This window comes from Dendrobium catenatum, unplaced genomic scaffold (assembly GCF_001605985.2).
Source record: "Dendrobium catenatum unplaced genomic scaffold, ASM160598v2 fragScaff_scaffold_621, whole genome shotgun sequence".
NCBI classification, from domain to species: Eukaryota; Viridiplantae; Streptophyta; class Magnoliopsida; order Asparagales; family Orchidaceae; genus Dendrobium; species Dendrobium catenatum.
The window spans coordinates 24,117,954-24,180,803 of record NW_021319083.1 but is presented as its reverse complement, the minus strand read 5'-3'; the positions used below and the strand labels follow the sequence as shown (position 1 = coordinate 24,180,803).

General features: G+C 35.3%; 1 protein-coding gene across 2 annotated transcripts; it reads left to right on the top strand.

Annotated features, from left to right (window-relative positions):
- Positions 1 to 14,443: 14,443 nt before the first annotated feature.
- Positions 14,444 to 38,577, top strand: LOC110098077 (vesicle transport protein GOT1-like). Of its 2 annotated transcripts, none has more exons than XM_020824786.2 (7): positions 14,444 to 14,603; positions 19,464 to 19,538; positions 37,221 to 37,312; positions 37,413 to 37,493; positions 37,574 to 37,671; positions 37,929 to 38,010; positions 38,277 to 38,577. In XM_020824786.2, the coding sequence occupies exons 2-7, from the start codon at positions 19,508 to 19,510 to the stop codon at positions 38,313 to 38,315; spliced, it is 423 nt and encodes a 140-aa protein (XP_020680445.1). In that variant the 5' UTR covers positions 14,444 to 14,603; positions 19,464 to 19,507; the 3' UTR covers positions 38,316 to 38,577. The 2 variants fall into 2 exon arrangements, with proteins under 2 accessions (XP_020680445.1, XP_028551104.1); XM_028695271.1 differs by lacking the exon at positions 14,444 to 14,603 and adding an exon at positions 14,792 to 14,835 and having other exon boundaries at positions 38,277 to 38,336.
- The last annotated feature ends 24,273 nt before the right edge of the window (positions 38,578 to 62,850 follow it).

Sequence of the window (62,850 nt, the reverse complement as noted above, 5' to 3'; positions counted from 1 at the left end):
GTTCTTGTGGGGGAAATTTGAAGAGAGAGCTTGAAAGTGAGAGAGGAAAGGGTGGAGTTTGAGAGAGAGAAGATCCTGTGAGGGGGAGGAACTCAAGGGAGTGTGGAGGAGATTCCACACGATTGCTCCGGCGAACTCGCACCTTAGTACCATCGGATTCAAGGCTTGTCTTGAGGTAAGTTCTCCAAAGAAGAAGATCTCTTTGGTGTCAAAGGACCCGGCGACTCCGCCGCACCGGGGAAGGGGGAAGTGATTTTGTGAGGGCTTCTCCGCCTTAGCTGTGGGGGCTAAAGGAGAGACACTTAGTTTAGTGCAATACTTGGAGGGTGCCTCCAAGGAGTGGACGTAGGTTAAGATTTGACAGAACCACTATAAATCCGGTGTGTTCTTTTCTTATGATCGCTTACACATTTATTTAATTTCCGTACTTTGTTTGTGGTGATTTGGTTTGTGATTTTATTTCTTTGTGTAAAGAATTTCATTACCAATTCACCCCCCCCCCCCTCTTAGTTAGCTTGGGACTAAGTTCATAGGGCTTAACATCCCTAACGAACTTTCACCTTTCAACTCCAAGCTTATATTTGAATTTTTTGCTAGTCTCAAAATAAATTCCTCTTTCATCTCTCTCGGCTCTTATGTGATTCAACGTCCTGTCAAAATCACATATCAGGACTGTCAGGAGCTTTTACACCTTTCCACCACAGGGGATAAACTCCATACCCTATATTCTGATCCTGACTACGACTAAGCTCAGACCAACCACTTCTTATGGAATACCAACGCTCACTTTTAAGTTGGAGAGACTAGCTTCTTACTCAAAGATACTAGGACAATCCAACATATCCTTCACACCTCTATCCTCCCACAAGCTAGTGATCGCATTCATATTACTCCACTTCTCTCAATCACCACCTTTTACATTTTGGCCCATCGTGAATTCAATGCAACTAACAGATCTTTCATTACATCAAGCATTTGACTACTATTTGAGATCTAGGATATAGGAGGAAGCCTAATCTTTCCCTAGGATATATCATTTCATATATTCTTGAATCAAAATATAACCTCCAATATCTTGCCCCACCCAACTATCAGCCTGCCTTCTACTCGAATAATTCCTTTCACATTCTTCACAGTACTCGTCTCCACCTGGGGGATGGGGAAGCTTAGGGAGTAGAGGAGGAGGAGGCTCTTACACCTGTTCTGCTTTGCCAGCACTCTCATCTGGATCAGCTGGTGGAGTGATTCGACTATTAGGAGACACGGTTTGAGAACTACATTGCTGCGTAGGAGCAGCAACATACTGAGGACATTATTCGCCTGCAGCACCAGCACGACCAGGATATGGCCTGTTTTGGAGTGAAGTTCGACACTCTTTCGAGTTACTTTTAGCCACATCCACCTCCCCCACCACCTCCTTCAGATGATCAGGGGCCATTATTTTTTAATTTTTTTATGTTGTTTTTTATTGTAGTTTGATTATGTTTGGCAGTCTCTGCTTTGTTTCTTTTCTAATTTCTCTCTTCCTTTTTGTGATGTCAAAAGGGGGAGTAGTTAGTTGTACTGTTTGTTCTGTAGTTTGATTATGTTATTGAATAGTTGATCTGTTTCCATTAAACTGCCTTGAACTGCTTAGATTATTTTTTGGTTTGCCATTATCAAAAAGAGGAAGATTGTTGCAAATTTAATTTTATGAATTAGAGTTTTAATGATAGTAAACATTCAAGTTTTTCTACTTCGCCTTGCATACTAACATTTTAGGTCCATAAAATCGACTCAAGACAGCTCAAGATTGGATAGAATATGTCTGAGTTAGTTTATAAATTTTTCCCTTTCTTGAGTCTATTATAAACGATGTGGTTCTTGATACAAAGTAACCTTGCACACACACACATGGGGGGAAATTTCTATCTGTTGGTTAGAGTTCTCTATTTTGATCCAAACATCATCCTGGATGATCCAAACATCATCCTGGATGATCTATTAAAAATAGAAACCATAATTAGGGCATCCTGGTTAAGGCAGCCAACATTAAGCACCTCGTCCTAAATGATATTTGTATCGGCCGGGATGATAGACTCAAATCAGAAAGAACCAGCTGCCAAATCATTTTAGATATTATTTATTTTTTGACATCATCCAGGACAACATCTTTGATGATGCAACATAATTATGCCTAAATTAATCTGCTTATTAAGGAAAAAATTTTAAGATTTTAATTACTCGATCCAATCATCATGGACGATCGCAGGATCGATCGGGATGATCAGTTCAAAAAACCTTAGTTATTCCTGGATAGTCTTCATTGGCCAGCTGCCTTTAGGGCAATTATCTGGATGATTTTCATGGATTTAAATTAATCGTCTGGGACGATCGAGAGATCGGCCAGGACGATCAAGCTATTTTTTTTATTGTCCAAATATCCTTTCAGTGTAATTGTTTGGATGATATTCAAGGATTTATACTGATTGTATAGGATGATAGTATATCAGCCTGGACGATATAAACAAAAATCTTATGATCGTCCCAAACCGTCCGGGCTGATTGAGCAAAATTTATGCTGATCGTCCAGAATGATATCCATATTGTCTTGGATGATAAAGTCGATTTGTATAAAATAAAAGCTATTTCGAAACTCTTCTATTTAAGAGCTCTTGTTTTACCCAAGAGCTCATCTTTTGATGTTGTCTTGACCAGAGAAAGCCTAGAGAAGAGGGAGAGAAAGGGAGATAGATAGAGAGAAAGAGAGAGAAAAGATCTTGTGAGGGGGAGTTTGTGAAGGGTATCACAAAGGTTGCTCCAAGTAAGGATCCAAGTTTTCTTCTCTGATTGCCGTCCCTTGTTCTTGGAGGTTCAAGAGAGGTTCACTTCAGCAATCGATCAAGGTTCTCTGCCTGCTTCAGGAGGAAGCAAAAGGAGTTAGGTTCTCTACCTCTCCAGTGTCGGTGGAATGGAGGTTTTGTACAGGCTTCTCCATCTTGATGTGGGAGCAAAAGGAGAGTCATTGAGTTTAGTGCAATACTCGGAGGGCGCCTCTGGGGAGTGGACGTAGGTCGAGTTGACCGAACCACTATAAATTTTTGTGTTCTTTTCTACAATTTTTTTCAGCATTTAATTCGCACGATTTCCTTATGGTGAATTTTAATTTGGTTAAGATTTTTATTTTTTGATTGAAAGATTTTTTAAAATACCAATTCACCCCCCCTCTTGGTTAGCTTGGGCTAATTCATAAGGGCTTAACATCCCTAATGAACTTTCAAAGGGATGTTAAGGCTGAGGGAGGGCGATACAATTTGAGAGAAAGAAGAATGTAGAGTGGTCATGATACTTGCCTAAAGAGGTGAGAATAGTTGTGTGAGATCTTCATGTGAGATTGATTTGTTGGGAGTTTATATAGAAAGTGTTAGAGGCTTCGACTTTTTACTGTTGTAGATTGTGTGTTGGGTTAAGGGAGTGGAAGAGAGGCTCAAGTGGTTTTAGTGAGAATACGAGGGAGACTGTGAGGTTCAATTTTGCTATATGCAAAACAGAGGTGGGACTTATGTTGGGTTGAGATAGAGGCCGGGCTAAGGGTCTAAGGTAGAAATGGTGTTGGGATGGGATGTGCAAACGAGAAGGGGAAGTGGACTTTCTTGCATGCATGAGGATGGAATTGAACTGAAGCTAAAGAGGAAGGAAAGAAAAATTGATCATTTATACATATTTTAATAGCGAGAACGAGGGTGTCCATGGGATGACAGAAGCCGCGGAAGGTGACCCGCACGGTGTTGATGGCAAATTGTAAAGGTAAACAAGATTTCAGGTAGGATTTTGGGAGCTTTTAATTAGATATTATTATTATTATTATTATTATTATTATTATTATTATTATTATTATTATTATAAACTTAATTTAACAGGTGTGAATTACTTCCTCACATAATTCTTCATTTTATGCACCTCAATTTGTGTGTGTTACATCAAAACTCATGCTTTTTTTTTTTGCACTTACACTTGTGTAAGCACCCATGCAATATTACAATCATTTTTGGGTTTTTTTCACATTCTGAATGCAACCACAAAGTTTATTTTGGAAAAGAACATCATTTGGGCAATGTCGTGTATTGTTTTGCTTGTAGACTATCAATTTCAGTTACGTTCTCTCAATTCAATTATGAGGGGCCACTGTTTGGATAAATTCAACACTATGACTGCATTGGCGTGATCTATTTGGTGATCAAAAGCCATTCGAGCATTTAGGTGAAGCATCGCGCTTGCTAACAAAATCATGCTTGTCAATCATCAACTTCGTTGCTTTTGCTCAGACTGATTTGGTGGATATGTGGAGGTTAAGAGCTCAGTTGATTAGAAGAACACCTTAGGCATTTATTAATACTTAGGAATCTCACTTATATTTGTCTAGTATCAGTTAGAATTAGATTTATATATCCACTATCAAGGCAGAGTATGTCAATGTAGGTAGTTGTGCCATATAGTTACTTTGGAATAGGTAATAGCTTGAAGATTATGGACTTAAATTAGATCATATCACAATTAGGTGTAACAACATCAATGCAATAAATAACCTATCAACAAATTTTGTCAAACACTCAAGAATCAAACATATAAAATTTTGAGATAAAATAACCCAAGGTCATGTAATTATAGAATTTGTTAACATATATTACAACTCAACAATACATTCACAAAAACTTGGCTAAGTGTTGGTTTAAATGTTATTTAGGGATGCAAAATCCATCATTATAGGAACTTTTAGCTACTAATTGGCATTGTATAAATGGCATTATATAAAAAATTCTTAAGAACCTATTAAATTACAATGGTCAAATGAAATAAAATATTGGCAAAAAAATTGAAAATATAGAACTTAATCGATACCGTTAAGCTTAACCAACACCCTTAAAGTAATAGATGCGCAAATGTTTCAAGAGAACCTATAAAACCTTTTGGAAAAAAATTTCTTACATGTTGTCATGTGTCATTTCCCTAAAAATTTGTGAATGGAGATTTTAAATCTGTTGGATCCTATTTTATTTGGTGGAAGATGTTTGGCCATGCTTTTTACTACTTGTCAGCTGAGAGCCTATGGGGAGAAGGTAATGAAGTCTAAGCACGGGAGGAGAAGAGAGTATGGATTTATATAAGATTGCTATTATCCAAGCTATGAGAATAACAAAAGTAAGAGCTCTTGGCTGTGGAGCTAGAGTCGTGCAGTGAAAAATGATGCAATGCTTTATGAATCCCTTTTGGATTTTCCTCTATCTCTCTCTCTCTCTCTCTCTCTCTCTCTCTCTCTCTCTCTCTCTCTCTCTCTCTCTCTCTCTCTCTCTACTCTATTATATTATATGCTCTTATATATGTTCCTCCAAATCTTTCTCAAAATCCCTCCTTTCCCCCTCCCTCCCCCACCTACCCCCCTTTATACGGTTTGAAATAATACAAAGTTACATCTCGATATGTAGCCATCTAATTGGTATTTAGTTATAAATTATTTATATCAAGCTAGTTAACAGTTGAGTAGGGTGAGTCAAGCAAGATCAAATGATAATATGTGGTTGCCTTGTTGCTATGAGAGTGTCATCGAGATGCTATCAGAAGGATGGGCCGGTGTGAGATGGGAGAGAAATTTGGGTCACCCCATTATGATAAGAGGGTAGAGTAACATCTAAAGGTGAACTTTAAGAAAATGTGAGAGGGATATCTTTGAAGAGAAAATATGTGACATTGTTTGATTAGTGTATCATTCATGGGATACTTGGCTCTAATTTAGATGAATAAAGTTCTGTCTATCTAAGAGAGAAACTCTTGAGGTCACCCTCCCCCTTCAGGGAAGGGGCTAGGGAGAGGATGATTGCCTTACTATGTCGAGGATTTGACCGATCCAGATCTACAATGCTTTAGTGTTAAGCTCCTTCCAGCTCCTAAGCGAGTCTCTCAAATGAACTATTCTAAGAGAGGAGTGCATACTCGTTTCGTTTGACCCGATCATAACCTAGACATCTATGAATGGGTACCTATATAAGTAATCATGGGAGTACATTTAGTTCGCCAATTTATGCAACCCTTTGAACATCGAATGTTGAAAAGGTCAAATAAATAAAAAAATGCAAAAAAGAGAGCTTGAGTGAACATAATTTTACTATTCTAAATCTTTTTCTTTTATTTTATTTTGAGGTTCAAGTTTCCCTAGAGATTGAAAAATTTTTTGATCTAATTTATCTATAAATATTAGCTTTGGGTCAGATTTATCATTTCCATTACTTTCAAACTGTAAGTTGTGCTTGTTTTCAACGGGATGGACCCTTCCATTTTTCAACAGTAGTGATGTGTTAACTGTCTTCAAGTATCGTGGAGTTACAATATATTATGTATTGGTGTCAAATTGGTCACTCGGGCACTACAGTATTCAAAAGTTAGTGGTGTCATGGCGTGAGAGATGAAACTTCCAAAGGGCATTATCTTTCGATGAATTGAGATGATTGTTTAGTAAATAACAAATCCACATCAGCAAGGGCCATGGTGGAGAAAAAACATTAACACAGTGGCATTAGTTTATTTTATGGGTGCTGTAGTGCCAATCTTTCAAGCGTCGTAGTGTCAGTTGCCTAATTTATGTTTTCATATAAATAATAATTATTTTATGTTTGTAAGGGAGTTTAGTCACCTTGATTGTGGGTGAAATCATTTGGATATTTCTTTTTTAGGATTTAAAATATAGCCTACCACTATTCGATCGATAGGGGATAAGGTGTGGATCTTACTAAAAAAAATGACTTTCCTTTGCTCTGGAGGCATTGGTAAGCATATAGGTCATGAGTGCTTGTGGGCCTCAGCTAATTGTAGGGAATAATTTAATCTTTTCTTTTAGCTTGAGCCTTGAGGGAGACATGACTATCCTGCAATACTTAGGTGATAACGCTTGATTATCTCATAGTGAAGGTATTGTGGCTTGATAGGTTTCTCCTTAAAAGGTCTTCTGAGGAGTTCCCATGACACCATCCAAGTGTTCGATCTCAGTTTCCTGAATTCTTGAAGGGATGTTTTTTATCATAAGTGGATGTCTTATATATTAATATTTTATAATAGATTTTCTCATGAAGAGTATAGAAAAATAGTTCTTAATAAAAAGAGAATAATTGAATGTAGAGATATTAAAGTTAACTATTTTCTTTTTGGATAAAATGACTTGAGCTCATTAACACTCCATGTCTTGAGTATTTATTTTTTGTTGAGGTCTGTAGCTGATAGGATCTTGGGAAAACTTATCTTTTAACGATGCATCGCCCTCCTAAGTAATTACTAGTTTTCCAAGCAAAGAATGACAAGAGTTTCTTTTTATGTTTAGCTGGTGGCATATGACCTTTTTGCTAATGTTTGGTTTGTTTGTTGTTATACATGTGAACACTTTGAGATTGTTACAAAGAGCTTGAATTAACTCATTTCAATGTTCCCTACTAAAGGAAGCACTGATTCTGAGGACTCTACCCAATTATCTTCCATCAAGGATACTTCTTTGATGGTGTCAATTATCTCCAAGCTCAAATCTCATTCTGTATCATGATGGAGGCTATCTACAATGATGCTTGCTATATTTATTACTCGTAGGTAATAGGTACTTGACTGGGCAAGGTGACTTCTCACCGTGACTTCTCTTCCTTAGATAGAAAATTTAACGTCTATGTGGTATATGGATACCTTAGCTTTGAAAACATTCAACAGTGGCTTACCGAATATAATGCTTTAGGTTGCTGGAGCATCAATAAAGATGAAGTATACCATATCAGTGTATTGATGATTTTCATTGCTCTAAGTGATATGTAGGGTGATTCCTCCTTTAGTTTCTTCCCGTGGTTCGAACAAGATGGGAGGAAAGCATGTTCATCTTCTTGAAGGTGATTTTAAACATTATATTCATTGAGCTCCTCATATTAATTAGAATACCGTTGATCTGATGGTTGGTGATTAGAGTTGTGATGATTATTAATCCGTTGTGAGGTTTCCCCTAATTGGTTCATCTTTTTACTGAAGGGATGGGTGTATTGTTAAAGGATCACGAGGATGATGTTGCATTGATGTCTTTAGTTCATGACTTCTTTACTTGTGTGGGGGTGTCCCCTCATTCGGTGCCTATGATGACAGCCACTACTCAAGCTTTGATGAACCATTAAGCCAGTTTGAGCTCATTGATGCTTTCTTCTGCTGGGGCTTTTCTTTATTGTCACTCTAGATTAGCAAGGATGAATGAAATCCTTGATTTTCCCATCTTTGATGAGAACTTCGACTAAGTTTTGTAGGTGGAAACACTCTTCAATATCATTTCTGTGATCTTCATGGAATGTGCAGTACCTCATGGTGTTCCGAGAAGGCGCCTAAAAGAATTCTTTGTTCTATATGGCCTCTATAAGCTCTACCATAGTTATACTCAGTGGAGTATAGGTCAGGTATATTTAGGGTCATCGAATGACCTTTCTATGTACCTCTTTAATCCTTAGACCTAGTGGAGCTTTTATCTGTAGAGGTCTTGGCTAAATGGGTGTCCCATATGGATCGAAATGCTAATGGTTGGGCTAGAAATTTGATCTTTAGTTTATCCTTTTTTAAGGATAAATTCTTTTTATGTCTCTTCCTTGTTGGAAGTTTTTTCTTATGGATGTCTCATGCTATTGAGGGGTTACGTTGGGTTCAACCACCCGATCGTTCTTCAGCATTGATATGACTGTTAGTGAGTTCCAACTATTTTATTAGTGTCTTATCCTATTATATACTGAGTGCATATTTGAAAGGACCTTCCCTTAGCCCTTGGGTTAGAGTTTCTTGGGAGACTGTTGGCTTTAGGTCTTTGACATCGAGAATTTCCTTATGGAACCTCACTATTAAGTTCCTCAATGACTCTTTAGGTCCCTATATTATCTTTAATATAATATGTGAGCTCATTAGGGATTTCTAGGCACGGGAGAGTTGTACGATAAACATTCATTTGAATTCGACGAATGAGGTGATCACTCCACTAGGTAGGCGAGTGAACTACCTTAGCCCAATCTTTGAAGGTGGTGAAGAAGAGAAGACATTGGAGGGCATTATTAATGTCGAAAGGGAGTTCATGGACTTGAAACTAACCATGTGATCTGTGGGGTCAGTCTTACCTCGGTAGGCCTCCAAGTAAGGCACCTTGAGCTTAGGAGGTGCTCTTACTTTAGCAATTGATCTTCAGAAGGCATTGGTCTGCCCTGGTTTAATTTATTTGGCTCGCCTAGTTGGCGAACTAGAGTTTTCATCTTTCTCTTGGGAGCGAGTATGGTTGAAAACTAGATCAGAGGTATGTACTTCTTCTGGCAGCTCACAAAGAGTGCCTAGGTTAGATGGTCCTTCGAGCACATTGGTGGTTTGCGCTTGGATGCTAATAGTTACGAGAGCATCCTAGACGGACTTTAGAAGTCACTCTTCAATTTCTTGCAGTTCGTGATAAGTAGTATAGTCATGATTCATTATGTTCATGAAGGTTTTCGGTTGCTCGGTGTGTAGCAATTTTTTATCTCTTGACATTAATCCATGCTCATAGAACCTAAGAAGATGTTAAATCGAGATTTATTATGTGGATGATGCTCATTAATACTTTATGGGCTACTCGTGAGCTAATGACTTATAAGTGAGGATGATGAAGGAAAAGAGAAAAAGGGAGAGAGACACTAAGAAAGCAGAAGATGGATATGGACATAATATGTATTATCTTACCCAAAAGTAAAAGAATAAGAGGAGCAAAGGCTCTGTCTTGCAGTGCTTAAGCTAGAGAAGGAAAAAAATAGCTTAGTATGTCTCTATGAATCACTCTATATTTTGGCGTGTTTCTTCCTCATTGTCTTTTTTGGTTCTCCATTTTGTGTCCATCCTCCCCCTATTTTATAGGGCTTGGGGAGTTATAGTAGAATATTTATGGAGTATAGGAGTCGTACTATTAGTTTTTGATATAGCTCAACCAGCTGTGCTGATAAGTGTGATGATCTTATGAGAGATGGTGTGGGTAGGGTGAACTTGTGGAAGTCTGGAGATTGAGCCAACTTCGAGTATGAAGCTAGTCTGAGGTTGCCCCATTGGAGCGAGAGGGGGCAAGTAAGGACATAAGTTAGATCTTTGAACTCGATGATGATCCAATTAAGAAGTATGTTTTTATGGACGTGATGCGTGTCTTTATCTTGATTTTTGATAGGTCTCACATAGAAAACTTGACTTTAGCAGAGATGAGCAAAGTCCTGTTCAACTAAGAGAGAAACTTATGAGGTCTCCCCTTGTGGGGAGGGCGATTACTTAAAGGATTTGGACGGAGGTTGTCTGCCGTGCTCCAATGATAAGCTCTTTCCCAGCTCTTGAGCGAGGCCCTAGAATGAACTGTCCAGAGAGAGTTCTCCTTCCATGTGACTTGAACGTAACATGTAAGATACCTATGAGAGGATACATGTACAAGCAATCATTGGTGTTCAATGACATTGGTTTAATTTTCATGATTTTTCACTTATTTTTTGCAGAAAATGGATTAAAAACACAAATATCATAACATAAGCAGTTTGGAATTAACAAATTTTCTTTTGTCATTTGTTTATACACTTTGTAGAGCCTTTAGTCTGTCTAGAATTTTTTTTCCTTGTGGACAAATTTTAAAAGGAATATTAAGTTAATTAATTATAAAATAGGTTCAACAAAAATACAACTTTAAAAAGGGCATAGTTGCCCATTAAACATGCAACTAGCTACTGAGTCAAGCAAGTCACTCAAGAAATTGCTTCTAAACCTTTTTTTTTTCTTTTTACCACTCACCTTTTTAATTGATGTTAAGAACATGCAAAATATTTTTAATAAATCTAATACATATAACATTTTTTTATACCAAATTTCATTAATATTTTAATTATAATTTTCATATCACTAAAAATATAAACTAAATATCATGTTAAATTTCATTTCAATTTTTTTCTTAGCATTAATAGAAGATAACATAGAAAAAAGTTTTCAAAATTAAAGTAAGTTGTTCATTTATATCTCAGTAGCTAATCATCTGTTAGATGGATGAATTGTTTCTTTTTTAAAATTTATTATTTTTTACTTTTTTATAATTAATTTAATTAATATGCCCTATTTTAAAAAGGAGTTTTTACATACATACCACTTTATACCTTATATTTTACATATCTAACACCTAAAACTTAAATATTACACAACAACAACTTAAACACAAACTTAACCTCATATATGCCACTCCGTTTCACTCCGCTCACTCTGTTTCACCTTCCCGTAATTTCCGGCGCGTGTGTTGAAATTTCGCGCGGAAGCACCTACATCCTGAAGGCTGCAGAGAGAAAAGGTTGTTCTACCACTCCGTTTCACTCCTGATATTGCCCGGCTTCTTCTGTTTTGTCGCACATAAGCTTTAGGTTAATCCCTTCTTCCGTTTTGTCCCACAGAAGCTTTAGATTAGCTGCATAGCCATGATGCATTAAATAATTTTCCTCATAACTGCATTAGCTAATCTCCCTCTTTTTACTTTCTCCTCATTCTCTTTTATTTTTATATTTTTTTTTCTAAAAATGTGGTGCTTATTTTGTCTTATTATTTCAGGTTATAGTTGAAAAAGAAATTGCTAGTGGGTGGCATACTTTGTCTAGAATGGATTGTGATGATTTATGTGGAGAGAATGAAGGGCATTTTTTTGGTACAATTAAATATGGAGGATTTTGGGTTGATACCAATGATAACTTTAAAAAGAGATATAATTGTGGCAAACAAAGGACTGTCAAAATTGAGAAAGGAAGTATGAATCTTTTTATGCTCAAAACAGAGATTCTTAAAATATGTCCATGGCTTAAAGGGTATAAATATAGTATGCATTATCACATTCACAAAACATCGATATTGAACAAAGAATCTGCAGTTGCAGAGTGTGGCAGTTAATTGGTTTACCTTGCATTCACGCTGTGGCTTTTATTGGAATGAAAGAACACCCGCTGTGGCATACGTATGTTGATGATTACTACCACGTTCACAGGTAAAATATATGCATATGAATAATTATTTGCATATAATAACCGCTGATTTATCATATTGCCTATGGTGTAGGTACAAACTAGCATATGAAGGGGCAAATTCCACATTACCCGGAAAGGATCTTTGGCAAGTTACAGAGAATACTGAACATGTTGGTGTACCTAGTACTTGTAGACCAAGAGGAAGACCTAGGAAAAAAAGATTGTTAAATTTCTTGTAGAAAGATAAGAGGTCACATAGGTGTTGCATATGTGGTTTATGGGGGCATTATAGGAGTACTTGCAAAAATCCATTGCGAAATAATAATAACAAGGACAATTTGCGTACAGAAGTTGGACGAAGAAATCGGACAAAGTTGCCAAGCAGACGGAATGGAGAGGATCATCAACTTGAAGATTTCGATTCTCATATGTGACTGGATTTTAGGATTGATAGCATCAGCTGCTCTTGAAGAGGTCCCTGTTTTGACTTTTTGAGCTAGTAGGAAGCACCTGTATTTTTTTTGAGCTAGTAGGAAGCAGCTGTAACTTTTGTATGAAGATGTCACTGTTATAATTTTTTTGGGCTAGCAGTATCAACAACTTGAAAGTATTGACTGTTATGAATTTGCCATTCTCTTGATTCAAAGAAATTTGAAATCTGCACGTTAAATTTTGAGTAACTGTCTTTTGTTGCAATGAGACAAACAATAAACCATTCTGTTCTGACTTTTTTTTTTTTTTGAGCTACTTTGCCATTCTGTAATATGACGTGAACTCAAATCTATACGTTATTAATTCATACAGAAATCTGTCTATACAGTTGCTGCAGGTTTTTTTGAGTTGTCTATACAGAAATCTATCTTGCAGAAATATGTCTATACAGAAATCTGTCCAGCATGAAGTCAGCAATTCCTTTTGCTTGAGATTATCTTCCTTTTTTCTAGTTCAATTAAACTTTGGTTAAGATTATTTCTTACAGCTTCCAGTACAATGACAAACAGGAGAGAATAATGCATAAATTTGATCAATAATTCAACATATCAACTTACAATACACTTGACCAACACATCAAAACTAAACATAACAAAAACAACCTTTTCTGCAGTCGACACAACACGTTACAAACACAAACGGATGATTACATCAACAACAACAATTACAATGAAGACTTTCATCAAGAACATCATCCATTCAAGCATATTAATAACCTTTGCCTCAAACACTTTACGCTCATCGTCTATAACAAAAGATGCATCTTCAACTTCATCTATCCATCTGAAGTATATGTAGTCGTCATCAGTTCGGTTATTCACACACCTATAAAATTTTCTTCCATTATTAGGTCCACGGTGGCAAGTGTACAATACACAATTCAGGTGATAGTGACAATAAACTTCAGATCATTGGCGTCTATCTCTCGTAGCGGACGAATTCGTAGAACTCATTTGAAACGTTTTGGAATAAACCAACATTTTCTGTAACAAAACAGATATAATTTTTATGGTAGATAAAACTCATGACATTCTGTAACAAAAAAAAAATGATTGTGGAAAATATCATTTCTGTGGCAAAATAGATAAAACTCATGACATTCAGAAATGGTATTTTCCACAATTTTAGGGTAGATAAAACAGATAAAACATTCTGTAACAAAAAAAAAATTGCCGCTAGCAATTGGACCGGAATTGTGGAAAATACCATTTCTGTGGCAGTAAAGGATATACAGGAATAGATAAAACTCATGGAACTCTATTAATCAAAGAAGTTTAAAGCCGCTATTACGGTAGAAAAAGGAAAGCAAAATCGAAGATCTACCCAAAGGAGTAAAACCTGATTTTTATCAAAAGAAGTAGAGATACGAAATTACAGAAAAATTGAACCTAACCTAATGGGGACATATTGGAGTGAAGCAGTCCTAATTACACATCAAGATAATCTAAGTTTCAAGATCAACTCAATAAATAAGAGAAAACATCAGAACAAGGAATGTAATCTCCAAACATTCACGAGCAGCCGCATCCACAATATTCAGAACCGTCACCCCCCCCCCCCCCCTTGCTCCGACAAACCGAATAACCCATCTCTGCTCCCCGAACTCACCGATTTGCAGCTTAAGAATGATTTGGCGATCGGATCCAGACGATTTCGTAAGAAGAGCGGTGAGGAGATCTTCCTCTGCTGCCGGAGAGAAAGCTTCGGCGGAAAAAACTCACGCTGGAATACAAGTGGTGAAGAATTTTTAGGGCTACCCGAAATACATCTCCCGCCGAATCTCAAGCAGAAATAACGACAGAGACACAGTGAGCCATGTTTTTGACGGAGTGACAGATATGAGATTAAGTTTGTGTTTGAGTTGTTGTTGTGTAATACTTAAGTTTTAGATGTTAAATATGCAAAATATAAGGTATAAAGTGGTATGTATGTAAAAACACCTTCTAAAAATTTGGTTTCGTCGTCGCTTCTTCGCAGCTGCTTCGTCTTCGTCTGCTTTGCTGTGCGTGAAGTTGCGTTTTGAAAGGGAGTCCCGAAGCTTCTTCGCCTCCTTTGACGACGTCGGATCGGAAGTCTCGACGGGAGCTTGTAGTGAAGGTAACGATCTTTTTGGCTTTGGCGCACATCTTCTCCTAAATCCCTTGAATCCGCTGAACTATCTGATTTTCTAAATCCGGGATTAAGGGAAAACGGAAAAGGAACGGGATTTAAGTTTCTTTAGGATTAATGTTATCATTTTCCTATTTGGCAGAATTTAGCCTAAATCCTGCTCAAATCCTGCATCCAAAAGCCCCTTAGGGATTTGGTATTGCTTTGACACAACTCATCGGTAAGTTATTTGAATGACTGTGCTCCACATTTTATACCGATGGACAGATTTGTATTGTCGGAGGTCGCTTCAGGAGAGGAAAATAGTTATATTCTTCTATAGGCTAGCCTGGTTTATGATGATTTATTACTCAAAAAGGAAATGATTCCTCATGAACTTTCTTGTTGCCATTTTTTTAATATAATAGCTCTGAATGAAACACATATCATTTAACATATAATATAGACACGTAATAATGCTGATATTTTAATAAGATTGAACCAAATGACCCTTTCGTTATCAGTCTTTTGTGTTACAGTAGGTGTAGCTCAAGTTCTCAATATGCGTAATATCTTTTGTATTACAGGTGCATCTTAAATTCAATATTTCCTGTGTTAAAGTTTATTGGTTAAAGTGGAGTGTACCACATGGGTTTGTGAAATAAAAGCATATAGTAGGAACTTAAAAGTTCAATTTTATTAAATTGTATTTAGAATAATTAATTTGCATGGTTTTGTGTGTTAGGCATTAAAGAAGTTATTATAGTTAGTTTGAGTCTCTATGCCAATTGAGTTGTCTTGGTATTTTTTTGATAGGGAATATAGTTCTAATTATTGAGACATTTGTTGAAAGAAGTCAACATTTTAGAAAAAAATATTTGGAATATAAAGACTTATAATTAGTGGAAAAAGATTAAGTAGATGATATGCAATTTTTGTGGGTATAATAGTAAAATTTATTAAATAATAGCGTTAAAATACTTAAATGAGATAGATTTAAATATCTTGTCTCTATTATGCAAAAGAATCTACATATAAATGAGGATGTACCTTTTGTAGGTAAGCATGGGTTGTTCAACTGGTAAAGTATCTTGGTAGTATTATGTGATAAGACGATCATGAATTTATAAAATTACAATTAGGTTGGTGATGCCGATGTTGCATGGAATTAAGTGTTGAAGTAATGGACTGCTACACTAGTAATTCTAAAGAATTAGGTTTATGTTAACCCCATCAGCATATAGTTGTATTATAAACTTTTGATGATCACAATTGTAATTTGTCTAATATTATTTTTTTTGGACTGATCCATCTTTATACACAAAAGAATCTAAATTCATCTGTGATGTGCAAATCTAGAACATAAAGACTTAGGCATTGATCATAACTCAAGCAAAAAATTTTAGGATCAAAATTCACCATCTCAGAGTTTCAGGACAAGTTAGAGATAATCCAGAGGAGAGCTACAATAGCCATGTTTGAGTATTGTAATTTGTTTCTCTATTTCAGGTCATTTTTTAAATATATTTCAAGTAAAAAGACTTGTGAAAAAATAGAATACACATGAGTGAAATCATAAAAATCATTTTTTAATCTCTTATAATACAAATTGATCATAAGAATCGTACAATATGATATCAATTATACAAAACGTTGTGCCCTAACATTCAAACAATTTAGATAAGATCAATTTGCATTAATTAGGAGGTTCTTAAAATTATTATTTTTTTATCTAATCGTACTGTAGAGTTTATATCATGTTGTAGGATCAAGTCTCAATTTAAATTGAAACAATTATATAATTTTTTCTTAGTAAGACTAATTCATAATATAAACTATTTGCATTGTACTATGTATATCATATTGTATAATATGTTTTCTTATTTGGAGTAAAAGATGAAGTAGATTATCTCCAGTACCCGTAAAGAAGGGCTTTTCTGGCTTATGGTGATCAAAGGAGAGAGTAGTCATCCTTGAGTCGGAGGGATCTAGGCATTAGTGTTGAACCATATTAAATACAGTTAGCACTCCCTTTTCTCTTGATGTCTTGCACTGTTATTTCTCTTAATTTTTGTTACTCATGCTTAATGGATGAACTTGCGATGGGTGATTATTTTATATGTTATATTAATCTCTAAATCTATTCTTAGTTGGTGGTAATCGTAATCGTATTGTTGCTAGCTATTTATCTTTGAAATTTTCTCAGATTTTGAATGATATAAAATACTAAAATTTAAGTTAGAGAGTATCTCCAATTCAATTGCCCTATTGGGTGTTGTTATTTACTTCAATATGTATTTGAGAAGTTACTTTTGAAAAGGTTTAACACTCAAAAGTATATCCTAATTGACAAATTGATAGGAGCACTTCATAAGAATATTCTATTATCTTTCAATCTTTGCTTGACATATATTATTTGATTTTTTAAAAATTTAGTATGACTAAATTATTTAATCTATTGGCTTTCGCATATGCAATATGGTACAAGTAGGATATACACCTTCCTATAAAATTGAGTAAAAAAAATAGATATTTCTTTTGATGAATGGAGCCTAGAAAAGAGAGAACTAGCACAAGTAAACATAAAAATATTTAAACTGTTTCTTTTATGCTTGGAATTCTAAGGATTATATATGTATATCTATCTATTTATAAAACTGGTGAGATAATTTAGGGTAAACTATCTATTTCTTATGTGAGGATAAATGAAGCTAAACAATCACAAATGAAACATCTTACATATGAGTATGATTTAGTTTGTATACAAGTTAATGAAAATATCTCTAACATGCATACAAGATTTACAAACAAATTGAGTTTAGTTATGCTAGTTTTTTTCTCTTCTGGGTTCTATTCATCAAAGGAATTGTTTAGGATATGGCTTATGCATTTCCTACTTGTACCAAATTATACATGCAAAATAAATAGATTAATCAAATCTAAAAATTAAATGATATATTGATGAACAAATGTGATCAAGTAATATAGTGCTCTTTCGAAGTGCTGCTATTACCAGTGTGCCATTTAGGATCTACTCCTAAGTTTTAAGCCTTTTCAAAAGTCCCTCTTTGATATCAATTGAAGCAAATTGCTATACTTGGTGGGGGGGGGGGGGATGTTAATTAATGTTGTTTTTTTGTTTATATGTGCCAATTAATAACTTTGAAGTTGTACTCATACTACTCTTTTATGAGTTGGGGTTAGGCTGCATTCATGACCCCTTTTTAGTCACCACTTTGGCTAGAGTTTCATGTCTTTGGTATGTCCCACCTTTGTATGGATAGCCTTTCTCAATGACTTGTTCTTCCTTAACCACACTGCCACAAATTCAATTCAAGGTCTACGAAATAGAAACAAGCAATTATATCATGTTAATTAGTGTTGTTTTTTTGTTTATATGTGCCAATTAATAACTTTGAAGTGGTACACATACTACTCTTTTTTGAGTAGGGGTTAGGTTGGCCATGCCTTTGGTATTCCCCACCTTTGTATGGATAGCCCTTTTCAATGACCTGTTTTTCCTTGTATATAGTTGCGTCTTCTAAATTTTTATTTTCATGTTTCTCACCACGTAGTGAGATAAAGGCTTGATGTTATTATTATTGCATGTTCCTCACCTCGTGTTTTGTAACATTATTGAACTTTGCTCTCCATGTTCTTGCTAATGTCCTTCACTAGTTGTATCAGCTCTTACATAAAGTTGAAGCGTGGATACACATACTACATATTTATGAGTAGGGATTACACTACATTCATGACCTCTTTTTAGTCCCCACTTTGGCTAGAGTTTCATATCTTTGGTATGCCCCACTTTTGTATGGATAGCCCTTTTCAATGACATATTCTTCCTTGTATATAGCTGGTTCTTTTTATTTTTTATGTCATATTTCTCACCACATAGTGGGATAAAGGCATGATGTTGCTGTTGTTGCATGTTCCTCACCTCATGTTTTGTAACATTATTGAACTTTGTTCTCCTTGCTGCTGCTAATGTCCTCCACTAGTTGTATCAGCTCTTTCATGAAGTTAAAGCGTAGATATTGAATGATCCATGTTTGAGCCAGTGGCATTGTTCATTTTGACTTGCTTTTGAACTTAAGCTTACCCATACTACCCCAAATTCAATTCATGATCTACTAAATAGAGGCAATTCTAAAGAGGAATTGTGTCATTTTAGACGAGTGTCATACATCTGGACACTCAAACCCTCTAGGAAACCTTTTGGACATATGGTGCGATGTGTTTCAATTTTTTTCTTAAGATGTTTCTTGCACTTGTTGGATACCTTTTCACATGCCTAGGAATAGGACACACACACACAAATTTGTATAGGATACAAATTAGGAACAACCTATGCAACTGAGTTTATAACAAATTAATTCTATGTAAAGATTCCAACTTTCATTATTCCACTCCATCACTTTCTCTTGATATTGGAATCAGTTTGCGCAATTTAAAGTTTCTGCAATACAATACGGTCATAACTAGTTTTAATGTTTTGATGTGCATGACTCTCTTTTGATTATCAAACACCGATATGTCTTTATGCATATATGTAAATATAATCATATACATGGTGTTTTGTTTCATTTATTTTCTAAGATTTTTTTTACGTCAGCTTGCATTCTTTCTTATCATGCCTAAATGCCAGTGTTGGTTTTTGTGCTTAATAGGTTATGACTGAAGTGATTCATGTTCTAACATTTTCATCTTATTGTAAGGCATGCACTGACTAATTACTTTTATTTCTGTTCATATTTTTGGAATTGATGTTACAGATACTTTTGGTTTGAAATGGATTTTACATTTTCTGCATGCTTTAGGAATGTTATTTGGTGATTAATTAGAACTCATGTACTGCTTTGACAGTTCATTGCCCTTCTGCAATTTGGATTGGATTTCAGCGTGTGAAAATGGTTTCTTTTGAGATGAATGACACAAAAAGTAAGAAAACACTGCCTTTCATGTCGTTTACTTTTTTGGTACATGTTTGCAGATGCTGTAATTGTTAAAAACAGACATATCCTCCTGGTATTTTTACATTTATTATGTTAGGATGAAATATTGTGAAGATGATCCTTCTAGCAAAGTTCAATATCATGCTTTAAAAATATTGAAAACCAATTTGAAATTGTTGTTTTGAATCAGTTATGATTGGAGTCTCTAAAATAATTGAAGTTTTGCTGGTCTTGTTTAATTTGGACTGCCCAGTCGATTTTAGTCATCCTAGTAGTATTTTGTGGAGTTTTGGGCATTCCAGAAACTACACTGATTTTTGCTGCGAGCTTTTGCTGGCTAATGTGCATGCTTTGTAAAATTTTGAAAAAATTACCATTTATGGAAACAACCCTGCCAGTTGTGCTACTATCTTCATTAAATTTAAACCGGCTGATCTAAAATCATCTCATATGGATGCATCCAATTTCAAGTACATATAGTATGACTTTTAAGATATGATCAATTGGTCATGAGGCAAGGAATAAACAGCTTTCTCAAAAGATGCGGTCAACATGGCTTGATTCTTATGATTTATATAATAGGATTTGTACTAAGGAAAAAATTGTGATATGTAAGATAGTTAAGGCAAGAGAGAAGAGATCTAGAGGCTTTGATCAATTTAAAAATATTATAAGTGAGGATAATATGTTCTTAGTTGAAGATGAATGCATAATGAACAAAAGTAGTGAGATATATCATAATAAATTAAAAAAGGAAAAGGGGGGGGGAGGGGGGGGGGGGGGGGGGGGGAGATAAATAATAATAAAGCTTTAGGTCTTGAAAGATATTTATTTATATTGAAGAGTTATGAGCAATGTTGTGAAAATCGGACCAAACAATGAATTGGAAAAATGAGATGTTCAAGATTCAATGGTTCGACCAGGATTCAATTGGGATTGAACTAGATGACTTAATAAATATTAAAATCATTTAAATAAAAAATAAATGATATAATAAGAATGTAATAATTCTGCAATAATATGAATTTGTGATTAAAAAATAAATATATAACAACAACATCAAGCCTTTATCTCACTATTTGGGATCAGCTATATGAATCCTTTTTCTTCATTGTGTCATGTTAAGAGTCAATTAAATACAAACAATTTAATTATGATATTTTTTAGCCAAATCTTTTTAGATCTATCTCTTCTTTTCTTAATATAGGCCAAATCCAATACATTTACTTTCATGATCTTAACCTAGAGGCTCAAATTAATGAGGCTGGAACAAACGATCTAATGGGTTTAAAAATTTCATTTGCTAAAAATATTTCTAATATACTGAAAGAGCCTTTACAATCTCAAATGCATTTAAATAAAATGCTATAAATATTTTTTTTTTCTCTGTGCATCACGCCTACGATGCACATTCTCTCATCTTTCACTTATTTAAATTATTTGAAGAATATCTATAAATGTTTTGCAAATATAAAGTGATACAACTCAATGGGTATATCATATTTCTAAATTATAATAAAGTATAAAATAATTTTTTTTTAATGATCTTTAAATTGAAAAAGATCATAAATCATATTATATGCATGTATACAATAATCATATCATAATCTTTTCTGTAACTAATACAACTGTCACAGGAGGCACCGTTTAAAATAGTAATAATTTTTGTCATTTTCTTTTAAATTAAATAATATTCTTTTCATATAAATTTTGAAGTATATTAGTCTTGTTTTAGTTAAAAGTTAATGTTAATAATATTCTAATCTCAATTATAATTCTTATGGTTTTCCAAAAATAAAATTAATATGCTTTTCCTAAATTACTCCTATCTTTCTCTTTTTATATAAATTTTTCTTTAGCCATTTTAATCATACTATAATTTATTAGTTTCTCAAATAGTTTTTCTTTATTTACTAATTACAAATTAAATCCTTACCTCTTAAATTATAAATAAATCTTACCTTTTCCAAGCCTTGCTTGTGCTACTTACCCATGCTTGTCACTCAAGATCGTGCTATTCATTCTCGCTCTCGTTCTCACTCCAAATTTATTAGGAGATGAAGCTTTTCGTCTCCATTACTCCAAACAACGGAACGAATACCTATTAGTCTTCAACCAAATAGACCAAGTGATGAAAAGATCCTCTCGTCCTCCGTCTTCTTCACCTTCGGCCAGCACTTCAGCTTTTTAGAATTCTCCATCTTTGGCTTCCACAACGCCAAGCAATAGGAGCATTGCATTTGCTTCATCTTCTATATACGAACAAGAACCGACGCACACTCAAATGATGGAGCAAGCTCCTCTGACTCCATTCTCTATGTTTTCTCGTGATTTTAGGTAAGATCGGGATATTACATCTACTCTCTTAACCGGGTCATTGGAAGGCCAATGTTTTATGTGTACAAACCATCTAAGGTGATTCTCAGCCATTGGAGCTACGCTAACCTTTTCACTTATATACTCGTTTTGCATTGTCTCTAAGAGTGAAGCCACTCATCCACCTGAGCATCCTATCTCCTCAACACTGAATTTAATTTTTTGCTTCTCTTTTAATGGCTAATATTCTACATCATAAAACATTGCAGGTTTTACCACCATCTTATATAATTTTTGCTTAAGTTTGAGAGGTAGTTTTCTATCACACAACAAGCCCAATGCATTCCTCCACTTCAATTATCCAATTTGAATTATAACGATAATATTTTCATTTATTTCACTATAACTTTGAACAATAGATCAAAGATATCTGAAATATGTACTCTTATTAACGACTTGATCGCCCAAAGTCATACTCTTCACACTATATCTATTACTATAAAAATTACACTCCGCATATTCAATTTTAGGTCTACTCAAACAAAAATTTTTAAACTGTAAGGTTGACCTGTATAATTTAAGTTTTCCTTCAATTCCCTCTTTAGTTATCAATAAGGAGAATATCATCAGCAAAAAGCATACATTAGGATGCATTCTCTTATAAATGTCTAGTAAGAACATCCATGACTAAAGCAAAAAAGATATAGTCTTAAAGTTGCTCCTTGATGTAATCCAACCTAAATAAATTAATACTTTGTCAAATCACCTTGTGTTTGAACCCAAGTCATAACTTCTGCATACATATCCTTAATGACTTAAATATAAGCATTACTAACTCATTTTTTTTTCTAGAACTCTTTAGAGCACTTCTTTTAAAACTTTATCATATGTTTTCTCTAAATATATAAATATCATGTGTAGATCATCTTTATTATCTCTATACTTCTCTATCTAACCTCTTAATAAATATATAACTTCCATAGTAGACCTACCCAACAAGAATCCAAATTGATTTTTAGAAACATTAGTATCATGTCGTAATCTATGTACAATCTCTCTCCTATAGTTTTAAGTATGACACATTAACTTAATTTTTTATAATTCATACTCTTGTGCATCACCTTTATTTTTTAAAATAGAAATCAACACACTCCTTTGCTCATTTGACATCATTTTAGTCTTCAAAATAATATTGAAAATTTTTGTAAGCCAATAAATTCCTTGATGTCCTAAACATTTCTACACCTCTATTGAAATATAATCAGGTCAATAGTTTTGCCACATTTCATTTTATTTAAAGCCTCTCTAAATTTTGTTTTATTAATACGATAATAAAAAATAAAAATCTCTATTTTTATTTAAGGTGATAAAGTCATTAAAGTTAATCGTACTCTCATAATCTTCATTGAAAAACTTATTAAAATATCTCATTCATTTTTGTTTAATATCCTCTTCTAATAAAAATACTTTATGATCTTCATCTTTAATGCACTTCTGTTGAACTAAATCCTTTTTTTTTATTTTTTTTAAATCCTTATTTTTCGTATCTCTATGTTTGTCAAATTAATACATACATCTTTCACCCTTAATCTATTATATAAATCATTAAAAGCTTAATTTTTTGCATAACTATTGCTTTCTTAGATTACTTATGAGACCCTTTATATATTTCCCAATTTTTTTACACATTGACATTCAAACCAATTTTATAACAGAGCTTTTTATTTTATATCTCTTTTTGCACATTTTGATCTTACCATTAACTATTTTTATTATTATGGCCTTTTCTTTTTGATACTCTAAATACATCATTTGTAATATTCTTAATACAACTAGTTACTTTTTTTTTCTGCATAATATTAGCTTTCTTATGCATAGTCAAAATCTTAATATCTTGAATCTTCAAATATTTTTTGTTAATGTTCTTTAAATGTTCCCATCTAATTCTTGGACAACATGTTTATTTTTCATATTCCGTCATTTCATCTTAAAGTTTAAAATTAATAAGCGATATCAGATACATAAATTTTTACCTAGAATAATTTTATTATCTTTGTGATACGGCGGAAGGTAGGGGTCCGCTTGGAGCAGGCCTACTGCCGGTCCAACCGCAAATTCTAGCGCAGGTGGTGTCGACGGACAAGGAGAGGGTGGCGGTTGGGGGGTTGGGGCCCAGCAAGAAATTAATGAATTATATAAGGAGGAAATCAAGTAGGAATTAATACATTATATTAGGAGAAATCAATTAGGAAATTCTTTTCTAATTGAATTTCAAATTGAGGAGGGAAACACTTTAGGAAGGAGGTTGGTTTAGGAGGAAAGGAGAAGCTTATTTAAGTCTATAGTAGTGTTTATTTTATTCTTATGCAGAATTTGTTTTGAGTGCTGTAGTTCTTTGTGTGAGGGATCCTAGTGGCGTCTAGTGTTTGGGAGAGACGGTCCTCCTTTCGAAAGAGGACTATTGTATCTTGCTTGGTTTGTATTTATTTTTTTATCAATAAAAATCTATTTTTGTGTGGAATCCTTTGGAGTATTTTGCTGTTTTTGGTACCAACACGTTTCAAATTGGTATCAGAGCATATTTTTTGAACCAAAATCTGGGTTTTGTTGCTGATTTCTACTGCGATCTTCCTTATTGCCCGCTGAATTTTATTGTTTGAAGACTAGAACCGCGTCAAAGTTATTATTTTTTGTTGAGAGGACATTGATTCGAGTACCAATGGACGGAAAAAGAGTTGAGGTGTTGGAAGAAATGCCGGAGGGGGAAGTACGACAACTTCGAGCAGATATGGGTTCACGTATTTCAACAATAGAAGGAAAAGGTTTTGGGAATATGGAGAAAATGATGAAGCGAATGCTGGAGCTTCATACTAAAACCGCTTCGACGGGAGTAAGAAGAAGTAAGGAAGATGACATGCTGAGGAAAGACGGGGAGGTGGAAATTTTAAAAGAGGAGGTAACACCCCGCTTGGAGCCTATTCCGAGAAGGGGGTGGATAGGGAGTATGTAGGAAGGAGAGAATGAGAAGAAGAGAACAAGTGGGCTGAATTTGGAGGAATGAGGGGTGAACGAAGAGGGAAGAGAGGGAACCGTGGAGGGACCACAATGCTCGCACCATGGGAGGTATGGGCCGCGAAAGGGGACATTGGGGCGGAGGGGATCATAAGATTAAAAGTTGAAAATGCCTATATTTGAAGGGGAGGATGCACATGGGTGGATAAATATTTTACAGTAAACAAGTTGACAGAAGATGAGAGGCTGATGGTCGCCTCTCTATTTCTGAAAGGCAAGGCACTGACATATGGTACCAATGTCGAGATGTGAGGTACCCAATCCGTTCGTGGGATGAGTTCAAGGAATGCTTGTTGGAGCACTTTCAAGCACAGCAGGATGGGAATTACTATGAGCAATTTTTTTCCTTAACACAGGATGGCATTGTGATGGAGTATCAGAAAAGATTTGAGCTTCTGTAAGGACGAGTAGGGAGGTTATCAAAGGCAGTGTTGGAATGCAACTTCATGAAAGGCCTTAAATCAGAATTGAGGGCAGCAGTGTGAATGGCAAGATCCCGTGACTTGGGAGAGACGATGGAGTTAGCATAGATGATTGAGAACAAGAATTCACTACAAAAGAGTAATAAACGGGGCAGTGGAGGAGGTTCTTACTGCATGGAGATCACTTTCCTGGCACCTAGGGTGCATACCATACTAATTAAAAGAGAGACTCCAAAAGAGGGTAGTGCAGGAGCTCTCTTGAGAGGAGATTTCAAGAGGTTGATTGATATTGAATTACAAGACGAGAGCTAAAGGGTTATATTTCAGATGCGACGAGAAATTTACACCAGGAAATAGGTGTAAAAATTGCACATTGCAAGTTCTTATTGTGTGTGATGGGGAAGAGTTGGGTGAGGAAGAGGAATTGAAGGAGGAAGAAGAGGAAGAGGAAGAGGAGCTCGTGCATTTGGAGGTGGTTGAAGTTTCATTGAATTCTATAGTAGGATTCACTCTGAATCATCTTATGAAGGTAAGGGGGCATATATGAGGAGAGGCATTGGCGATCCTTGTGGACAGTTGGGCACCACAACTTGATATCCAACCCAGTGGTAGACAAATTAGGGCTGAAATTGGTAGTCAATGGAGGGTTTGAAGTGATGATGGGTACAAGAAACGTAGAGAAGAGTAGAGGGATATTCAGGGTTTGATGGTAGAGCTGCAAGGGATTCACATCAGAGAGGATTTCCTTCCATTAGAGTTAGGAAGTACTGACTTGATTTTATGCATGAAATGACTATGGACCTTATGGGAGACCAAGGTGAACTGAAAGACTTTGACCATGGAGATTCAGTGGGAGGGAAGAAGAGTGGTAATTAAGGGAGACCCCAGCTTATTTAAGGCAATAGTTTCATTAAAAACTATGGTGTGTGCCCTTCAAGCGGAAGTAGGGGGATTCTTGGTGGAGCTCCAGAGTTTGGAGGGAGGAGAGACAGAGGGTGAAGAGGATATTCCAGACATTGTCCAGCCGTTACTTCAGCAGTCCAGGGAGGCATTCCAGCTTCACCAGGGATTTCCACCCCCAGGGGAGCACGAACCCTCTTTTGTTTTGAAGGGGGGAGTACCCCCATCAGCGTACAATCCTACCAATACCTCAGATTAAAAAAGATGAGATTGAGAAGTTGATTCGGGAGATGTTTGAAGCTGAAATCATCATGCCCAATGTGAGTCCTATTTTGTTGGTGAAGAAGAAGGATGAAAGCTGGAGGTTCTTCATAGATTATCATGCCTTGAATAAGGAGACGATACCATACAGGTTCCCATACCTATCATCGATGAGCTGTTAGATGAATTGAATGGATCTATGATATTTTCTAAGATTGACTTGAAATCTGGATATCACTGATCAGGATGCGACCTGGAGACCCACAATATTGCTTTTTGAACGCACGAGGGGCATTATGAGTTTTTGGTGATGTTGTTTGGTCTCACTAACGTATCGGCAACCTTCCAGTCCCTGATGAACAAGGTATTCCAGCCCTACTTGTGAAGGTTTATGTTGGTTTTCTTTGATGACATATTAGTTTAAAGCAGGCCCGAAGGGGAGCACTTGGAGCACCTGAGAGTTGTGTTGTCGAGCTTAAGTGAGCACTCTTTTTTTTTCCAATAAGAAAAAGTGTTCTTTCACCCAACACATAGTGGAGTACTTAGAGTATGTGATATTTTAGGAGGGAGTCACTGCTGATCAGAGTAAGATTGAGGCCATTCTTAAATGGCCCATACCCAAGAATCTAAAGGAATTGAGAGGATTCTTTGGACTGATTGGCTATTATCAAAAGTTTGTGAAGGGATACGGATTAATAACAGGGCCATTGATAGAACAACTTAAGAAGGACAACTTCTAGTGGGGAAAATCAGCCACCCATGGTTTTGAGGAGTTGAAGAAGGCTATGACCAGTGTGCCAGTCTTAGCCCTTCCATATTTTAGTCATCCTTTTATTGTGGAGACAGATGCTTCGGGCTTTGGGCTAGGAACAATACTTATGCAGAACCAAAGACCCGTGGTCTATTTCAACCAGGTGTTAATGGCTCGAGCTAGGCTCCAGACGGTTTATGAGAAGGTGCTGGTGGAAATTATGATGGCTATTTAAAAAAGGCGACCGTATCCCCTCGGAAGACATTTCATCGCCCAAGGTTTAAAACTGCTCAATTAGATATTGATGCTTTTTTTGTTTGTGAGGCAAGGCGTAAGTAAGGTGTAAGCCTCAAAATTAAAAAAATATGTAGAGTAAAAATAAAAATTAAAAGTGATTATTTATATAATACCCAAATGATATATTAAAAGATAACATATTAACTTCTATTAAACTATGAAGTAATAAACTTATATACATGAAATAATTGCATAAGATGTAAAGTGATAAGTGATAAATTATGTAAAATAAAATTGAAATCCAAATATTACAAGAGCTAAACTACACAAATTTTATGAATTGCTTAAAATTATCATATAATTTCAAGTTCAGCTATAAATTTTTTCTTTCTCAGTTATGTACTCATCTATATTTAATTCCTAAAGAAAGCTGAAATAATTGACAACAACTCATAAATCATATGTACTATCATTACTAAGTGGATTTTTATTTAAGTCATTGTTATAACAAATTGTCCTCTCCCCTGTCTTATCGTGTAGGGTGAATACTTCTCAATGTGTTTCTTCATTTATTTCAATCGTCTTCATCTTTGATAAATGTTTGTCATAAATATAAAGATAAGAGTAGTACTTCAAAATTTTTAGTGGAGATGGTGGTGGCGTGCGGCTTTCAAGTGATCCCCTGTGGCAGCTACAATAGTGGTGGCCATGGTGAAGGAAGAGAGCTTAAGGGTGAGAAAGTTGCTACGGCTTGGGGGTGTAAGAAGACATGATTTTTTTGATGCTTTTGTATAGGATTTAGGTAAGTTTTAAATAAAAAAAATACATAGAGTGAGGCGTACATCTCATGCTAGCGAGGTGAGGCACGCCTCAAGGTGGGCCTCAGCTAAGATGAGGCATAAGTCTCATAAAAAAAGTCCGAGGTGTAAGCCTTGAAGCATTTTTCACTAAAATTGTGCTGAGACGGGCCTCAAGGCGATCATCATATTACGCAATTTTAAATAATGTAATCGTTAGAACTGATCAAAGAAGTTTGAAGTATTTATTGGAACAGAGAATGGTCATTGAGGAGCATCAAAGGTGGCTTTCCAAGTTATTGAGTTATGATTTTGGAATCTAATGCCGATCCAGAGTGGAGAACAAAGCAACATATGGGTTATCCAGGTGCATGGGAGAACCCCAGATGATGGCATTGTCTGCACCCTGGATGGTTGATTGTGAAGCACTGAGGAGAGAGCGAATATGATGCAAGTTTGAAGAAAATTTGGGAGGAGTTGGTTGGAAACAATGACAACCATTCAGAATATTTATTGGTACGACAAAAGTTGCTTCATGAGGGGTTGTTTGTGCTTCCAAAGACCTATTACTTCCCCAGCTTATTGTAGGAGTTTCATGGGATAGCTATTAGGGGGCATTCGGGGTCTCAAAAGACCCATCGCCGGTTATCTACAGAGCTGTATTGGGACGGGATGCAGAAGGATGTTGAGAAAATGGTAGCTAGCTATGATATATGCTAGAGGCACAAGTATTTAGCTATGTTTCCAAGAGGGCTCTTCCAGCTGCTAGTTATGCTAGAAAAGGTATGAGAGAAGGTGACCATAGATTTCATCGAAGGGCTGCCTAAGTCAGAAGGTTACACGACAGTATTGGTGGTAATGGACCAGTTAAATAAATATGCTCATTTCATCCCCCTTCGCTACCCCTATACAGTAGTATCTATAGCAACGTTTTTTATGAGGGAAGTGGTGAGACTTCATGGAATATCAGAAATGATTATATTAGATAGGGACAAGATCTTGCTAAGCCAGTTCTGGAAGGAATTGTTCAAAATGTAGAGGATGGTCCTGAAAAGAAGCACTACTTACCATCCTTAGACTGAAGGGCAGATAAATGTGGTCAATCATAGTGTGGAGACCTATCTGCGATGCTTTATATCATACACACGCAAGTTGTTGGCCAAGTGGTTGGCTTGGGAAGAGTATTGGTATAACATGTCTTGGAGCAGGCCCAAGAGCCATTGGACTGACTGGTATAGCAGTAAATTTTAGCCCAGGTGGGGTCGGCGGATAAGGAAAGGGAGGCGGTTGAGGGGGTGGGGCCTAGTAGGGAATTAATGCATTATATCAGGAGGAAATCAATTAGGAATTAATGCATTATATTAGGAGAAAATCAATTAGGAAATCCTTTCCTAATAGAATTTCAAATTGAGTGAAACACTTTAGGAAAAAGGCTGATTTAGGAGGGAAGGAGGAAGCTTATTTAAGTCTATTGTAGGGTTTTTTATTCTTATGCAGATTTTTATTTTAAGTGTTTAGTTCTTTTTGTGAGGGATCCTAACAGCATCTAGGGTTTGGAAGAGATGGTCCTCTTCTCGAAAGAGGACCATTGTATCTTGCTTGGTTTGTATTTTCTCTCTTTATTAATAAAAATCTATTTCTGTGTGGAATTACTTGGAGTATTTTGTTTTTTGGTACTAAGTGATCAATTTGCAATTTAAACGATCTTATTTTTTTATAAAAAAATAATCAATCTAAGTTTTACTATATCAATTTTTATAAGTGATAAGATTTCTCTTTTCTTAAATAATGTATTATTAATTACAAAATCATAACTTAGAACAAAATTTAATATTTTCCTATCAACTTTATTAATCGCTACAAAGCTATAGCCCATAGCTGTCAATGGCGCAAAATAACGCGCGCCATGGCTCACGGCGCGGCGCGGCGCACCTACGACGTCATGTTCATGGCGAGGCGCATGTGTTTAAAATAGCGCGCGTTATTTGCGCCACATGTGAGCCATGGCGCATTGCGCACGGCGCAAAATAGCGCGCCAAATTGTTTTTAAATTTCCCTATACTTATGAATATTTTTTATATTTAAAAATATATCTATATTTTAAGATAAACGACTATTCATTGCCCTAATTTCATGAAAGATTTTCTGTTTGCTGCATCCGCCGAACACATTCCGCAGTCCCTAAGTCGAGGTCGCTGAATCTATCCCGAAGTCGAAGGTTTTTTGTTTTCTATTTGCTGCATTCGCTACTTACACCGAATCCAACCAAATCTGTCCCGAAGTTGAAGTCGTTGTTTCCGCCGAATCGTCCCGCAGAGCAGTGCTTCTGCCAAATCCGCCCCCTCCTTCGTCTGTTCCAATAAAAAATCTTACCAACTGACTCTAATTTGCAACCTCCGCCTGTTTCGCACAGCTCTGTTGTTTTGCACGGCTATTTCTTACAAGAATTTACAACTTAACAGGTATGCTCGGTACCGTTAGGTACATGCTCGGTACCGTTAAGTAAATGCTCGGTACCGCTATGTATTTGCTGGATACCGCTCGGTACTGCTAGTTACTTGCTCTGTACTGCTCGGTATAGCTCGGTACAACTAGGTACCAGCTCGGTACAACTAGGTACACGCTCGGTACACACTCAGTATTGCTAAGTACATGCATGATACCGCTCGGTACCGCTATGTAAATGCTCGGTACCGCTCGGTACCACTAGTTACATGCTTTGTACCACTCGGTATAGCTCAGTACAACTAGGTACACGCTCGGTACATGCTCGGTATTGCTAAGTACATGCATATTATCATGAGGTACGAGTTACTTGTTTGAAGAAAGAGGTTGGACATACACATGAGCTATTGCGACGCCATCAAGAAGATTGTGTACGATATGGTTGTTCTCTAATGGCAGATGGATGGACATCAAGGAATGGGAAAAGCTTAATCAATTTTCTTGTTAATTGTCCAAGAGGTAGCTCATTTATAGAGTCAATTGATGCTAGTTCTTTCTCCAAGAATGCTGTGAAAATGTTTAAACTTTTTTGCAAGTATATCGAGGTTATTGGATCACATAATGTGATCCAAGTAGTCACTGATAATGCATCCGAAAATGTTCTTGTAGGTTTGTCAAAACTTTGATTCTAAAGTTATGTTATTTCATGAAGAATTTTTGTACATCTTAACTTAAATTATAATGACATAACAGGAAAATTATTAATGGACAAATATCCTCACATTTATTAGACTAATTGTGCTGCTCACTGTTTGGATTTATTAATGGAGGACATTTTCAAAATTCAAAAGCTAAGACGATACTTTGAGAAAGCAGTGGCAGTATACAGTTTTATATATTCTAGGCCTCGCTTACTTGAGTTAATGAGAAGGTGCACAAATCAAAGAGCACTTGTCAAACCCACAAAGACTCGCTTTGCAACAGCTTTCTTAACTTTACAATGTTTTCATCAACAACAACTGAACTTGAAGAAAATGTTTACTTGTGAGGAATTTATCTTGGGTCCTTATGCGAAAGAGGCTAAAGCAAAACAATCTCAACATATAATCTTACAGCAATCATTTTGAAACACTATAGTGTATGCCTTAAAAATAGCTGGTCCTTTATTAAAGGTTCTTAGATTGGTTGATGGAGAGAAGAAGCCCCCAATGGCTTACATATATGAAGCAATGGATAGAGCAAAAGAGGCAATTGCTGCAAGCTTCAATAACAGTGATAAGTATGATCAAATTTTTAAAATGATTGATAGAAGATGGGAAGTGCAATTACATCGGCCTCTACATGCAGCGGGACATTTATTAAATCCTGAATATTTCTTCAATAACCCTGATATTGCCAAGGATAAAGAAATAGCTGATGGTTTTTATCAATGTATTGGAAGATGATCTCAAGATGTAGTTGAAGAAGATAAAATCAGTCATGAATTAAGTTTATACATTAGGGGTGAAGGACTTTTTGGTATTCCTCAAGCTGTAAGACAAAGAACTACCCGATCTCCAGGTATCATTATTTACAAAAAAATTAAGACTGATTTGTTATATAATATTGAAAAAAAAAATTCATTTCTTCTAGCTGATTGGTGGTTGGCATATGAACAAAGAGCTCCCAATTTACAAAGCTTTGCTATCAAAGTCCTAAGTTTAACATGTAGTTCATCTGAATGCGAACGCAATTAGAGTATTTTTGAACATGTAAGTATTTTACAATGTATGTGTTGATTTTTTATATATATTCATAATATAGTATTGTGATAATATTTTAATTGCAGCTTCATAGCAAACGAAGAAGCAAATTGGATTATGGTTGCTTAAATGATTTAGTTTATGTGAAATATAATAGAGCACTGATTCGGAGATTCAATCATCGTGATGTCATTGATCATATTTCTTTGACTGAGATAGATGATGCAAATGAATGGCTAACAGGAAAATTAGATGATGAGTCTGATGAAGAAAATGACTTTATTGCTGGAGAGGAAGATTTAACTTGGACAAGTGTTGCTAAAGCTACTGGTGTTTATGATAAAAGCTATAATATTCGGGAAAGATCGAAAGGGAAAAAGAAAGAATCTTCAATTAGGCATGATGTTGCTATTGAGAATGATGATGAGGAGGGTGATGAAGAGGATTATGAAGTAGGAGACAATGTTGAAGAAGATAATGAAGCTTTTTTAACATTTGCTGATGATGATGATTCCCAAGAAGAGTAAATTAAATTCATATTTGATCTTTTAAAAAAAAGATTGTAATATTTGAATTATGAGATATTTGGATGTTACTTAGTCGAACTTATATATGTTATGGTTGTCTTTTATTATTATGATAGCTTGTCTTTCATTTTTAATAATATTTCATATTCATACTTATTATTTTATATTTTTTATATAACTTGCGCCATGTTCAAAATAGCGCGCGCCGCGCCGTGCACTATGCGCCATGGCTCCAAATGGACCTTTACGCCATGGTGCGCCATTCGCCGTTAACAGGTAAGTTATAGCCACTATTAATGCTTTTAAAATATTTACCACACTACCAACACATTCATTTAAATCTTATCTAATACTTTTTTTTCAAGATGCATCATTTATATTAGTTCTTCAAAGTCATTTTAAAATTTTAATTTTGAACATATTTCAAAATTCACTTAACAAGCATAAGCACTTATTATATTAATAATCTTAGCATCAATAATAATCTTAAAAGCTATAATTCTATTCAACATTATCTTTCAAATTCTTTCTATATTTACAAGTACACCATTTCTAGTACGACTCATACCAGAAAATCATAGTTTAAATCCAAGACTATCAATCTCTTTAGTCTTCGATCTAACTCATTTAGTTTTTTAAGTACATTGAATATTTATTTTCATATGAATCATAATATCTATTAATTTTATTAATTTGCATGCAAGAGAATCTATTTTCTATGTTTCTATCTTAATTTTATTTTTATGGACTAGCTTCTTTATCCATATCCATCTATAAAGTGGGAACCTTTTTTCATTTAACACTGCACCTAGACATTGTTAAAGCGGCCCTTGCACACTTATTGCTGTATTCAGATCATATAATGTCACTTCCAGTGAATATTTTAACATTAACATAATGTATTAAATAATTCATGTTATGATTATTTGATAAGTTTTATGTTAGATATCGACTATCCAATGCAATCCTCTACTTTTGTCATCCAAAGGCTTGGAACCTAGCAATTTTAATGTTATTGCTAATTTAATATAAATTATTTTTAATTTATACTTTATATTTAAATAACATTTACAATTATAAATTATATATTAAATTTACATTATAAGCTTGAATATATAAATCATTCATGGTAGATTATTTATAATTAACAAATAGATAAAAATTAATTTTTAAAAGTGCATGAAAAAATTAAACAGATAAACAATTAAATATGATTAATCAAAAAATAAATATTATTTATATTGTTAAAAGTTAATTACAAAATCTTTTTAAAAATATATAATGTATGTATTTAAATTTAAAAACTTAAATTATGTTATTTATTCTCACATCACTTGTGAGCTTTGCATTTATCTTATTTATATTACTCTTTTTGTGTGCATGTGATAAGAGCTCACATGGGGTGGCGGATTATGCCAGTAAGTTTTATTGGTGGTTGGTTGAAAATGATTATTATGAAAATTAAATGTTCATTATAAAATCAAAATGTTTTAAATTAAAATTAGTTTATTAAATTTAATAATATTTTATACTAAGTTATTAAATTAATTTTTTAAATTATTTAAATCGATTAGCATTAGACCGGCCATTTCTATGGAATTGGGATTTATTCAATAGTTTGTCTGCCAAATTGGCTGCTCTGACCTGTTCGTGTTGTTTCGATGCTATGCCATTTTTTAATACAAACTAAATCGACCGTACTATTGATCACAGTTGAATCGGTCGAACCGACAAGTCCTGTCTGGTTTTCAAAGCCATAGTTGTGAGGGATATTGCAATCATTAGTTGTCAAATATTTTCGATGTAATTTTCAAGACTAAGAGGATGCCAATAGATTAATAAAGGGGCATTTTTATAATAATATTTATGATAGTGGTAATTATTGAGAAATCAAATTTAGGGGATTTATGTGAGAGTAATAGGGTAGACTTCAAAAAATTACGTTTGTTTTATGTCTGAGCAGGATTATGCTAGGAAGATCTAGCGTTGGCCCAATTACTTCTAAGAAGTTACTAGGAAATTATAAAGAGTAGAGAAATAATCTTTACTGGTTTTATTGATCTGGAAAAGTCAATAGTCATACTTCATTAGAGTTGCTTTGGTGTGCATTAAGAAATGATTATGTATGACAAAAATGTATTGAAGTTATTAAAGATACCTATGATTGCGCGTTCACTAATATTAGAAATGGTTGTGGACTGATAAAAATTTGTAGTTATAATAGAATTAAATTAGGGGTTATCAACTAGTCTATATCTTTTTGTTTTTGTTACAGGTTCGTGCTATTGAAATTCATATTGAAGATCGTTAGTATATTCTTTTCAGAATGAGAGATATACTGAAATAAGTGTAAAATTATAGTAATCCATAAATTTTTTGAAGGTGAACAAAGATTGAATATGTAATATGCAATTTTAATTAGTGTGATATTATCAAATATTACCCGATTTTATTAAATGATAATGCAATTCCTATATGTGATAAGCTTATGCATCTTGGATCTATTTTATAAGAATAAATAATGGTTAGGTTGTGGTGGTTAAAGAACAATTAACTCAACAATGTTATGTGATAGGAAGATATCATATAGACTTTTAAGTAAATTTTATGAAATTATAGTTAGGCTCGTTATATTATATGAACAAAGTATTGGCAGCAAAAAAAAGCCCCTAATATTTGAATTTAGTGTAGCAAAAATAAGAATGTTAATATGAATGGCCAAAAATAATATATATATATATATATATATAATCAAGAAATGAATATGATTAGCATCTATTGAAACTAAGTTGAATAGTCATGTTGTTTGGACATGTATAAAAAATGCTAAAAGATGTATCCAAGTTAGGTGTTAGATAAAATTAGTATTGATGGATTAGTAAGAAAAATATAAAATTATGGTAACATTGACAGAAATTGTTGAGACGGATTTTTAAAAGAGTAAGTTTAAAACGTTATGCAAAACCTAGTACAAATGAATGAAAAATGAGGATTCGGAAATGCAACTCCAAATAGATGATGTTGAATTTAAGATGTGACCTTAGTTAAGCCTAAAACCACCATCTTGAGGACAGTTTGGGATTCCTAGTCTAGTCATACCCATGACTTCGAGAATTCCTACTAGAATGTTACAAGTCAATAGATTAGGTTGGTAAGGTTCTGCTTTAGCTATATCACGGTTTGCACAGCTCTATTGTGTGTATATGCATTTTAATAAAAATCTGGAGTTGGTAACTAAACTATTCAGCTAATGGTGCAAGCAATTTATTATTCATTGTGATCTATCTGCAGGGATGTTGTATGATATACGAAGAGTGAGTGACTTTCTTTTCATTTCTAAGCAGAATAATTCATGACCTACTTGAAGCACCGGAAAGATTTTTTAAACGATATATGTTAAGTTTGAAATAATGAAATTTTAATTAATAATTTAATCAGTAGAAAGTCATTTTTTGTTAAATTGTTTCTTCTGCGAGAACAGCTTAAAAGGAGTATGAATTTCTGTCCGAGGCCGGCATTTTAGGTAGGAAATTTAGGAGGCAAAATAGCATTCATGAACTCTTTCAGTTGGTCATTAGGCTTCATATCAATCAGCATACGTTGCCAGATTTGAAATTGAAAGAGTTCTTGTAACTTCGAACTCTTTTGTTTAGTGGAACATAGAAATAACTTGATTTCAAATTGATTGTTGGAATTCCAGATATGGTTCACGTTCTTAGGTAACATTGGACGTATCCTTCTCTATTTTCAATAGAGCTAAAACTTGGTATCTATAAATGGTAACATCAGAATGTCACATATCCTTGGTGAATTGAGGGGTGTCAACAAGGAGTGAAAGTTGCAACTATTACAAATGCCAACTAGGTAGAAAAAATTATTGGAAGTTTAAGTCCATTAATAGTATACTTTATATCAATTGATCATCTTCAAAAAGTTTCTATTGTTAAAACTTGACATTAGGCTATTGAGATGAAAATAGATGGAAGATAATTCATCCATTGGCAGCAGCGCAGGGTAGAGAAGAATTAGGTGAGATAACATATTGAAACCCATAATATATACAAGGAATAATAAAAAAAAAAGTGAAAGTGGTAGCACTGACTGCATTTGGAATAAATTTGGTGAGATAATAACGTTTCATCTCAATTGGTGTGGATGATTTTATCTGCTTACATACATGTTTTCTACCTTGAAACAGAGATCGGCATAGGACTGACTGGGTTTGGAATCTTTTTCTCATTTCTTGGAATCATTTTCTTCTTTGATAAGGGGCTCTTAGCCATGGGGAATGTGAGTGGTCTGCTTGACTTTCATGCCTTTCATTTTCCTCGATTATTTATCAAAATAAATTAGGTGTTCTCAACCATTTTGTCTACCTTTTCACTGGCAGATCTTGTTCTTATCAGGAGTGATGCTAACAATTGGATTGAAATCAACCATGCAATTCTTCACTAAACGAAAGAACTACAAGGTTCAAGCATCATGAAGATTTTTCATATTCTCTCGTGTATTCTCTTTTTTGTTTCCACAAAATTGACTTTCTTTTTGCAGGGTACGGCTTCTTTTGGTGCTGGATTTTTCCTTGTCCTAATAGGATGGCCTATCTTTGGCATGATTTTCGAGACATATGGCTTTATGGTTCTCTTTAGGTTGGTAAAGTTGCATTACCCAGATGCCTTAATTTAATTTAGTTACAAAAGTGTCTTACTGCTGTATCAACTCATTAAAATATTTGAGGATGACGTGAGCTATGCTTTGTATATTATAGTTTACTATTTTGGGTGGCTAAATACTTGGGAGGCTAAATACATGAACTATGTTTATCTCTCTCACATATTTAATTTGCTTTCTCTTCTTCCCTTCTCTCTTTAAAGCCTTTTGCACTATTATTGTTTATTTTTTGCAGTGGATTTTGGCCAACCATAGCCGTTTTCTTGCAGAGGCTTCCAATTATTGGCTGGATATTCCAGCAGCCGTTTATAACATCGGTAAGAAATTTAGGCTTCGTTTGGGACGGCTGTCTTTCTGCTTCTTGAAGTAGCTTTTAAAAAGCTGCTTCAAAAAACAGAAAGAAAGCCGTCCCAAACAAAGCCTTTGTTTGCATCCCGCTTCGATGACCACCATTACCATCACTCTTGTTAAAAACCGGACATTCATGCTAGCGCACACACTGGAAACAATATTTCTCACATTATAACCATAAGCCATACTGGTTTTTTTTTTTTTTTTTAAACATATTTTCCGCTTTCTGCAGCTCTTTGACCGTTACAGAGGTAAGCGAGTACCTGTTTGAGTAGTAGGAGCTGATACAAGTTTGATGTGGAACCTCGTGTTAGAAATTCTGTAAGAAAGCAACAAAAATTTCGCTGAATTGATGATTTCATAAGAATTCATGTCTTTTGTTCATCTATTGTGTAGCTTCTGGATGCATTCTGTTGCTTTTTTTTTCTTTTTTTTGACACCCAAAACAGAGGAATTCTTTGTAATATATCTCTTGTCGATATTCAAATGAATGTTGATTCCTCGCTATATCAGAGGAATCTACATTGTCTTTGCGTGTGATGTCACTATGGGGTGCTGCCATGAAGCTATTTAGGCTTCGTTTGGGACGGTTTTTTTTAGTGTTTCTTAAAGTAGCTTTATAGTACAAAAATTCTAATTTTTGTATTAAAAAACTGCTTTAAGAAGCAGTAAAAAAGCCATCCCAAATGAAACCTTAGAGAAATACTTTTGGAATAATTCGTTTTTATTTGAAGGTTATAAATATAGATTTATAGATAGTTCTTCCTTACTATGATTTAACATGGAGCATTCTGATTTTATTTGAGAAGGATATTGAATTTGTTGAAACATGGCCGTACAAAGGAGGAATTATTACATGTAGTCGATGAACGACATCGAGAGGCCAATCAGAATGAGTCACATCATTAATAATGAGTTGTGTATTGGTACGTCATCAATACAGAGTAGTGTACTAGACCAATACATATCTGTTTATTGAGTGATATGATGTATTTTGTTTGGCCTATGTAAGTTTGGCATCCACACATAATAATTTCTCGCTGCAAAGACTGTGTTGCTAATAGTTGAAAGCCAAGGAGCAGCTATTCTGAAGTTTTTGCAACAGGAATTTTGTGTCTCAATCATTTGTAGGGAATTCTGAGAAATAACACGAGTACCTGCGTCACAAAATTATATTAAATAATATATGAAATGAAAAATAAGAGGCTTAATTAGGCTATATGACCTACTTCCGCGTCTCCGTCAAGCTTTGCGTATTCCTAGGAGTACATGAACATTTTTTTTCACTTATTTTGTGATGGCGTCGTTTTAGTTCAACAACTATATGACCGAAACTGCAACAACTGGTAGTGCATGATTTATTGTTATAGTAACTACTCTTCGTCCAATACGTAATAAATGGGGCTTTAAAATATTAGTTGAATTCATTTACTTGATGTTGATGCCATTGTGTTGATCAGTTCGTAGAATCAGAAGTGGTTGGGGTGACCTTTTTTAGGCTTCATTGGGGATAGTTTTTTCATTGTTTCTTAAAATAGTATTTTTAGAATATATATATATTTTAAATTAATTTTTTTTACTATAAATTGTTTTAGAAATTGATAAGAAAATTGTTCCAAATTAAGTCTTAGTAAGTTATAGATGAATTTTTTTTTCTTATAATTGGGGGTGATCTTTTTAGCATGTTTTAGATGAATTTTTTCTCATAATTATATATAGTATAGAAGTTTTATTTTTCTTCCATGATTGTTTATGTTATTATGTAAGATGATGTTGAACTTAATTTTTGGTATTACCTATTCATGCTGGAGTATTAAATTTGGATGATTACTAGACTTAGAATTAGAGAACCTGCCTCAATTAAAATTCAAATGATTTTCAGTGGAGCCGAAATTGTGTTAGGCAGCCAGCCTTGTTTTGAGCAGAGCTGAGTTTACACATTATTTTCTATAATTATTTTTACATATAATATGTCATAGAAAAAATTATCTTGATTGGGCATGAGTCGAGGAAAATTCTGTTCATCGTCAGACTTCTATCTGACACTGAACTTTCGTCCGTCGCCGAACTTTCGTCGGACTTCTACCTAAAGCCAAACTTTCACCTGTCACTAGAGTTCTACCCCATGCCAGACTTCCGCCCGTTGCCAGATTTTTATCAAACACTGGACTTCTGTCAACCAACGGTCCTTCCAACCTTCATCGCCCGTCGAATATGGTCCTTCTAACCTTTGCTGCTGACTACGGTCCTTCTAACCTCTATCTCCCTGCCACCGACTGATGTCGGATTTCTGCCAGTCGCCGGATTTCAACCCTTCGCCAAACTTTTGCCCTTCGACGGACTTCTAACCGACGCCGAGCTTCCACCTGTAACCAGACTTCTACCCGACGCCGAATTTTCACCCGATACAGAACTTTTGTCTATCATCAGACTTCTACCAAACTCCGAACTTATGTTCGTCGCTAGATTTCTACCCGTTGCCAAAGTTTCGTCAGACTTTTACCTAAAATTGAACTCACCAGACTTTTATTCATTATTAGATGTTCATCATATTTCTACCCGATGTTGAACTTCTATCCGTCGTAGAACTTCTACCTGTTGCCAAATTTTTGTTAGACTTCTACCTGACACCGAACTTCCACCCGTCACCGGACTTCTGTCCTATGTCGAACTTTTACCCCATGCCAGACTTCCACTCATTGCTGGATTTCTACCTCACACTGAACTTCTGTGTGTCAACGGTCTTTCTGACCTCCATCGCTTGCTGACTTTGATCCTTCTGACCTCTATCGCTAGACAATAATCCTTCCGACCTCCGTCGCCTGCCGACTACGGTCCTTTCGACCTCCTTCGTTCATCGGCTATGGTTCTTCTGACCTTTATCTCTAGATAATGGTCCTTCTAATCTCTGCCGCCTGCTGACTATGGTCTTTCTGACCTCTGTCACCCACCGGCTATGATTGTTCTGACCTCTATCGCTAGACAATGGTCCTTCCGACCTCCATCTCTTGCCTATTATGGTCCTTCTAACCTCCATCGCAAGAGAATGGAATTATGACCTTCGTCACCTGCCAACTACAATCCTTTTGAACTCTGTCGCTAGACAACATTCCTTTCGACCTTCATCGCCAAACAACAGTCTTTATGACCTCCGTCGCCTGCCGACTATGGTCCTTTTGACCAAACGAACATGTTAACAGTGATTCTTCCTGTTTCCATCATGTAACACACTTTGTATGATGTATATTTATTACATCAAGCCAATATATTGCCCTCAATGAAGGGTCTCATTACAATCAATTGCAAATATTAGTGGATTCATTCAAAATGGGTTAGGCGCCAAGAAAGATTTTATGAAAGTAAGTGATTGATAAAGTTATCGCTCATATAAAGACCTTAGCAGTCTAAAAAAAGCTTCAAAAATACGAGGAGAAATATATTAAAGCATGTCTCAAAGATGTATAAATAATTTAGCTTCCTTTAGGGGATAGGTTTATTTCAAATGAAAAACAAGCATCGAGTTCATTCAATAATCTCAACATCATATACAATATCATTGGAGTTACATAGATTAAACATCAAATTCAAGTGTACATTTATTCTCATTAGAAGCTAAAATTAATAATACATGACATCATCTATATAGATTAATGTCATCAAGCGACAAACAACTTCAAAAAAGTCAAATATCCTTAGTGGATTCCATTAATTCCCTTCTTTATTGCACACTGAAACATCTCCTACAACTTTTTCTTTAAAGAAAGGTTATAACCTGATCATCATCAGGCATCTACTCAGTTGACATTATAAGTGTGTCGCCAAACTACCAACATGGTACACTACTTCGACCCCTTCAATCAAGGATATCTGATATCTGTACACGTCAATATGGATGCATATTGCCTTAACAAAATGCAACTAGACCATTTCCATCATCGGCCCTTCATCTGATGTCTTTTATCGGTCCTTTACATCATATAAGCCCTCATTAGCTTCTTGCTCAACTACTGAGAGCGGTTCATCCCCCAACTATCTCCTTCAATTTTTCACCTGGTCATTGACCGCCATCAAATTTTCTTCTGACCATTGATCACCATCTGAATTCCACCCGATCATGGATCATCGGCAAACTTTCGCCCAATCACTGATCACCACCACACTCACACATGGCTGCTGATCATTGCTAGATTTTTGCTTAAGCATCATCAAAATTCTTCACGTCTATTGAGAATCATTGGTTCTCTTATTGACTATCATTATCATTAGATCTTTTCAAATTGACCTCACATTTCAAAGGCTGTTGATCTTCTTTTGTCAGAGTTGTTTATCGAAAGAATAAATTCTCATTATGACTCCTACACAAAAGAGGGGTACTGAAGCTTTATAGGGGATGCCACCTATCTCAAATAGTGAAATGCCTCTAATATAAAAAGAAGGAGAAGAAAACTGGAGGAGAAAGCTCCTTCTATACGAAAGAGGGGCATTGCAGCTTGATAGGGAATGCCACCTATCTCAAATAATGAAATGTCTCTAATGTAAGAAGAAGAACACATGAAAAGAAAAGGAAAGGAGGAGAAAGCTCTTTCAACACAAAAGAGGGGCACTAAAATTCGATAGGGGATGCTACCAATCTCAAACAATGGAATGAGTCTAATGTAAGAAGACGACTAAAGGAGAAGAAAAATGAATGCCAAAAATTCTAACTTCTGCATAAGATAGGGGCTCTAAATTTGAGTAGGGGATGCCACCTACAAAAAATAATGGAAGGCCTTAACTGTAGGAAAGTTAGAGGGAGAAAGGAGAAGAATAATTGGAGCAATTTTTCTCTTGCCCCAAGGGTGGTATTTATAGGACAAAAGGGAAGGGAGGGTTCAAAATTTTCAAAATATAATTCTAGAATTTTCTAGAAAAATTATGGGCCCCATAATAGAATTTTTTAAAATATTAAAAAAAAAAGGTGTGGTTGGCCCCACGAAAGGGGGGGGGGGCAAATGGTCCCTTTTGAGTCACCTGAGGTGGCCCTTTAAAAAAAAAAGTAGTTATAAAAAAATAATGAAGTGCATATACTTGCGCCCCTTAAGCGAGTGCGCCGGCAACCACCCGGCCGATTTGGTTGCTAAATTTTGTTTGGGCCTGATTTTCGGCCTGGACTGTCCAAAATCATACATTTTTGGGGTCCGTAAAATTGTTTTTCGAAGTTCTAGACTTCATTTTGGCACTTTCGAACCTCAACAGAGCTTCCATGATCAAATTTGAGTAAATTATAAGTTTTCAAATGCAAATTTTTGTGATTCGACCAATTTAAAATACTATGATATATATTTTCAGACTCTACAGGCTTTAACATCCAAAAATAGGGGGCAACTGATATAACATAAAAAATTATCTTGGTTTGGCACAAATTTTGAGGCAAAATGAAGTTGGAAACTTCAAAAGTTAAATCAGAGATCATATGAACTCTAATTTTAACAAGCTTACAGTCAAACTGAATGTCTCAAAAATAGAAACATAATGACACTAAATTTGACTCAATTCGAGCCCAAATGAGACCAAATCAAGGACCCGAAGTGCATTTAGAAGATTTAATCCATAATTTGGACTACCAAAAAATTTTCAAATGTGACATGCTTATAGTCGAATCAAGAGGATCAATGAGATGAATCCTACGAGCCCAAGATTGTCAAATTCTAATATCATTAAGATATTGAAATGCCCAATAAATGGTCCACAATCAAAGGATTTAATATCGATTGTCCATTCAAATAACTCCCAATTTACCCTTGATCTTCTACATATGTACCATGGTACTCTCAGAAAACTATAAATAGACTGCTCATTTGTCATGACGGGGGGGGGGAGGATGAGGAGGTAGGGATCCCAAGAAGGAAGAGTTCTCTCACCACCAAACCCCTCCTTGACCACCTCCCGGCCACCGACCAACGCCAAATTTTTGCCTATTGATGGATTTATACCCAATGCCAGACTTCTGTCCATCGCCGAACTTTTACCCAAAGTTGGACTTCCGTCTGTTACCAGACTCCTCCCCCGATGCTAGAGTTCTACCTGACGCCAGGCTTCTGTCTGTCATTAAACTTTGAAATGGTCCCTTTTGAGTCATCTGAGGTGGCCCTTAAAAAAAAAAAGTAGTTATAAAAAAATAATGAAGTGCATGTACTTGCGCCCCTTAAGCGAGTGCGACGGCAACCACCCGGCCGATTTGGTTGCCAAATTTTGTTTGGGCCTGATTTTCGACATGGACTGTCCAAAATCTTACATTTTTGGGGTTCATAAAATTGTTTTTTGAAGTTCTAGACTTCATTTTGGCACTTTCGAACCTCAAGAAAGCTTCCATGATCAAATTTGAGTAAATTATAAGTTTTTAAATGCAAATTTTTTTGATTCGACCAATTTAAAATACTGTGATATATATTTTCAGACTCTATAGGCTTTAACATCCAAAAATAGGGGGAAACTGATATAACATAAAAAATTATCTTGGTTTGGCTCAAATTTTGAGGCAAAGTGAAGTTGGAAACTTCAAAAGTTAAATCAGAGATCATATGAACTCTAATTTTAACAAACTTATAGTCAATCTGAATGTCTCAAAAATAGAAACATAATGACACTAAATTTGACACAATCCGAGCCCAAATGAGTCCAAATTAAGGACCCGGAGTGGATTTAGAAGGTTTAATCCATAATTTGGATTACAAAAAATTTTTCAAATGTGACATGCTTATAGTCGAATCAAGAGGATCAATGAGATGAATCCTACAAGCCCAAGATTGTCAAATTCTAATATCATTAAGATATTGAAATGCCCAATAAATGGTCCACAATCAAAGGATTTAATATCGACTGTCCATTCAAATAACTCCCAATTTACCCTTGATCTTCTTCATATGTACTGGCCATGGTACTCTCAAAAAACTATAAATAGACTGCTCATTTGTCATGACGGGGGTGGGGCGGGGGGGGGGGGGGGGGGGGGGGGGGGGGGGGAGGATGAGGAGGAAGGGAGCCCAAGAAGGAAGAGTTCTCTCCCCACCAAACCCCTCATTGACCACCTCCCGGCCACCGACCAACGCCAAATTTTTGCCTGTTGATGGATTTATACCCAATGCCAGACTTCTGTCCGTCACCGAACTTTTACCCAAAGTTGGACTTCCGTCTGTTGCCAGACTCCTCCCCCGATGCTAGAGTTCTACCTGACGCCAGGCTTCTGTCTGTCATTAAACTTTCATCTGACTTCTACCCGACATCAAATTTTCGCCTGTCACTGGACTTTTTCCCGTCGCTGGACTTTCATAAGAATTCTAACCGATGTCAAACTCACCGGACTTCTGTCCGTCGTCGGACTTATACCCAATGCTAACTTCTGCCTGTCACTGGACTTCTACCCATCAGTAGACTTTTTTTGGACTTTTACTAGACATCGAACCTACTCGTCACTGGGCTTCTATTTGTCATCAAACTTTCGTCAAACTTCTACCTGATCTTGTTCTTCTTCCTGTCACCAAATTTCTACCAATCACCAGACTTTCGCTCATCAACAGTCCTTCCAACCTCCCTCTCCTGTCGACAATGATCCTTTTGACATTTGTAGCTAGACGACGGTCCTTTCGACCTCCGTCGCCCGACGACTGTGCTCCTTCTGACCTCTATCGCTAGGCAACGGTCCTTCCGACTATCGTCGCCTACCAACTACGATTCTTCCGACCTCCATTGCCCGCCAACTACAATACTTCTAACCTCCGTCGCCCACCGACTACAGTCCTTCCGACCTCCATCGCCATAGAATGATTTTTTTGACCTTTGTCGCCCTCCAATTACGATCCTTCTCACCTCTATCGCTAGAAAATGGTCCTTCCAACCTCCGTCGCCCCTTGACTATGATCCTTCTGATCTCCGTCATTAGACAACAATCTTTATGACCTTTGTCTTCCGCCAACTATAGTCCTTCTAAGCAAACGAACACATCAACAACTATTCTTCATGTTTCCATCATGTAAACACACTCTATATAATGTTTATTTGTTACATCAAGCCAAGGCTTCCCTCTAATGAAGGGCCTCATTGTAATCAATTACAAATACTATTAGATTCATTCAAAATGGGCTAGGCCTTGTGGTTTTTCCCCCTTTTTAGGTTTTTTCACGTAAAAATCTTGGCGTCTCTTATAAATGTTGCACCCTCTCTTTTTATCTATATTCATGCTTGATCTCCATACAAAAGCTAAGACATTAAAATTTTTACTTCTATAACGCCACAAATATTTTAGGACGCAACAACATATATGTACATAATATGCATATTTTATGTTTTATACAGTATATATTGTGCGCAACAGTCTTATTTTTTTTTTGGGAAAAATACCCTTTATCAAATATAGCTATAAATATGAGGATCCAAAAAAGTATTAGCAAAATTATTTATTTACGCCAATACACTCTAATTCTTTTATTCTTTCGATAGTCACCACTAAGAATAGGGCTCAGATGGTCTTTTTTATGTAGTTGGCAGACTCTTGGGGAACTACTGGACTTGGTTCGAACACCACAACAATAATAAACATATAACATCAAGCTTTTCTCTAGCTATGGGATTGGCTACATGGATCCTTTTTCTTTTATTGTGCTCTATTAAAAGTTAAATTCTCATAGAAATCTAATAAAAAGGGTCATTTTTAATAATTTTAACTAAATTTTTTAGGTTTACCTCTCTGCTTTTTATAGCATAGATCAGATCTAATGCATATACTATTTTAATCGAGTTATTGGAAGGCTAATATTTTATTCGATAAAAAATCTTATCTGCCATTGAAGGTATTTGATTAGCAAATCACTATACCTTAATCAGACAGTATGTTGTTTGAGAATTGTATATCAGCACTAAAGATTATCAAAATCTCATGGGACCCTATTGAACCTCCTTACATTTCCATCCCCAATGCTTGGCCTCTCAATATGATTGGTTTTTGGATTTTTGTTTTGTCCTTGTTAGATATATAACCTTCCCTATATTGAAACATGCATTCATGCTTTAATTTCTTTCAGTAACTCTTAAGTCATAGATTATTTAGGTGATAGATTTGAAAACATATTGATAAGATCAATATAAGTACAAATAAATTAGCGCACAAATATAAAAATATAAGAAAAATTAAAATATAAATTTAACTGAAAAAAATAAGACACCAAATATGCAGTACTTGTCAGCTTATTATTGAATTCAAATTTATTCGTAGATGATGCTTGACCTTACTAGTAAGTCAATCTATTGAGCTATAAAACTTATGAACAAGAAATGAAGAGTACAAAGAGAAAGAAGAGAGAGTACATGGAAAAGATTAAGAATCTCAAATTAGCAGACTATTCAATATGAGAGAAGAATCTAATGTCTAAGATTCATGGTCACAGTCCCAAGGTTTGAAATTCAAAATCCAAAACAATGGTCCACCAACTGTTCTTCATCACCTTCTATTTGTAGGGTTGTAAGGGCTATAGGAAAGACCATATAAAGAGAAAGTTAAAAAAAAAAATACAAGTTACACAAAATACTCTTATAATGCTACACAGTGAAGTCAATGGACTACCTCAATAGCAGTGAATAGGATCCAGGTGAGTATGCAAGTGAGCCTTGGTGAATAGTCGGGTGTGACTAATGACTTGTGTAGAATATAGTAATCTGCCTTAAGGAAGAATATGAGTGAGATGTTGTGGGAATGAAATAGCTTTAGGTTGGAAGATCTTGGTCAAATAATGTGTTTTTGAGTAGGCACTTTTTGTAGCTAAGTTGGGTGAGTTTGGATATTCTGGGGATAGCTAGTGAGAGAGGTAGCTGTATGTAGTGGTGAGATGAGGGACCTCGGTTCACCCTATGTAATGGGTGATTTTACACTACCATGGGGGGATTGTTCTGAAGGATTAGATTTTATTCATCCCCTTGAATTTCTAGATTTATATCTTAATGAAGTTTTCATGTTGATTATATGGGCGCTGGCTATTGAAGGGCCCTAGGATGTGGTTCTTATTTGGGTGGCCAAAAATTCTAAAGTCAGTGAGCAGGTAGTGGGTAGCAAGAAAGTAGCTAGTCACGGCATGAGTTGGAGTTTGTCAGGGAGCAAAAGGTTCTGGATGAGTTAGTAATTCTTGGTGATCAAGCACTAATGTTGAGTAGGCTAAGGCTGTTAAATAGACTAGAGCTGACAAGCCTACGGTGGTGGTCGTGAAGGTGGGAGAGGAGCGAGGGGTTGCGACGCCATAGAAGGGTATGTGGATTCACACTTCTCTACTCATTTTACTGATATTCTTTCTCACCCGGGGTCAAACTTGATGTAGGAGGTCATATCAAGACTCGAGGTTCTGGAGAGGATGGTACACCTTGAATGTAATATTAGGCCCAACAATAAACTTGAGTGTTGATCGATACTTTTTTGAGGAAGAGTATCTTATTGCTAGCCCTCTCCTTCTATTAAACAACTTTGACAGGTTACTTGGGAAAGAAATTAGCATAAGTGAATGAGTTAGCGATTGAGTCATGCTTGTTCTCTTTGTAGTTATATTCCTTTTATTTATTTCTTTTATGCCCTACAGGATTATAAGCTTTTAGTCCTTTCAGTGCAACCTAAGAAATTATAAGCTTAAAATCCTTTACATCCATCATCTCTCTTTCATACCTCACTATGAAGTTCCTTAGTGATTCCACCAACTCCTAATTTATCTTTAGGAGAGCTTGTGAGCTCATCTAGGGATTCTAGGTGCTTATAAATTATCTTAAGAAAATTTGCTTTGTCATGCCCCAATATCTAATTTGAAAGAATTATCAATTTATCATTTTAATCATTTACCAAAGTTTTTATAAATCATCAATATAAATCTATTTATATCTAGTGCATGCATCTAATAATTATATATATCAAACTATTTCACTATATTCATTATCCCAAAATCAAAATATAATAACCAGGAGATCAATACAATCAATATTCTATCGCAAATTCCTGCTATAAATGAATAAAAGAAAGTACAAACAAAATCTAAAGAAACTTGAGGATCTTTGTTACTCACTCCACCTAGTCGCGACCTCTTCCCTGACTTGAAATCATTAAAATCTACATAATAAGAAAAAATCTTAGTAGTAATCTAAACTCACTAAAGCTTTCATTGCAAGGACTAAAGAATAAAAATGAAATGCTCAATTTAGTTATTATAATCAATAGTAATCAATATACTCAACAATCAAATATCATCAATAAAATTCAAATTGACCAATAATAAAAATAGGGAATAATTGTAATGAATCTAGGAATTAATAACATGTATAATAATTAATAAATCATAAAAAACAATGGTGCAGAAATCATTCATAAATTAGTAAGGGAATCATGACTAATAGTTATCAATATCATCAATTAAATCTATCTTATTTATTCATGTGCATCATCTTTTCATATACAATCTATGCATAAAATACGATCAATATTACCATGTATCTATTGATGCTATCAATGCTATCAATGTATGCATTCATCGATGTATAATTTAGCAAGATAGGACATCCAACTTTATTATGATGTTTTCAACATCTTTTACCCCAACTACTTTCTAGTTGGTCATCAGTCATATATATTATATTTATAATTTATTCAATTAGTCAATTATCATTATAAGTGTCTTTCATTAAAATAATAAAGAGTTGTCACTCTCTGCCCATCGGTGTAATCAGTTATTTATTACAGGCTACAATTGAGATAACACAACAAATCATCTTTAAAGAAAAGCTCGTCGACCCACCCTCTTGAGTAGGGTATTAACATTTTAAGAGCTAACTATAATAATTAAAGTGTTTACAGCTAGCTTTTCTTGCTTAAATGCAAATACCACATTCATTTACCTAAAATGAAATACCTATAAAAATATAATAAAATCAAATATTAATCCATAAAGTCAAAAAATCACAACTAATTAACCTAGTGAAGTTCAATAATATTATAATCAAAATATCTATATAAGGTGTATTTATCATATACAAAAGTTACGTAGTAAAAAACTCGATCATTAAGGAGATAATGCATTTTTATCTGTTTAAGAGAGAAGAAATCCATTAAACTCAAAATCATTAAAAACTAAAATGTTATTTGGTTACTTACAATGATTAGGAGAAATCTTAGAATAACATTGATGGACAAAAAAAGCATCGAACAACCTTACTCTCATTCCTATCTCTTCCTTCCTATCCATATCCCCTTTTCCTTCCTCGACAAGTCATACAAATGGGGAGGGGATGGATGGGTGGGTTTTAGTGCTTAGGCTTATATATATATATATATATATATATAAACTTAGTTAGTGGCCTAGCGCCATAATGCTCAGAGCCAGCACTGTAGTGCTACTTGACAAATTTAGATCTATTATATAATAGAGATGTCAACGCCATAATGATAGTTTTTAATGCCACTGTGCTCTCAAACCTCATCCTGGAGAGCTTTAGTTCAAATAGAAATTCCATCTTTTATATCCCATTTCATTTTTCGGGTTCTCAAATGCTTGAACTTAGTAAAATAGGTGATCACTTCATAGGAAGGTGAGTGAACCACTTTAGCGTGGATTTTTTTAGGTGTGGTGAAGAAGCTGATACTTAAGGGAATCATCCACATCTAGCTGAGAAGTATTTGAATTAAAACTTGCCACATGATTGGCGGGGCCGTTCTTTCCTCTGTATGACTCTAGGTGAAGCACTTTGAACTTGGGAGGTAGCCTTACCTTAATAATGGCATTGGTAATCTTAGGCTCTTTTCTTTTGGTATGCCTGGATGGAAAATTGCAATCTTCATCACCCATCCATGTGCGAGTGTAGTAACAAATAGGCATTGAGGCTGGTGGTATTTCTGCCACTGAGTTGGAGGATTCTTATGGGATGCTATCAACTTGTACTCGCCCTTAAAGGCCACCAAGGGTATCTTGACTTATCTTCATGATCCACTCCTCCATCTTCTACAAATCTTGATCCGTGGTGAACTTGAAGTTCTCTATATTGACCAAAGGATTTTGTAGAAATTGTTCAATTGGTTGGGCTTATCTTCTAGTTATTGACATCATTCCACGCTTACTCTACTTGAGAGAATGTTGAATCTAAATTTATCTGTGGATGATGCTTGACCTTACTAGTAGGTCAACCATTAATCTTGAACCTATGAATAAGAAATGGAGAGTGTAGAGAGAGAGAGAGAGAGAGAGAGAGAGAGAGAGAGAGAGAGAGAGAGAGGGGGGGAGAGAGAGAGAGAGAGAGAGAGAGAGGTTATATAAATTTTGGTAAATTGATAACTACTTTTATCATAAAAAATTAACATAAGAATTTGATAAGGGTACATAAATTGGAGCACTCCCTTACCAATGTTTTCACTTACGATAAAAGCTTAAGGATAGGTCAACACAGTGATATTAGGAAAGCTTCATGGTGCACTACAGAAAAAACAGTTCATTTCAGCAAAATTTTTTACAGATAGAAGACCGCCAAAAATATCAGTAGAAATATCGGCGAATTTTTGAAGAAATCTAGTTTGAACTTTTGAGTGGATCTTGTAGCAGCATAACCACCAGAATTTTTTTGCAAAAAATCCATCGGGGAATCTATTAGTCTTCTTAAATCTGATATAATGTTCCAGTTGAAATTTTGTTAGAACCGTTTCAGTGGAATGTCCACTGGTGTTCTTAAACCCATCAAATTAATTTTGACAAAAATGTCAACCAAATTATTTTGGTAGATGATCCATCGGAAGCCTATGAAAAAAGCCCTATTTTCCACCCCACACCCCACATGTCATCTTATTATGCAAATTCTCCTCCCATTCCCACTCCCATTCACAAAAATCACAAGCCATCCATTCTCTCCTATTTTGTTTGCCGCCCATTCATGAAAATTATCACTTGTACTCCACTCTTTATCAACTCTTATGCTTCATTCTCTAATGCAATTCCTCAAAAATCCAGTTTGCTCTCCAAGACTAGTCATTCTCGTCATCACCATCCGTATGTTTTCTTTTATGATTAGGCATTTAAGAGAGTGTTTATCTAATGTTAGGTTTCTTCTCCCTTAGGCATTATTTTGGATGTACAAGAAGGGGAAATGATATTTCCCCCATATATGTTACCCGCATGTATTTGCTAGCACACTCAGTAAAAAAGAAATATTTTTAACTGTTAGGAAAGTTGCTATTTGCATGTTTTACATTCTTACAACTTGTATAGTTTTGATGATTTCAAATATTATTGTTTTATGTGTTGTTATCTCCTAATATTTTTTGGAAGATTTGTTTTTGCTCTTGTGTGTACTAATATTTCAGGAAAATCGAACTCCAGACTATGATGACTTCAAATCAAATTCTGCATGAGATATTATGAGAATTTGAAGCTTGTACTTTTTATTTGAATTAAATTTGAGAGGGAGTGATTGTAATTGAGTGAATAAATTCACACACACTAATGGAGATCTTGAAAAAGTTTTTGTACTGATCGTACGGGACGAACATTGTTCGTACAGGACGATCAGATCAGTTCTCTCCTTGTAAGAGCAATGGAACGGACAGGAACTGAATTGGAAAATTTTTCTAAGTCATGATCGTCCAGACGAAATCATTTTCGTCCCAGGATGAGTTGCTCTCTGTAAAAATTTTGTCCAGACAAAGTCCTGTTCGTCCAGGATGATGGGAACCGACTATGGCAATTTCTGGCAACGTTCTGCAGTTTTCGGAACCAACTTTTGATATAACTGTTCGTACCGGACAAAATTTTTTCGTACGGGACGAACCTATTTTGTCTAGGATGAAATTGGTTCGTACAGATGCACAAATGGTTCATACGGGATAGTTTTTTACACAGTTCGTCCGTACTAACTCAATTTTGTACGGGACGATCTAGTGCGCAGAAAAACATGTTTTTAGCAGTTTTTTGGGCGGTTTTTCATGTCCTATCTATATAAGGAGTCCTAGAAACTATTAGAAATACCTTTGGAGTTATTTTCTCTTGAGAGGGATCATGGGAGAGATTGTAAGAGTGAAGAGTGAGAGATCAAGTGAGGGGTTTGTGAGGGATTCACAAGGTTACTTGAAGAAGAAGATCTCTTTGTTTCTTCCCATCTCCTTTGAAGGCTCTCAAGTGAAGTTCAACAACATAGGTTCGGTTCTCTGCTGACACTTGGAGAGTGTAAAAGGATGAGAAAGTGTATCTTTGACAGCCATTGTGTCTTCGTTCTTTGGGAGAAAACTAGAAGAGAGAACTTGAAAGGGAGAGAGGAAACGGTGGAGTTTGAGAGGGAGAAGATTCTTGGAGGGGATTTCAAGGGAGTGTGGAGGAGATATTCACACGGTTGTTCCGGCGAACTTGCACTTCAGTACCATCGGATTCAATGGTCGTCTTGAGGGAAGTTTTGGCGAGAAGAAGATCTCTTTGGTGTCAAAGAACCCAGCTACTCTGCCGCACCGGGGAAGGTGAAAGTGATTTTGTACAGGCTTCTCCGCCTTGCTGTGGGGGAAAAAGTAGAGTCACTTTGTGGTATTAGTGCAATACTCGGAGGGTGCCTCCGGGGAGAGGACGTAGGTCAAGGTTTGACCGAACCACTATAAATCTGGTGTGTTCTTTCTTATTTTTCTTAAGCATTTAATTTTATTGCAAGTTGTTTACTCTGGTTAAAAAGTTTATTTTTAAAACTTTAAATTTAACTTGCATTAATAATTAAAAAGGTTTTCTAAAAATCCAAGAGTAGAAGTATAATTTTTTAAATTACCAATTCACCCCCCCCCCCTCTTGGTTAGCCTTGGGACATTTAATTAGGTTTAACATCCTAATTCATATTAAACGAGTTCCAACAAGTGGTATTAGAGCTTTATTTCAAAATCATAAGTTTAGACTACTTTTTGAAAAACAAGTATGGCTAATTTTAGAAATCATAAATTATTTGATGGATATTCGATTGTTAAACCACCTTTATTTGAAAATATTTCTTTTGATTTTTGGAAAATTTGAATGTCTACTTTCTTGCAATTAATAGATTATCGAATGTGGCATATGATTCAAAATGGTTATTCTGTACCGTTACGTATTATAGATGGAATCAAAATTGATACCCCTTTTTCTGAATGGAGTAGAGTAGAACAAATTTATGCTGAATTAAATGCTAAACGTATGAATTGTTTGTTCTGTGCTTTAAATTTTGAAGATTATATGAGAATCTCTACATGTACTACCGGCAAGGAAATTTGGGACAGTTTATGCATTACATATGAAGGTACTAGTGAAGTCTGCATGACTATGAAGTCTTTAGCATGAAACCTTATGAGACGATCTTAGACATGTATACTAGGTTTATTCAAATTATAACATCATTGCATGCTTTAGGTAAAAAATTTTCAAACTTTGAAATAGTCAATAAAATTCTACGTTGTTTACTTGACAAGTTTGATGCCAAAGTTGTTGCTATTTGCGAATAAAAAAATTTGAATGAATATTCTATTAATAATTTGATTGGCTCACTCAATTGCCTACGAGTAATATTTGGGTCAAAGACTTTTGGATGCAGGTGAAACAATAATGCTAAAAGCGGAAGACATGGAGAAAAGTTGCTTAGTTAGTGAGGAAAGTGATGAATTAACAAGCAAATTGAAAAGTCCACTAAAGCACAAGCATAAGCATAAACAAAAGTGGAATAAAGATAAAAATTGTAAGAATGTTCAGATTTCTTCAAATATTATTTGCTTTAGATGTAGGAAATATGGACATCTGAAAAGTCAGTGCCCTAATTTGAGAACTCTTCCTGCTAAAGAAAAGAGCAAAACTAAGCAAATTATAAAATGGAAAAATAATGAAAAGCAAAAAATCTCCTGGGCAGATCTAGCTTCTGAATCATCAGACCAGGAGCAAAATGATGTTTAAACCCTTTGTTTATGTGTTTTTGTGTGCATGTTTTTTATTTTTTGTTTTTTGTATTTTTATTTTTATTTGTTTTATGTTTTTCTATCTTTATTTTTTAGTGTTTTTGTATGATTTTGAAATGTTTTCACATTGGATTCCATGTTTCTTGTTGTGAGACATTTGGAATGTGATATGAAGATTTTTATAGTTTGTGTACTTGTATTTTGTTTAGTGTTTTTCTATTCTTTTATTGCTTTAGATTTTTTTGGATGTTTAAGTGTTTTTGTTTTGTGTTTGAAATGTTCGTTAGCCTATATGAAAAACCCTTAAATTTTTGATCTTACAAGTGTTATACTTTGAACTGCAACATAAAATTGAATTCATTAGAAAATCTAATTTTTCTAAATTTAAGTTGTGTTTATAACTTGATATTATTAAGATTGTCAATTTCATGTCTCTTATTTAGACAGAGAGTGTAAAAGGACGATAAAGTGTATCTTTGACAGCCATTGTGTCTTCGTTCTTTGGGAGAAAATTAGAAGAGAGAACTTGAAAGGGAGAGAGGAAAGGGTGGAGTTTGAGAGGGAGAAGATCCTTGGAGGGGATTTCAAGGGAGTGTGGTGGATATATTCACACGGTTGCTCCGGAGAACTTGCACTTCAGTACCATCGGATTCAAGGGTCGTGTTGAGGGAAGTTTTGGCGAGAAGAAGATCTCTTTGGTGTCAAAGAACCCGGCTATTCCGCCGCATCGGGGAAGGTGAAAGTGATTTTGTATAGGCTTCTCCGCCTTGCTGTGGGGGCAAAAGGAGAGTCACTTTGTGGTATTAGTGCAATACTCGGAGGGTGCCTCTGGGGAGTGGACGTAGGTCAAGGTTTGACCGAACCACTATAAATCTGGTGTGTTCTTTCTTATTTTTCTTACGCATTTAATTTCATTGCAAGTTGTTTACTCTGGTTAAAAAGTTTATTTTTAAAACTTTAAATTTAACTTGCATTAATAATTAAAAAGGTTTTCTAAAAATCCAAGAGTAGAAGTATAATTTTTTGCCTTGGGACATTTAATTAGGCTTAACATCCTAATTCATATTGAACGAGTTCCAACATTAACATTATCAAAATTCATGCACCAAGTGGTAAGAAATGGAAGGTGATGGTGGAAGCATGAGAGATGTAAGAAAGAACCCTTACCTAATTTGTTGTGAAGAAAGGAATGGCAACATTGCTAGCATAATGTTGTAACCACTCTTTGATAATTTCATAAAAAAATTTATCAATAAAAATCCAATAAGAATAGCTAACTCTAATTAGTAATGTCTCCAAATCATAAGCTGCAAAAATAATATTTAATAACTACATATTATGTATAGGATAAATTATTCATATTATAGATATTAAGAATTAAAAATGTTGGATGTATAACCGATTGAATAAAGGATGTAAGTCATTAATAGATAAGTTCGTTAATAGGGTGAATTTCTTCATCCAGACAGCCTATTAGCTGCCTTTCTTTATCTCAGATGGAAGGTTTCATTATTCATGTTCTAAACATAAAAATAAAGTGCAACTTACACCATATGAGATAATTATTGATCTATATAGTAGAGGATTCATGCCTGAATATTGGTATTATACTTGTCATGGTAAGTACGAGCCACATTTTGACTCTCGATGCGACATGTTAATAAGTTTTAATATAGTTGAGGAAGAAAACATCTGAACACTCGAGGACATAGTTTATGATGTAACTTGGATATAATTTAAATAATATACCAAAGAATCACCAAATAATAAGGCATATAACTTCTATGATTTGTTACATGATGCTCACCAATCAATTTTTTTTTTTTTAAACAACATGAATGCATTAAAAGCTAAGAAAAAGCAAAAAGAACTACAAAGAAGATTCCTCCTTCACTATTTGAACAAATGAAGGAGGAATCTTGTCCAAAGTAATATCTTCCCAAATAAAACTACTAAGAAGACCATAGCTAGAGCACAAGTCAGCTAGCTTATTTCCTCCTCTATCAATATATTTAAAAATAACATAACTAAATTCTTTGAAAAAGTCTAACTCATCTGAATTCTTGAAGTCGTGATCCTTAACCTTCTGAATCACCATTATGACATTGTAGTTGTCACTCTCAATAATAGCTCCCTTGTACTTGAACATCCAATCTTTCATTATATTCTTCAAAGTTTTGAGGGCTAGAAATTCCAATTGGTATATGTCCCAATGGATACAAGACTTCCCAAAAGCCAATAAGAATCTTCCTTTGCAATCTCTGATAATGCCTCCAACTCCTGCTTTATAAGAAGAACAAAGAGAAGCATCTATACTGATCTTTAACCAACTAGGTGGAGGGGGATGCCAAGCATTCAACAATCTACAAGACTGATTAACATCCCGTAATTCCAAAAATTGATTAAAAATCAGATTGGAGTACGAAGATTGACAAATTGCTTGAACAACAATTGAAGTAGCACTTTCACTAATGTCATCATGAATCAATTTATTCCTAGCCTTCCATGTGAAGTACACAACATTGAAGAAGAGATTTAGAATCATACCATCATTCTTTGGGATGTTGCGAATCCACCTGCAGTAATCCTGGAAACTATTGAACTCAGGCAGTCCAAAGCCCCATTTGTTCAGATTACTGATTACCTCCTTGATTCTAATACAACGACAAAAAACATGTTCCAAATCCTCAATTCCGACAAAGCATCTTGGACATACATTATTCTCAACAACCTCCTATGAGCGAGAAATTGGAACATTGGTAATGCATCTTTGAACAGCCTCCAATTGGTAATCCTCAATTCCGACAAAGTCTGCACCCGTGGATAAATTCTAGCCTTTTTTTATCCAAAAAAAAGGTTCCCAGTCCTCTTCCTGTTACTGAAATTCGTTGATCATCCATGGAATAGACTTCCCTGGGACTTGAAAACTGAGTTCTCTTACATCTTCAGCCTGATTAGGATTGATATTAATATTAAGAATAAGATCTACCAGGTCTTCACCGAAATTCTTCTTCAACTTCTCCTCATTCCAGCTTCCTTTTTTAATGAATCTATTCAGTAAAATCTCTTCTTCATCTTGAGGAACTACAAAAGTAGGCCACTCATTGATTCTCCTATCAAGTATCCACTTATCCTTGAATACATTGATTGAATTCCCATTAACTACTTCCCATCTTAAAAAAGGATCCAGCACCTTACCTCCATTACATAGGATTTTCCAAGAGGAAGAAATTCTCTTGATTCCAGCATTTCCAAATCTTGTTCCATACTTGGGAGCCAACGTTCTATATAATAAAGACTCCTTGTTGTTCAAAAATCTCCAAGATAATCTAGCTCTAAGAGGAGCTACCCTTGTTGTTGAGGAAAATAATCCACAACCTCCTTTCTTCATTTGCTTACATAAGTTCTCCCAACTGATATAATGCAATCCTGGATTTCCCCCAGATTTTTTCCAAAGGAAACTTCTACAAATTTTATCTATCTCTTTAAGAACTTGAACCGGCACCAAAGAGTGAGAGATAAAATAGTTAGAAATAGTTAGGATAACTGTCTTAATAAGAACAATTTTCCCTGCTAATGATAAAGATTTTGATCCCCAAGTATTAAGGAATCTAAGAACTTTCTCAATAATAAAATGAAACTCACTAGCCACCATTCTTCTCAAAGTCATTTTAATGCCAAGGTAAATAAGCTCTTTCACTTTATTAAATCCCATAATCTTGGATAGTTGTTTCTTCTTTCTTCTATCAACATTGTTACCAAAGAGAATAGATGATTCCTCCTTATTAATCTTCTGCCCTGTCCACGAGCTAAAATCAGCAAGAATGGCTTTAATTTAAAAAATAGCTTTCCTTGATCCTTCTGAGAATACCATAACATCATCAGCAAACAATAAGTGCAAAATTTGAGGACTATTTGAGCTTATTCCAATCCCAATCGAAGAATGAGAGAATGCATTTGTGAGAAGTTGGGAACATAGGATGAATAACATGGGGGACAAAGGACATCCCTGATGAAATCCGCTTTCAGCCTTAATCCATCCTGATAACTTCCCATTTATAATAATAGAAAATCTGGGGTTCAAAACACATTCCAATACTAATTTTGAAAATATATCTGGGAAGTCAAAGTATTTCAAAACCTGTTTAAGAGTTTTTCAACTCATGGAATCATATGCTTGCTCCATGTCTACTTTGAAAGCCACCATCCCTTTAGCTACCTTGGAGTATCTGAACTTATGAAACATTTCTTGGGCTATAAGAATGTGATCGAATATGGATCTTCCTCTAATGAAAGCAGCCTGCTCATCCGAAATAAGCAAAGGCAAAACTAGAATAAGCCTATTCAGGATAACTTTTGCAGCAACTTTATACACTAAGTTATAAAGGCTTATAGGCCTATAATTAGCTGGCAACAAAGGATTAGAAACCTTTGGTATGAGAACCACAAGCGTATCTTTCCAATTACAATCCATGCTTCCTTGGTTGAAGAAATGATTTAAAGCCATCACAAAGTCTTCCTTTACAATCTTCGAGTAAAATTTGATAAAGGAGTATGTGACCCCATCGCTACCCGGAGCTATGTTTTTACCGAGATTTTGGATGAAAAAATCAATCTCCTCCATGGTGAATTATTTGTTCAAAGAAATTACTTCCTCCTGCTTCAATTTCTTCACTTGATTTGGCCTATCATTCAGATTACAACTTCTCTGTTTCCACTTAGAATTAAAAAAGTGTATGAAGATTTCTTCAATATGTCTTTGTTCCTCCACAACCAGCCCATCTTCATTTTTTAATTTCAAAATTATTTTGCCAATCCTTCTAGCATTAGCAACGAGTGATAGAATTTGGAATTACAATCTCCCTCATTCATCCATTTAACTTTAGCTCTTTGTTTCCAGCAACTGCATAACCGAGCCATAGTTGTATTAAGTTCAATAATTTTGGATTTCATCTTCCAACAGTCTTCTTCAGAAAGCCATCCAACTTCCACTCATCAGTTTGTAGCTTCAGAATTTCTTCCATTAGACTACCTTTAAGATCATTAAGGTTCTTCAGCTTTGCCTTGCTCCAAAAGAACAAGGATTTGAGTGTTCTTTTACATTTGGCATTCAATATTTGAGGTTAATTTCCACTGAATTTCTTACTCCATTCCCTCTTCACCACAACAAATGAAGCCGGATATGAAGCCCAAACATCCTAAAAAATAATACTCCTCTTATGAAAGATTCTAGAATTACAGAAATTAAGCACCAATGGGCTATGATCTGATGCAATTCTAGCTAGGTGTCTCACAGTTAATTGAGAGAAATAATTCAAAGCAATAGAATTAAGAAAACACCTGTCAAGTCTCTCAAGAATCCAAGCACCTCCAGATTTATTGTTACACCATGTATACCTTGGACCAATGAATCTAATCTCATGCAGGTCATTATTAGTAATGAAAGCTTCCATTTCTCTAGCTCCTTGAGAAAAAAAGAAATTTTTACCTCCTCGTTTGTCCTTTTTAGAAGTGAGACAATTAAAGTCTCCTCCTACCACCATAGGATGCTCCTCCACTGAGTAAAACTCAAGTAACTCCCATAGTTTCCTTCTTTTGGTTGTGTCTTTGCTCCCATAGACCGAGGCCACTCTCCATTTGCATCTACTATTTATGGTCAAATCACCAATAAGACATTGGGATGAAGATCCCACCAAAGAAAACTCAACTATGTTTGAATTCCAAAGAACAATAATCCCTCCAGATAAACCATTCGAAGGTACCATAGCAAAATCCCATCCGTCTCACATAAGCTTCTTAACATCTCTAATGTCAAAATCAAAGATTTTAGTTTCAAGCAATCCCATAAAAATAACACTATGCATCTTGACAATTTATTTCCAATATAGAGAAGCACTACTCTTCTTTGCTCCTCTACAATTCCAAAATACCAAGGAATTCATTAAAGAGGATATGTGGGAGTAGCTCCCACTTTGCCTTTCACTTCCATCTCCAATTTTCTACTCCTTGTGATACTGCTTATTGGCCCAAGGCCTTTCAACTGCTTTGATTCTTTTTCTTCAACTGATTGGAATCATCATCTTTATCCTTTGTAATCGAGCTGCCAACTGCAGGATGCTTCAGTTCTTCCTTCCCAACACTCTGATTCCCATTGGGCTTCATTCCGGTATCACACACCTTTATGAACTCTCCTTCTTCCAATAAATCATTCAATACATTAAATCTGTTTCCACTAAAAGGAATGCTAGAGTCATTCCTTTCAATATCCTGCTGCACTTCATTATTCACTTCCGAGCCAGTTTCCAATTTTACTTCTTCAGGAGTTTGATTGTTATCCTTTAGAATTTTATCAGAATTCTTAGCTGCATCTTCTATATGATTTCCTTCAACTTCCTTCTTCTTATTATCTATTGTTCTTCTCCTCCAAATTGTCTTCTTAACAGGCTCACGAGTAGCTCCTCTAAATTGATTCTATACAATCTTCCTGCCTCGGTTTACTATCATCCATGGTCCATAGTTTACTGAATTGGTTTGTTCCACTCCATCTTCTGCTATGTTTTCTTTCCTAGCATTATTAGGCACACTCCTCAAATTCTCCTTGCAATTGAATTATGGATTGCCAACTCCTTCTCCACAAGTTTCTTTTGTATGCCCAATGAATCCACAACTGAAACAAAAATTTGGGATACGTTCATATTCTATCTTTTGATAGAATTTCCCATTAGTTCCTTCCACCCATACTCCTACGGGTAGCTTTTTATCAAGCATAATTCGGACACACACCCTTCCGAATTCTCTACGTCCCCATTAAAACATGTTTCCATCAAGAAGAAATGGTTTTCCAACCATAGAAGCTATTCTGCAAACATTTAAGTTATCCCAGCAATGCAATGGAAGGCTCGAGCCTAATCCAAATTGGTGATGTCAGTCCTTTAAGGGAGTTAGGATCAAAGATATGTGACCACTTGTCCATACCAATAATCTTTCCATTGGCCCATTAGAGAGGACCAACTCCATGCTTTGCTTCTCCTGGAATGAACACAATACCCAGCCCCTAATAAGCATGGTAATATGAAATTTACCATATTGATTCCATTGTCTCCTCAGTTCATTGCTTATAATTGAAATCGGGGCTTCTCCTCCAAAAAATTTAGTTGCCCGTGAATTAGCTAGTTTCTTAGCATTCTCTTCCTCATTCTTCTCATGCAATTTCAAAGTCATTCCATCTTCAGACAAGTAGTTGCCGAGTTGCAGATCTTCAACTGGGATATTCTCTCTTCTCTTCCACGCATTAGTTTGTCCAGAATTAGTAATTCGTTCAGCAATTTGAATGTCCTCATTACCTCCTCCCAAAACTGCTGAGTCCAATTCTCTAACCTTCAGTAAGTCGCTAAACAGAACTCTGTTTCCAATTACGGGAGACACAATTCCAGCCCCATTATCCATGTCGTCTTCTTGAATTGTTGTCACATTATCTGCATGACTGATTGAAACATCTTTTCCAACAGAAATCGCCTTGTCCTCTTCATTCAGAACAGATTTTTCCTTATTAGAAACTACCTTCTCAATAGGAGGTAACTTGGACGGGGATGCTTCATATCCATTGCCAAACAGCATGGAAGTTGGAGTTTTGCTCTTCTTTATATCATTTATCAGAATCACATTCTTCCCTTTGCCAAGTACCTCAGGCACCTTCTTCTCCAGATAGCCACCTTCATTGATAATCAAGTTAGTCCCTCTACCTCTGCATCTATTGTTCACATTTGAATTTCCGTCGCTAAATGTAGGAGAAGAAGATGAAAAAGCTCTGGCGAAGGATAATGAAGCCCTTGCTGATGAACGTCGATCATCAAGATTCCCTCCGGCTGCTGGTAGC

Excerpts from the sequence above, each read along its gene's own strand:
- LOC110098077 (XM_020824786.2), top strand. The coding sequence starts at position 19,508 with ATGGTTTCTTTTGAGATGAATGACACAAAAA. Across the intron at positions 19,539-37,220 it reads TGAGATGAATGACACAAAAA|AGATCGGCATAGGACTGACT; the intron begins GTAAGAAAACAC and ends ACCTTGAAACAG. Across the intron at positions 37,494-37,573 it reads CTAAACGAAAGAACTACAAG|GGTACGGCTTCTTTTGGTGC; the intron begins GTTCAAGCATCA and ends TTCTTTTTGCAG.